The following is a 54646-nucleotide window of genomic DNA, read 5'->3' on the forward strand; positions in this document are numbered from 1 at the left end:
GAGACATATTTTGAGATTTGTAAAATAACCTTTTATTATTATAATTAAAAAAAAAAAAAAATGCTTGTCCAGATTTATATATATTGTGTTTAAGTTATAAACTATACTGATGGAAAGAAATAAGAGAACACATCAAATTGTAGACCATATTTAATTCACAACTAGTGTAGTAATGTCTGTATTTCATACCAAGTTGTAATGTGGGACTGAATGTCTGTAGTGTTGACTGTGCTGCCTAGGCCTATATGTTCCCAGTCAACTTCTGATAAAATCAATTGATTTTAGATAGTCATTATTTCTTGTTGCTATCTGTGTGATCCTTTACTTCTTTCCATCAGTATATTATAAAAGAAGAAATAGGTTCAGGTCATGTAGTTTTATCACAATATCGCAAAATTAATTCAAACTGTATAGAGTTTTAAAGTTTGTTTTCGTTTAACGATACCACTACAGCACATTGGTTTATTATTCATCGATTATTGAATGTCAAACATTTCATAACTGTTACATATCGTCTTTGAGAGGAAACCCGCAGTATTTTTTCCATTAGTAGCAAGGGAACTTTTATATGCATCATCTCACATACAGGATAACACATACAACGGTATTTGATATGCCAGTCGTGGTGTACTGGCTAGAGCCTAGTGGATCGATCCTAGACACCACTAGAGCACATTGATTTATGAATCATCGGCTATTGGGTTATATAATCTTAGAGAGGAAACCTGCTACATTTTCCCATTAGTAGCAGGGGATCTTTTATATGCACCATCCCATAGACAGGACAGCACACACCACGGACTTTGGTATACCAGTCGTGGTGCACTGACTAGAGCGAGAAATAGCCCAACGGACCCACCGACGGGGATCGATCCTAAACCGACCGCGTATCAGGTATACCAGTCATGGTGCACTGACTAGAGCGAAAAATAGCCCAACGGACCCACCAACGGGGATTGATCCTAAACCGTCCGCGTATCAGGCGAGCATTTTACTACTGGGCTATGTCCCGCCCCAAATTATATAAAGAATAGTGTTTGATCATCACATATTTTGGCTGCTCTAGTGAAACTCTTCTTGGCAGATGCGTGATCGGTTTATTATCGATCCCCGTCGGTAAGCCCCATTGGGCTATTTCTCGTTCCAGCCAGTGCTCCACAACTGGTGTAACAAAGGCCGTCGTATGTACTATCATGTCTGTGAGATGGTGCAAATAAAAGATTCCTTGCTGCTAATCGAACAAGGTAGCCCATGAAGTGGCGACAGCGGGTTTCCTCTTTCTATATCTGTGTGATCCTTAACCATGTCTGACGCCATATAACCGTAAATAAAACGAGTTGAGTGCGTTGTTAAATAAAACAATTCCCCCTTCCTTCTACTTGGCAGCTGTTCAGTGTCTACATACTGATTTCTATCATTAGGGACAGAATTGTCTGAATGTCTTTGCATATCTGATTGGCTGGAAGTAATTAAAAGCCAACATTTTTACCAAGTATTTTTACCATCCGACCAAAACTTTATTAGAAGATAGGTTACATTTCTATATAAATCTTGTAAGTTTAAAACTCTATGAGTAGATATACTTTGAATATGTTCAATTAACATTTTATATTTACGTTTTTGAAATACAAATCCCCAAATGTTTCTGTTTGGTTATGATAACTGCCCCAGAGAATCTTAGTACAAAGTTTATGAATTATCCAATCGAAACTCTAGAAGAAAATAAATACGCTTTCAAATTTTAAATTTAAATTTTTTAAGGTTGATGACAACAGCTGGAAGATAGATTTCAAAGGAAAGGTTGATGGACAACAGCTGGAAGATAGATTTCAAATGAAAGTTGATGGACAACAGCTGGAAGATAGATTCAAAGGAAAGTTGATGGACAACAGCTGGAAGATAGATTTCAAAGGAAAGGTTGATGGACAACAGCCGGAAGAAAGATTTCAAAGGAAAGGTTGATGAACAACAGCTGGAAGATAGATTTCAAAGGAAAGGTTGATGACAACAGCTGGAAGATAGATTCAAAGGAAAGTTGATGGACAACAGCTGGAAGATAGATTCAAAGGAAAGTTGATGGACAACAGCTGGAAGATAGATTTCAAATGAAAGTTGATGGACAACAGCTGGAAGATAGATTTCAAAGGAAAGGTTGATGGACAACAGATGGCAGATAGATTTCAAAGGAAAGGTTGATTTACAACAGCTGGAAGATAGATTTCAAAGGAAAGTTGATGGACAACAGCCAGAAGATAGATTTCAAAGGAAAGGTTGATGGACAACAGCTGGAAGATAGATTTCAAAGGAAAGGTTGATTTACAACAGCTGGAAGATAGGTTTCAAATGAAAGTTGATGGACAACAGCCAGAAGATAGATTCAAAGGAAAGTTGATGGACAACAGCTGGAAGATAGATTTCAAAGGAAAGGTTGATGGACAACAGCTGGAAGATAGATTTCAAAGGAAAGTTGATGGACAACAGCTGGAAGATAGATTTCAAATGAAAGTTGATGGACAACAGCTGGAAGATAGATTTCAAAGGAAAGGTTGATGGACAACAGATGGAAGATAGATTTCAAAGGAAAGGTTGATGGACAACAGCTGGAAGATAGATTTCAAAGGAAAGTTGGTGGACAACAGCTGGAAGATAGATTTCAAAGGAAAGGTTGATGGACAACAGCCGGAAGAAAGATTTCAAAGGAAAGGTTGATGAACAACAGCTGGAAGATAGATTTCAAAGGAAAGGTTGATGACAACAGCTGGAAGATAGATTTCAAAGGAAGGTTGATGGACAACAGCTGGAAGAAAGATTTCAAAGGAAAGTTGATGGACAACAGCTGGAAGATAGATTTCAAAGGAAAGTTGATGGACAACAGCTGGAAGATAGATTTCAAAGGAAAGGTTGATGGACAACAGCTGGAAGATAGATTTCAAAGGAAAGTTGATGGACAACAGCTGGAAGATAGATTTCAAATGAAAGTTGATGGACAACAGCTGAAAGATAGATTCAAAGGAAAGTTGATGGACAACAGCTGGAAGATAGATTTCAAAGGAAAGGTTGATGGACAACAGCTGGAAGATAGATTTCAAAGGAAAGGTTGATGGACAACAGCTGGAAGATAGATTCAAAGGAAAGGTTGATGGACAACAGCTGGAAGATAGATTTCAAAGGAAAGTTGATGGACAACAGCTGGAAGATAGATTTCAAAGGAAAGTTGATGGACAACAGCTGGAAGATAGATTTCAAAGGAAAGGTTGATGGACAACAGCTGGAAGATAGATTTCAAAGGAAAGTTGGTGGACAACAGCTGGAAGATAGATTTCAAAGGAAAGGTTGATGGACAACAGCCGGAAGAAAGATTTCAAAGGAAAGGTTGATGAACAACAGCTGGAAGATAGATTTCAAAGGAAAGGTTGATGACAACAGCTGGAAGATAGATTCAAAGGAAAGTTGATGGACAACAGCTGGAAGATAGATTCAAAGGAAAGTTGATGGACAACAGCTGGAAGATAGATTTCAAATGAAAGTTGATGGACAACAGCTGGAAGATAGATTTCAAAGGAAAGGTTGATGGACAACAGATGGAAGATAGATTTCAAAGGAAAGGTTGATGGACAACAGCTGGAAGATAGATTTCAAATGAAAGTTGATGGACAACAGCCAGAAGATAGATTTCAAAGGAAAGGTTGATGGACAACAGCTGGAAGATAGATTTCAAAGGAAAGGTTGATGGACAACAGCTGGAAGATAGGTTTCAAATGAAAGTTGATGGACAACAGCTGGAAGATAGATTCAAAGGAAAGTTGATGGACAACAGCTGGAAGATAGATTTCAAAGGAAAGGTTGATGGACAACAGCTGGAAGATAGATTTCAAAGGAAAGGTTGATGGACAACAGCTGGAAGATAGATTCAAAGGAAAGTTGATGGACAACAGCTGGAAGATAGATTTCAAATGAAAGTTGATGGACAACAGCTGGAAGATAGATTTCAAAGGAAAGGTTGATGGACAACAGATGGAAGATAGATTTCAAAGGAAAGGTTGATGGACAACAGCTGGAAGATAGATTTCAAAGGAAGGTTGATGGATAACAGTCGGAAGAAAGATTTCAAAGGAAAGGTTGATGAACAACAGCTGGAAGATAGATTTCAAAGGAAAGGTTGATGACAACAGCTGGAAGATAGATTTCAAAGGAAAGGTTGATGGACAACAGCTGGAAGATAGATTTCAAAGGAAAGTTGATGGACAACAGCTGGAAGATAGATTTCAAAGGAAAGTTGATGGACAACAGCTGGAAGATAGATTTCAAAGGAAAGTTGATGGACAACAGCTGGAAGATAGATTTCAAAGGAAAGGTTGATGGACAACAGCTGGAAGATAGATTTCAAAGGAAAGTTGATGGACAACAGCTGGAAGATAGATTTCAAAGGAAAGGTTGATGGACAACAGCTGGAAGATAGATTTCAAAGGAAAGGTTGATGGACAACAGCTGGAAGATAGATTTCAAAGGAAAGTTGATGGACAACAGCTGGAAGATAGATTTCAAAGGAAAGTTGATGGACAACAGCTGGAAGATAGATTTCAAAGGAAAGTTGATGGACAACAGCTGGAAGATAGATTCAAAGGAAAGTTGATGGACAACAGCTGGAAGATAGATTTCAAAGGAAAGGTTGATGGACAACAGCTGGAAGATAGATTTCAAAGGAAAGTTGATGGACAACAGCTGGAAGATAGATTTCAAAGGAAAGGTTGATGGACAACAGCTGGAAGATAGATTCAAAGGAAAGTTGGTGGACAACAGCTGGAAGATAGATTTCAAATGAAAGTTGATGGACAACAGCTGGAAGATAGATTTCAAAGGAAAGTTGGTGGACAACAGCTGGAAGATAGATTTCAAAGGAAAGGTTGATGGACAACAGCTGGAAGATAGATTTCAAATGAAAGTTGATGGACAACAGCTGGAAGATAGATTCAAAGGAAAGTTGATGGACAACAGCTGGAAGATAGATTTCAAAGGAAAGGTTGATGGACAACAGCTGGAAGATAGATTTCAAAGGAAAGGTTGATGGACAACAGCTGGAAGATAGATTTCAAAGGAAAGGTTGATGGACAACAGCTGGAAGATAGATTCAAAGGAAAGTTGGTGGACAACAGCTGGAAGATAGATTTCAAATGAAAGTTGATGGACAACAGCTGGAAGATAGATTTCAAAGGAAAGTTGGTGGACAACAGCTGGAAGATAGATTTCAAAGGAAAATTGATGGACAACAGCCGGACAGTGATACACCAGAGAAATCCGTATTAGGAAAGCTACACTGACGAATGTCAGAGCGAAAGTAAAATTTCTATCTGTCTCTTTTAATTTAAAACTCTAGGAGAAAACAGACTTTATGTCATGTCATGTCATAGAGTTTTACGTGCACATTCAGAACAAGCTGTTGTAGCGCACGCCTGTCGTGTGCACAAGAGCCGGCTTGGCCGGCTCCTCCGTCCATAACAGGAAAGGTGGGGGGAGGGGAGAGGAGGAACCGCCTGCACTGGCACTGGAGACCCGTAACGTACGGCGTAAGAGGATCTGGTGGCATGCTTTCCCTAAATAATAATAATAATAATAATAATAATAAAGATTGCCTGAAAGATAATTCATTGGTATCTGAGTAAAATAAATAAATAATTTTCTAATTATCAGTTTAGAGCAATTCAGGTTCGTCTTTTTTTTTGATTTTATAGTCCGAAGGGACGTAGAAAGTATGGTTCTTTCTACATGATTATACATCCGAATATTGTTACATATATATGTATTATGTAGCTGGTATTCAAAACGTGTGGCACCATGTTTCAGCCGTTTCTCAAACGAAATAGTGCAACAAATGGACACACAAACCAACCGTACTCACTAAATCCCGTTTGAAGTACTTGCATCATTATTAGCAAAATAAATCTACCAACGACAACATAAAAAGATTCCCCCGCCATTTTAAATTTGCTAAATAGAGGGAAGCAACTCGCCCTGCACATTAAGAATACTATTGACTTCATGTGCGCCCCGTACTATTAATTTTATTGTTTCGCACTATTTATTTTTAATTTTAGTTTTAATAGATTTAGTTTAAATTTATTTAGCCTACACACATTAGAACTCAAGGATCATCTTTGGAATCTCCTGTCCGAGAATCGTCTTTAGAATCTGCCTTCTTGTGATTCATCATTGTATTCGGCTCTTGATGCTAAAGTTAAGAGTTAAAGTTTGTTTTGTTTAACGACACCACTAGAGCAGATTGCTTTATTCATCATCGGCTATTAGGTGTCAAATATTAGGTAATTCTGACATACAGTCTAAGAGGAAACCCGCTATATGTTTTCCATTAGTAGCAATTGATCTTTTATATACACTTTCTTACAGACATGACAGCACATGCCACGGTCTTTGATATACCAGGTTTCCACGGGGAAAACAAACAATCAGAGGATAGGTCCATTGATGTTTTTCGATCCTACAACGCAAGAATCTGATGTCTTCCAGTACGAGAATATTACGTTTCAGAATGACATCAGTCTTGAATCCACGAACAGGGGTTTGGGAAAGTGCTATGCTATATAAAACAATCGCTAGATCGCGGCTTGATTAGGTATAATTATGGTAACCATGAACATGACTTAGCACTCATAACAGAACCTGAACAACCCCCCCCCCCCATCTCTCTCATTCTCTCTCTCTCTCTCTCTCTCTCTCTCTCTCTCTCTCTCTCTCTCTCTCTCTCTCTCTCTCTCTCTCTCTCTCTCTCTCCTTACTTTCAAAATAGCAGCACTATACATTTTCTTAGTTTATTTATAAATGTATTCACGTATAAAGCTCTTGAAAATGATATCATTCCCCAAAGCGTTTATCATGTTTTGTATAATAGACCCACCGATACAATTACCGTTTTCAGTACATAAGCCTACAAGTACAAAACAGACATATATACCATTAACACTTTTTATTTCAATAATTCAATACACGTAACAATAACAACAACAACAACACAATCACTTCTGCCATACAGACATTCCTCAAACGTTCTTGGAAGCCTGTAAAATAAGAAATGCATTTGTAAGAAAATGTACACATCAACTATTGCATACTTCAAGAAGTGCGGTACTAGAATACCATAGAATTTGAGTGGATAGTGTCAGCATAAAAGTAAGCGAAATAAAGAATACCAAAGCTAAAAAAAAATATGAACGAATACTTCAAACATGTTTGCAATGGAACGTTAAAAACATTTGAAAATTATTGGCTATTCATTGTTAACTATAAAACAATTAATGTTTTCAAAATTTCAGTTTGCACAAGTCTGGTGTACAGGAGGGATGAAATATTTTGTAACGTATCTCCTAGGGGAGTGGCGGTCCTCTTAAGGACGAGCACCTAACAGTGGATCATGGAAGCAATCATGACTTTACCCAAAACATCCTTTTGTCTCTGCCTTATGCAGAGATACAATTGTGGTCACGGAATACGGATTTGTCATTCAGATTTATAGCATAATTAATTCACAAAAATGGAGTACAGTTTGGTCATTCATATTTACATGTCTAGAACTAGTTTGGGTTTAGACACGTCAATGACTGAACACGAAGATGAAAGGTCTGCTTAAATAAATATCCATTGTATTAGTCCCCCTGTCATCATGTTGAATTTATGATCAATGACGACTTGCGTACTTCACTTCCGGTTTAACCCTCCTATGACGGTAAATCCGAAGAATTGGTCTCCATTTAACAGGTAGTCCTTGCTTTTGATTACGAGGCCGCTGGTTTGTTGTTCATTGTCACCCGAACTACTGCGTTCTTCGCCATGCTGGGCAGCATTCAGCTGACTCACTGAAACGGAACAATGCAGCAATTATACACAAGCCATATTATTTCTTTAATTGTCTTTTTTTCTTTCTTTTTTAACGACACCACTGAAACACATTGATTATTAATCACCGGCAATTGAAAAAAAAGAAAAGAAAAAAAAAGTTATTTTGTTAAATGACATCACTAGAGTACAATAATTTATTAATCTTCGGTTAGTGAAAGTCATACATTTAATACTTTTCACATATCGTCTGAGAGAGGATACCCGCTGTATTGTTTCATTAGTAACAAGATATATTGTATATGCCACAAACGGGACAGCACATAGCATGGTAGTTAAAATGCCTGTCTTAGTGCACTGGCTGTAACGAGAAATAGCCTAACAGGTCAACCGATAGGTATCGAACCCAGAACCCATCAGGCGAGCGCTTTACCACAGGGATACGTCCCACCCACGGCTACTGGATGTCAAACATTTGGTCGCACGTAGTCTTCAGGCGAAATCAGCTTTACTTTTTCCATTAGCAGCAAGAGCTATTTTATATGCATTCACTCTCAACATATACGACGGCACTATAAACATGTTTCTATTATCTAACTATTACAACTATGTTACTGTCACACACAATTCATTAAAACTGTAGGTGTGGTTGTACGTTTAAATGAAATTATGATAATTGCAGCTTTGAAAACAAAATTTAAAATTTCCATGCAAGAAAACCAAAACAGTCAGGGTATGTGACAACTCGCTAGATTCATCTCCTTTATTTAACACATGGTCAGTTATAACAAAACCACGGACTGACATGCATAAATCTCAGCTGAAAATTTACAAACAATTGTGGTCATCGACCATACTTGCTGTAACCGGAACGCGCCGGAAGTGGTTAGGGGACGTAACTCTGCCTATATTTTCTGTCGAATTTCTAATAGAGGCTATACCAGTCGTAGAACACTGATTGACACTTGTTTAGCCAGTGCACCACGACTGGTATACCAAAGGCCGTGGTATGTGTTATCCTGTCTGTGTGATGATGCATATAAAAGATCCCTTGCTGCTAATCGAAAAGAGTAGCCCATGAAGTGGCGACAGCGGGTTTCCTCTCTCAATATCTGTCTGGTCCTTAACTATATGTCCGACGCCATATAACCGTAAATAAAATGTGTTGAGTGCGTCGTTGAATAAAACATTTTCCTTCCTTTTCCTTCCTGATTGACACGGGAGTGGGGGGAGGGGGGAGTAAATATGTCCACCGAGGAGGCTTTCGCTCGTTAGATACGTTTTAAAAACAATTCGATATAAAATAACGGTCATTCATGCAGTATTCTATATCTCTAGTGAAAATAATATAACAAATAATTATAAGAAATAAACATAAGAGGTCGAATTTACGAAGCCTGTTTATGACTTACACACGTGTAACTATATGTATTTACAATGCTTAAACACCTGCGTTTGAGTAAAAAACAAGATTCGTAAATTTCGACCCATGGCTGTTTTTACTTACCTAGAATCAATACAAGAAGAATGGCGACTTTCATAACTAAACTCGAAGCTTAAAGCTAGTCAAACTTGGTATAATGAGCTAACTGGTAACACGATACTTCCAGTTTTTATACTAACGCCAGATTAAACAACGCGGATGTGTGATGTCAATGTCTACAGGGGTTTCTCAGCTCTGGACGCTATTCAGAGCGGCAAATCTCCACGCTGTCTTATAAAACACAGGATATATCATATATTTTTAGTGTATATTGTCTACTTAAGTCGGTACCTAGTGTGTCAGTGTATATTTTCGTACATTACACCGGTAGTGGTATAAATGTAGAGTAGTTTTTGTGTTCTTTTTCGAACATATTAGCTTTTTTCTAATTGCTGGGAGGCGGGATCTATTCCTGTCGGTGGACCCACTGGACTCTTTCTTGTTCCAGCCAGTGCACCATGAATGGTATATTAAAGTCCGTGGTATGTGCTATCTTGTCTATGGGATGGTGCATATTAAATATTCCTTGCTACTAATGAACAAATGTACCGGTTTCCTCTCTAAGACTATAATAGGTCAACAATTACCAAATGTTTGGCGCCCATTAGCCGATGATTAATAATTTAAATTGCTCCAGTGGTGTCGTTATACAAAGCAAATTTTAATTTCTTACAGCTATGATCTTAGTAAACAATGTCTGTGTCTTTGCTGTTTTTCGTATTGAAAGTAAATATGTTCGTAAAAGAAAAAAACACAAAAAAACAGCAGTAGTCTGGGGCGTAGCCAGGGAGGAAAAAACGCCGAGGTAAACCCAGACCTGTAAAATAAATATCAGTGTCATGGGGAAAATTAAAATAAATCTGGGGAAATTCCAAACGAGGCAAGCGCCTCGTTTGCCTCGTGCTGGCTACGTCATTGGTAGTTGTACCTTTTAATAACTCAGGGCGTCATCTCTAATATTATTAATTTTCTCTGAGGCAATAAAGTTTTAAAATGATATTTGTACCTTTTCAGTAGCTTTGGTCACAAAAACAGTATATGTCTTTTCAGTTTTAATGACGTATATTTAGTTTGGCAACAAATATGAAAAAAAAACAGTGAAATGTTTCAAACTTCTAATGATATTTTGCAGCAGACAGTAAACTGATACATTTTCGAGAGATCGAAGGTGGAGTTATCGAAGTTTGACTCTATATCTGTTCAATCCAATTCAGATTTCACCGGTATTACTATGTTCGATTGTTCTAAATCATAATAAAATTATAAATAAATTGACATCAACTAATAAAAGTATCATAGTTTTAAAATAATTATAATGAAAGAATATATAACTGCCTCAATATCTTCCGACAATCTATTCGACTTTCGTTAGTACAAGACTAGATTTCCTCGAAAACCATGTTTTGTAATTTACAAATTGTACAACTCAAAGTATTCATTAGTTAATATTCCGATGTAGATTAATGTACATAAAACTTTATACATAATATAATTATTAAGTACTGTTGTATGTGTCTTATGTGGTTTATGTGTCAAACCTGTAACACATTTTGGATAAAGTTACAACTGAGTGAAACATGAGTCTGTGACTTTGAAATGGTGAAATACCCTCTAAAAATAGACTAAAACTCGACTCCATAACTGTTACTTCTCAGACGCACGTGAGTTTTTAAAAATATGAGAAATGCATTTTGTGATATTAAAAACACCAGTATGACCAAAAACACTTCGAATGTACGGAAATGGATAATATAAACAATAAAAAAATAAGTAAAGTATAATTTCAGTTATGAAAAACGGCTCTAATAGTCAAAAATATGCCTTAGTGTTTAAAAACTAGGGTATATCCCTTTAACTTGGCAATATAGTCTCTTTGGTTGGTGTAGTCCATAGCATGTATAAAACATAAGCACATACAATTATTATTTCGTCTTCAACGCGATACATAATAAACTAATACATTATTGAGCTAATATTGAAAGTTTTCAAGGTAGAGAACTGAAGAAGAACAAGAAAAAACAAGGGAGAAAAACAAGAAAACATTCGTAATTGTCAAAAGGAATTTTGTGCCCACTCCCGAGCCCCCTCCCCTGGAGACGCGCATGCATGTGTCATTTATATTAGAACAGAACTTAGACCTGCTACCTTCACATAGGTTACTAATATTGATAAAGCAGCAAGGGATCTTTTATATGTTCTCTCCTATAATGGTGAATTATTGATAACAGAAACTAGGAATGAGTATTTATTTTATATAAATATATTTATGGCAAATCCTAATCCATATTTTAACATCACACAGGAGTATCGCGATTCGCGTTTTAGCACAAAGTTTCCGCAAATTCTGCTAGAGTTGTCCTTTATTCTTCTCCCGTGACCATTTTGCAAGAAAAAAATGTTGGCCCGCCCTGCCATCCTCTAATGTGTTCTTTCAGACATTGTCAGATAAGATTTAACAATATTACTGGTGTGTGAATATGTCATTTATATTCACTATTTGTCCATTATGACAGGTATTTGAACCCCATCTGTCATGGTTCAGTAAACAAGTGTGTGTTTTAATGCGGAAAAAAATGGCGTTCAAACTTTTACGTCATTTATCATTAAATGGCCTTTTTCAATTCATTAAGTGAGTTTGTGTTTTATTCACTGCTGACCATGAAACAAAGCACAACCTTTTTTTGGAGAGTGACATAAATAATAATTGGCAGATAACAAGTCAAATTGGGCTTACAGAGTGCAGTGTAGGTTACGTAGTCTTGGTTTGGATCGCTTTATTACCAGTTCCAATGGACATTTGATTAAACATATGGTTTCCACGGTCAGAAAAACAGTGTTTCAAAACTTCAAAGAAAACTGAAAACTTTAAATACCACGGACTGAACGTGTAACGATCTTGGGGATATGTTTATTATTGTTAAATGCGTGGAATTATGGGATGGTTTTTATAACTACTACTGATGCAGAAAAAGGTCTTATATCTTATCCAGCCATACTTTGTACATATTAATGTCTAAGACCTACAAATTAATTGTAGAAAAGCACCATCGTAAATTATAATTAAGCTTTGTTTTAATATGTTAAAGGGACATTCCTGAGTGCTGAAATTGTTAAGATGTTATCGACTAACAGAGACTTTTTAACGATTGTAATTACATATCAGATATATATTTTTACATAAAATATTAATGGCTGTATATTAAACGTGTTTCTGATCGTTCTAATATTTGTACTAGGTTAAATTTCATTTTATATCTTAAAATATATTTGTTCGTACGTACGAAATTATTGGAAGACAAAATCCAGTTTGGGCTTCTTACAAATATTAAGACAACCAGAAACACATTGAATATCCAGACACTGATATTCTAAACAAGAAAATATATTTAATATGTAAGCTTAATCGTAGAAATATTTTATTAGTCGGAAACATCTTTCAATGCAGCAAACTCAAGAATGTCCCTTTAATATGTTAATATAGTCCGTTTGTATCAAAACGGAACTGCTGAATTGATATTTAACTCTTTAATATACACAGTTAAAATTCATATCGTATATTATTCGCATACTATTACTTCTAAACCCATACCAACATATTTGAATATACAGAGGTATATATTTTTCATGACAGAATTCATTCAGTAAATAGATTGTCAAAAAGGCCTAAAACGTTCACAAGCCATTAATAATTTTAATATCCACAAATCCTAATGGGTAAAGTAAAGTTTGTTTTGTTTAACGACACCACTAGAGCACATTGATATATTAATCATCGGCTATTGGATGTCAAACATTTGGTAATTTGGAAACCCGCAACATTTTCTTTATGTAGCAAGGGATCTTTTATATGCATTTTCCCACAGACAGAAAAGCACATACCACGGCCTTTTACCAGTTGTGGTACACCGGTTGGAACGAGAAAAACCCCAATCAGTTGAACGGATCCACTGAGGTGGTTCGATCCTGCGAAGCAAGCACCTCAAGCGAGCGCGTATCCGACTGAGCTAAATCTCGCTAAAAAATGGGATTCTAACTGATGAATTTTAAATAAACTAAAGAAAACTTAATTTATGTTTGCGTTTCTTTTATTGTCCAGTGTATTTCAATGCTTCCTTTGCACTTACAAAGTATACACCTGGGAATTAATTAAGCATCACTTGAATTGCATTGCAGCCAGAACTAATTATCCGTACCGACGGAGTTTAAACCTGACATTGGCAGTTTTTGCATTTCTATATTTACTTGGTATGTACTGAGATGACATGAATACATTACTCACATCAGGGTTATTCCAATTCCATAGTTAATTACCAAACAGTTGTATGCATATTTACGTTTTCTACCTTTTTCTCTCGAATACATTAAATTTGTGTTAATGTAACGACAATATCACTTACTGTCAACCTTTTTCAGTATCCTCTGTATATACAGAACATTAATTTGAGTGTTTTGAATCCATGAAATGGTCATAATTTCTTGTAAAGTATAGCCACTGGGTTTGGCTCAATCAATTTCAAAGTATGTATGTCACAATGCTTTATTAAAAATGTATTGATTGTATGTTAGTTTGAAGTATCATGTATACTGAATCTGAAAGTATCAATACCAAACGGAAAGCACTTACCATGGGCTAAATCACAGCTTGCGTGTTAATAGATAAATCCACCTTTATCGAAGGGATTCGAACCACGGACCCTCCGTGTGCCTGCGCTTAAGTGGTGTATGAGAGACTGACACTAACGAAGCAGTGGTTATGTTTCTACGCTGTGTCTACAGGTGTTTGTATAAACAGCAGGTAGAAGTGGAGTAAATAACAGCAGGTGTGTTGTTTGATGTTGAATGTTGAAAGCTACTTAGAAGTGCAGTTCACACTGCCAAGATAAACAAACATGAGACGATTTCATTAATAACCCCAGTTTATGCTGATACAGAACAGAGAAACATTGTGAAAGTTGAAAACATGATTTACTAATAGTGTATTATTATATTTCAGTTTGTTTCATTTTTGTTTTACTTTATTTCGTTTAATTATTTTATTTTACTTTACTTTACCTTATCTTACCTTACCTTACCTTACCTTACCTTACCTTACTGGATGTATACTACCAAATCAAATCCCATAGACGACAATAGTAACATATGTGGCTAAAACTCCTACCTGCAACGTATATCAACCGACATAAACGCCACGGATATAAATACTACCACCCATTACACTTAAAGTGAATCAGAAAAAAATGGGGGTCAAGCTGCTCGTTTCTGAGATAACGGGTAGCGTCTATGACTACCCTAGTTTCGCACAAAATTCGAGTACTTTTTTTTACAGGTACCCCATACATGTTTCAAGCACAAGGCTACTTGACACATTGGTACTAGATGAAATAAAATTGCTAACTTTTTTTTACCCAGATGAAACTATTATTTTTTACAACCAACACACTCACATTTATAACCAATCACAGGACTTGTGGTGTTCACTTCTCTATCAAAAGTTGGGTGCACCTCGAACTTTGACCCAGCCGGAAGTTATTTGGTTTAGTACTACCTACTTTACTTTACTTTACCTTACCTACCTTGGATGGTAGTAGAATGGATGGATGGACGGACGTATGAGTGGGTGGATGGATGGATGGATAAATAATGGGTGAATGGATGGATGGATGGACGGATGGATAGATGGATGGCTAGGTAGGTGGATGGATGGATGGATGGACAAGTAGGTGGATTGATTCATGAGTGGATGGATGGATGGATGGATGAGTGGATGGATGGATGGACGGACGGATGATTATCATTTTTAGCCTCGTAATTGTCACTCATGCCGTTACTAAGACTCGAACGAGCCTCAGTTCCCAGACCACTACAATAATCGCTTGTCCGCCGATATTATTTAAATCGAATATTCAGTTAACCGATGATATACGTGGGGTCTACACATCATGTGGTCACTCCTTAACGTATCCGTTTGTTTGTTTGTGTATGTATGTGTGTGTCCCTGGTTCCTACGAGCCTGAAAACCTTGGGCAGAGTACACGTCCCCTGCCCCCCCCCCCCCCCCCACCCCCAACACAGCAACTAAATTCAATAAAAAAATACTGTAGGTCGTTGAAATGATCGAACCATCGCAGTGGATCCATTCTCTGATTTTTCCCTCGGCCCAACCAACACATCACGACCAGTATATCGAAGGCCGTGGTATGTGTTGTCATGTCTATGAGAAAGTGCAAATAAAATATCCCTTGCTGCTCAATGAAAACAAAATAAGCTGGTTTCCTCCATTTGTATCAACGACTGAATGTTTGACATCCAATAACAGATGATTAATAAATCAATATGCTTTATCTTTAACTTTTTGCATACTTTTTTCCGCTATTTATAGTACATATGTGAAAAATCTGGGGTTTGTTTACCCCTTCTCCTTTTTTTATATTTGATCATTACCCCTCCCCTCCATGTACATCGATCTTCCACACTGAAAAGTAATTCGGATACAATTAGGCCTATGTTCTCTTTCAAGGAACGCACCTCCCCACCACCCACCAACCCTCCCACCCCCACCCCCGTAGACGTTAGGTACGTGATGCGTGAACCCCCTTCCCGCTCAGGGTGTACGTACTTTATGGATAGCCCGTTTCTGGAAAAAAAGCATTTTAAAATATCAAAGGAGTTACGTAGCTCAGTGGTAAGCGCTCGCTTGATGCGCAGTCGGTTTGGAATCGATCCCCGTATGTGAGCCCATTGAGCTATTTCTCGTTCCAGCCAGTGCACCACGACAGGTGTATCAAAGGCCGTGGTATGTACTATCCTGTTTGTGGGGTGGTTCATCTAAAAATACCTTGCTACTAATGAAAAAACTTAGCGGGTTTCCTCACTAAGACTTTATGTCAAAATTACCAATGTTTAACATCCAATAGCCGATGATAAATAAATCAATGTGATCTAGTGGTGTCGCTAAATAAATCAAACTTGCTTTGCGCTCTCGGATTTAGTCAATCAGACTCAAAAACCACCGACCCAGACAGCCGCCCCCACCCTTACCGCCCTAGGCAACACCCCACCTCCCCGGTGAACCACCCCCACCGCACCATTCAACCAACACCCCGACCGCCCTGAACAACCGTCCCCAGACCAACTCAGCCAAACTGCTCCCCCCCAACCCCCCCCCCCCGCCCCACAAACATACACACAAGCCCGATGTTCACTGTTTCTGTCGTGCCAGGTGAGTGTAGGCAAGCTGAGAAGGAGCTGTGCCACATTCATCCAAGCAGTGTTCGTCATTGATCGACAGCTCAGGAACACAATAAAATATTGCATGACATTTAACGTCGACAATGGAGACATCTGTATTTCATGAGGCAAACGTCATGTTACTGAGGTCACGGCTATAAAGACGTATCAAGATACAAAGAGGAATTCAGAAGGTTCTGTACTTTTCGATTCTGTACTTTTCCTCGAACAATGAAGTTGTTTTGTGAGAAGGTGGTGATTTTTCTCCCCCCCCCCCCCCCCCGGGAGCTGTACTGCGTGAACTTGGCTCACTAGCCAAGTACCGCATCGAACACAACGGGGACAACGCGACAGTAACACTATGTTAGGGAGCTACTTCACCCACAGCGTATGGAAGACGAAGGAGGCGGCGAACCAAGACTTCTCAGGGGGGACCTAACTTGGCGGCTCAACCGCCAGGGGCAGTCCCTCCTGTACCGAAGAGGCGGACGAGACCAGCTGGAGCGACACAGGGTGACCCAAACGCGGTGGCTAAACCACCGGGGGCGGATTATTCTGCACGAACGCCCGCAGTGACTCGACCCAAACACTCGCCAGGAGCGGACCAGGGGGGACCAAAGCTGTCAGCTCAACTGACAGTGGCGATCCCTCCTGTCGACCCATAAAAGACCATTTGCACACAGTATTAATACAGTCTTCACATACCTTGCACGAAAACAAATTGATTATAAACACGAAAATCAAGTTACGGTAAGAAAGCCTGTTTTTAAATAAGATAGCTTTCGCATTAATGCACCTGTAGAGTTCATGAATACAGAATGTGTCATTAGACAAATATCATATTTAACCAGGGTGTATTTTATATTTTACCAGTATGTGTGTACTATCTTTTACCAGTGTGTGTGTTATCTTTTACCAGTATGTGTGTGTGTTATCTTTTACCAGTATGTGTGTGTGTTATCTTTTACCAGTATGTGTGTGTGTGTTATCTTTTACCAATATGTGTGTGTTATCCTTTACCAGGATGTGTTATATTTTACCAGTATGTGTGTGTTATCTTTTACCAGGGTGTGTGTGTTATCTTTTACCAGAGTGTGTATTATATTTTACCAGGGTGCCTGGTGGACGGACAGTGTCTGATTTCCGGACACGAGGAGATGATTGACGGGAAGGCGTGTACCTGTGATGAGAATACCTGGACGTGTACGGAACTGACGACACTTCCGGGGCAGGAGGAAGTCACTACCACGCCCAACCCATGTGCAGGTACATGCGGGAATGGGTGGGTCGAGTATTGAATGGATGGATAGCTGAGGGAGGTGGTGATGAAAGAAAGCGAGGGATGGGGGGTAGATGGATGGATGGATGGATGGGTGGTCGGGTCGGGTCGGGTCGGGTCGATAATTGGATGGAAGAATGGGTCGATGGATGGAAGGTGAAAGAAAGGATGGATGGAAGGATGTATGGATCGATCGTCATGGATGGATGGATGGATGGATGGATGGATATATGGATGAATAGTTGGGTCGGTAGATGGATGAATGGAAGGAACATTTGATAGATGGTTGGGTGGATCGATGGCTGAATGGAAGGAACATTTGATAGATGGTTGGGTGGATCGATGGCTGAATGGAAGGAACATTTGATAGATGGTTGGGTAGATGGATGGATGGTTGAATGGAAGGATGAACAGAAGGACAATTTGATCGATGGTTGGTTGGGTGGATCGATGGATGGATGGAAGGAAGATTTGATGGATTGTTTAAGGGAGGCATGCATGCATTCTAGGATGAATGGACGGATGATTGTATTGTTAAATGGATGATGTATGGATTGATGGAAGACTGGATGGAAAGAGGGCGACTAACGCATGCATCGATGGAAGAATTAATAATGAATGATAGATAGTTGTTTTAATTTTTTATAATCATTTTGTTTTGCATTATGTAGTGACTAAGTGTGGGGTTTTTTCTGTTTCTGCTTCTAGGATGTGCTACATCAGACGGGCGATGTTACAAGAAGGGCGACATGTACGACTATGATCCGCAGTGTGTTTGTGATGGACTGTTCTTTATCTGTGGCTAATGCCGTCAAATATCGTCTCAGTTTCACTGTATTCCTCGAACAAATCGCATACTAAATATAGGACTTCGAATTGTTTTTATCGTGTAAAACAAACATTTTTTTTTTATCGAATTGGAAATCCCTTTCAGTATTGCATAACAATTACTTATTGCGACAAGAGGTATCCTACAATGTTTTATGATACTGTGTACCACTAAGAAACACTTTATAAAATAAATTAATGTTCTTACATATGGTGTTATGTTTTTTATATAACACATACTGTTAACACATATATGTGCGATAACAATATAAAGACATACGACTGATTGCTTCTAGGTGATGACCAGGTCGCCAGTGCCATACCATCCAATGTAAAAAAAAAAACCATCTATTACATTATGACGTGTAAGTAAACCGGAAATAGATTTGTTTGTGACGCGTAAGTTAACTACAAGCACAAGGGCTGTAAATGAATTTTAGTCTACAGGGGAAATACGTTTAAATGTTATTAAAACTTCTTTTTTTAAAAGAAATGTATGAAATAGAACACTACATTCGTATCCGTCTTACAACTCGCGTCTGCTCGTCAGATACGTTTTAAAACGACGTGTTGTAAGATAAATGGTATCTAACAGCCACTCATGTAATATTATCTATTATATAACATTTAGTGAAATATCTTAAAATATCAGTGAAATAAAAGTGTTATCAGTCACTCAGTGAAATGTGTTATTGTCACTGTAGAAAGTGTTATCTTCACTCTTAAGAAAGCCGGAACTATTTGTTGCTGGCATTTTAAAAATAAAGGTAAATTGCCAAAAGTTATATAATAAATAGAAAATATCATGTTTCTTGTCAAATATGATTTATATCTCATCTTGTGAAGTTTGCAATCATATCACACTCTCGTGAGATATGATTGCAAACTTCACTCGATGAGATATAAAACATGTTTGACTTAAAAAATAAATCCCTCTATCAGTGTCTTAGTTATAAGAACATATATGCATTATAATAAAGTCAAAGTAACGACTTATCTACATCTTGTCCCAGACAGTTGGGGTTAGTTGGCCTACGTAAGGTCAATGGACGGAAGTAGGTCATACTTTCACGGCTTCGTGCCTATAAGTTTGTTTCTTTTTGTTTAACGACACCACTAAAGCACATTAATTTATTAATCATGGCTATTGGATGTCAAACATTTGGTAATTTTAACATTTAGTCTTAGAGAGGAAACCCGCTACATATTTCAATTAGTAGCAAGGGATTTTTTATATGCACTACCCCACAGACAGGTTAACACATACCACGGCTTTTGATATACCAGGCATGGTGCACTGGCTGGGACGAGAAATAGCCCAATGGGCCCACCGACGGGGATCGATCCCAAACCGACCGCGCATCAAACTAGCGCTTTACCACTGGGCTACGTCCCGCCCCTTTCGTGCCAATAAATGTCAGGGTCATGACTTGAGTTCATCACATAATATGGGTTTCGTCGTTAGGTTGAACTTTCAACATTTTAATCATTAAAACATATAGCCAGCGATCCAAAAATAATATCAGATACGAAATGTGTTGATGAATCAGATTTTAAAAAGCAAAATCCAACAAGGTAATTAAACCAACCTGTTCTTTGCGTTTACTTGACGCCAAAACCCAACCGGAATCAGCCGAGAGTGCTGTGGTGGCCGCCGTGCTTGAGACTGACGCTGCTGCTGTGGTGGGAGTGACAACAGCAGCTGCTGCCGCAGTGACAGGCGGTGCTCAACATCACCTGACACACTGAAACGAGAAGAAACCAGCACAGGGTAAATAAATTAAGATGAAACGAAACCCTGGTGTTGGTTGGGTTTTTGTTGTTGTTGTTGTTGGGGGGGGGGGTGGTTTTTTTTTTGTTTTTGGGGGGGGGTGGGGGGGGGAGGGGCGGTTGTATTCTTAGCGAAATAAAAACGTGATAGCACTCGCCTGAGGTGTGACGAATCGTAGGATCAATCACCGTTGATGGTCTAGGGTTGGGTTGTTGTTTTTTTGCCTTGTTTTCTTTGCAACATGAATTAATGAATGAAAGGAAATGGTTTATTATAACCGTAAACAGTTTGTTTACGGTTATATGGCGTCGGACATATGGTTAAGGACCACACAAAAATTCGCATTGGCTATTAGGTTTATGAACAGTATTAAATTAAAAACATCTACATTGTTGCAGAAAAAACCGCCACTTAAAACACAACTACCATCTCCACCACCTATTCCCAAAAACAAAAAACCAAAAAACAAAAAAAAAAAAAACAAAAAAACAATCGTAAACAATGCTAGACTGACATTTCAAAATTACGTTTCTTACATGTAGCCTTAGCCTCTGTATATTTGTGTTTTAATTTGTTACCTTGTGTCGTGCTCGCATCGGTCATACATATTTAACCCATTCATTTATCTTAAAGAAATATCCTCCACCTCAGTGTGAGCACTGTCAGTGTCTTCTGATGGTGCGACACATTTTGGTGGAGTGTAAGCATCTGCATGAAACTCCAAAACATATATCTGGACAAACAAATGTGATGGAATCATTTCGATTCCATCCAGAATTTTTTAATTGTATCTATCTGTGATATTTGTATTTTTTTCACAGTTCTTTACACTGTGTTTTAATTTAACTGTTGAATTTTTATATTGATGTTGATCATCAAATTGTTTTCGCATTTACCATACTTTGACACCCAATAGCTGATGTATTTTTCGTGCTGGGGTGTCGTTAAACATTTATTCATTTATTCATTCATTTTAATTTGTTACCTTTAGGTAAATATGCCTATTAATTATCTTATTGTTTATTACTTTGTGGAAGAAGGTTCCGGTATCGGTCTACATAAATACAATGAAATAGAAGGAAAAGAAATGAAGTGAATAAATAATAAAAAACTCACAGATTTTCACGTCATGTCTGTTGCATCAGTATTGTAGTAGGGGAAAGATTGGATTAGGTGTTTAACGACACCCCAGCACGCAAAATACATTGGCTATTGGGTATTAAACTATGGTAAATGCAAAACATTAAGTGATGATATAAAATTGCAAGAGTTAAATTAAAAAAAAAAAACATTTTAAAGAACTATGTCGTGGTGTTTTAGATTGTGCCAACTGAGGGATTCAAGTTGTGAACAATGAATCTCAAAAAACGTTCATAGAAATTGTATAGTAGAGGAAATAATCAACAAAACGAAACGAATACATGAATTAAAAACCGAATGTCAACTTAATTAAATATTACAGATGAGCTAAATACGAGAATTAACTTCAATAGATATAAAATACAGAATTTGAAGACAAAAAGATTAAAATATATAAGAAAAAAAAATTTGAAGACAAAAAGATTAAAATATATATATTTTTTTTTTTTTTAAATCACTTACTTAGAAGTACAAGGAAAATGGCCGCTTGGATGAGCATCATTTTGAGAATGAGTTTCTCGGACTGTACTGAGAAGTAGGTTATTGTTGTTTGTGGTTTGTTTTAATTTCACCACACCGTGTGTTTGTATTTATACCAACACCGGGTCAACTTGCGCTGATAGCGGTATACGGGACAGCGGGAGATTCTTTTGATGTTTAATTGTAATCTTTATTTTGAAGGTGAAAACCTGGCGTTCTGCGTCTTGTTGTACCAAACTAGAGATGATCTCAACAAGACCTTTGTAATACCCGCTGAGTGAATGGGGGCTAGGGGGTTGAAAAATAAAACAATAAAATACAGTATGTGTGTGTATATATATATATATATATATGGAGAGAGAGGAGAGAGAGATATATAGAGATAGAGAGAGAGAGAGAGAGATATATATATAGATATATATATATATAGACATAGACATAGACATAGACATTTAGACATAGACATACACATTTACACATAGACACACACACACACACACACACACACACACACACACACACACAGTGTTCTAACTAAGATTTTGCTGGGGCAGGGTGCTAATTTTATTGTAGGGCATTTTTAACGCGAAAATCTTATTTTTGAGGCAAGTGCTGGATATGATCCAATTTTTTACATTCATAAATATCATATATGTAGGAATATCTATGCTGGTTTTAATTTACAAAACGTTTTTGGATGGAGGGGACAATCAATTTCTAAACCCAAATTTATTATTCTTAAATTTGGATGTTTGATGAAACAGTACATTCATCGCTGTATGCAATATTATTGTACTAATGTACTAAATACAGACACTATTTAAAAAATCTCGTTCCAGCCAGTGCAACACGACTGGTATGTGCCGTGGTGTGTGCTATCCTGTCTGTGGGATGGTGTATATAAACGATTCCTTGCTACTAATGGAAAAAAATGTAGCGGGTTTTTCTCTAAGACTAAATTTCAAAATTACCAAATGTTTGACATCCAATAGCCGATTATTAATAAATCAATATGATCTAGTGGTGTCGTTAAATAAAATCAAACTTTAACTATTAAAATGTTTTACAAAAGGTTGGATCACCTAAAAAATCATATTCTTTTTTCTATTATATATAGTATTTATACAATTTAATATCATGCTCAAATGCAATTTAAAGTAAATAAATGAAATAATTAAAAGAAATCAAGAAATGAAAAAAAGAGAAAGATTAGAAATAAATTAAAAAAGAAAGAAAAAAAGAACAAACAAATTAAAAAATTGACATAAGGATATGTTTGTAACAAGTTGACACTGCATTTAAAATCGGCTATTATTGGATGTCAAGGTCTAGATAGATTTCATTAAATAGCTTTTGCAGACATGCTTTTAACAAAACACAGTTATGCCTATATAGACCAAATAACCCAGCGTTGCTAGTCTACGCTGTGCCATATTATAAAGATGCAATCAATGTGTCATTGATAAGGATTACTGACATCAGTTAAAACTATACATATCTTGGTCTGGGTATTTACAAAGGCAAAAATTACTTTCAAAAATTTACAGAAGTTTATCATGATGGTCTACTTTCAACTAGGTGTTTGCTAGGTGGTGTGTGGTTATGTGCGTGACGGTGTGAGGATTACTTCGCATTCAAGCTTTGTAAGACTGCCTGCCCGCTCGTCTGCAGTCATAATATGACTCATATCGACTAACAATAAAAAAGAAAAAAACATACCACGTTACTGCTGTCGGCTTTCACAACTGTGGCCAAACAATGTATTGTCAAACGTTTTTTAGTTGGGAATTCAGAATATATATCACTTTAAAAAACATAAAACAAATATATATATATATATATATATATATATATATATATATATATATATATATATATATATATAGTTCAGTAGCGCCCGTTTTATGTTTTATTGGATGTGGGATCAATCGCTGTAAAGGGTCTTTTTCGTTCCAACCAATGCTAAATGATTTGTATATTTAAACACATGGTATGTGTTATCCTGTCTGTCTGCATGCAGCACATATGAGAAAGAACAGAAGGTGTAGCGACCATGACTTGTATATTCGCACACTGGGTTTTCTTTGAGCAGCACTATCATTACATCAACACAATACTTTCAAGTTACTTCACTTGTGTTTTTGCTGAGATCAAGACCCATGTAAAATATTTTGGGAAAACTCCATTCAGGTAGAAACGATATTTGAAGGGCAGAGGCATAATTTCGTGGTGTGTGTGTGTGACGTGTGTGTGTGTTGTGTGTGTGTGTGTGTGTGTGTGGTGGATGGATGGATGGATATGGATGGATGATGGATGGATTTTGGGCGGTGGGTACAATATGTCTGGGAGCACAGACAAATCACACACACACACAGGCACACAGATCACACACACTTGATTGCACACACACACACACACACAGTGTTTCATATGGTGTCCTTATTGTACAAGAGTATTTTCTACACACATCATATCTTAAATTGGAAAGCATAGCCGTATGGCAGACACAAAAAATATTTATTTGATCTTTAATACTTGGGCATTACCTTCATGACAGTCAATACGTTTCAGTGTCCATTCATAAAATATGTTTTACATGACGTCCATTCTGGGCAATTATGACTGAATGTTTGTGATATCCATTCAATCACATCACCAGCTGTGTGTGGGGTAGCCCCATCTTGTTGAAACCATATATCATCAATGTTTATACCTTTCCTTTTCAATGCTGGAATGAATTTCCTCACAGCTTTCACTTGTTCAACGGTTTCAGTATTTCTTAGATCTTAGGCATCCAGGATTTCCGTGCCGCCTGTCTTCTACTGATCCCAAGCCTTCAAAGCTCTTTACAATTCTCTGGATCTGTTTAGTGTTCAACTGCCCTAGGTCTGGATGATTCCTTTCCATCGTTTTAATCACTGTTTTTTAGTGATTTACTTTGGTAATACAATTTAACAACTTCACAAGATTGTTCTTTGGACGGTACCATTTTGAAAACAAGCTGACACGAAGTGACGTCATTGAAGATGTCATTACTTCGTTTGATTTCCCATATTTTATCTATCTATTCGGTGATGGTGCATAAATAGTTTTAATATCTTAAAAATTGATGAAGCTATAACAGTTTCTTATAAGGACCGATATTATGAAACGATAGTATGTATATATTAGGACAAACAACTTCTTTCATTTTCGGCCTCAAGTGGGAGAGGGTACAGGTCCTCCAACCCCTGGTTCCCATGAGCCTGTCCCATGCCAAATTCACCTTCATAATGATTTGATCAATATTTTTTTTCAAAAAATATTATTCTATGCTCATTAGTATGTGCGTTCAGACGTCCTCTTTTTGGAAGGTGGAGAAAAGTTTTTGAACTGAGTGGCAGTCCTCTTGATCGTTGTCAAGAAAATCTCGTGTCTGTAAATAAAACACCTTTCAGTGAGTCATACCTGCATACCCTCATGACTGTATGATAACTTCTTCTGTAATCTGTTTCTTGCAGAGACACAGTACTGGATATGCTAAAAACAGATTCACAATCGTCATATATGGTTTGACTTGTGTTACACAATTTAAAACATTTTTATCGTTTTGGTGCTTTACTAATGAATACATTAATGTTTAATGATTATTTTAAAACTTTCTCGGGCAAAAAACAAACAATTATAACTATAGAACAATGTATGTAAGATTCAGTACTAACAGTTATCTGAAAAATAAATAACAACTTGAAAAAAATGAAGCAACAAAACGTTGTATTCCAATAAGTGGTTGTATATTTTCTAAGTCGATCTTGTTTATTTGTTTTATCCAAAAAATATTTTCCATAGATTTTCCTTTTTGAAATTATGAATTCTTAAAATAGACTGTCTCATATTTGGTGCTATATATTTCGATATGTTTCCGATTCTTTTCGATTCCATCCAAAACGTTTCTTACAATATTTATGTGATATTGACTTTTATTATAAATTTTAATTTTATCTATTTGTGATATCTGCATTTTTTGCACAGTTCTTTACACTGTGTTTTTATTTGACTCTTAAATTTTTATATTGGTGTTGCTCGTTACTTTATTTTATTTTTTTATTTACCATAGTTTGACACCCAATAGCCGATGTATTTTTCGTGCTGGGGTATGTTAAACATCTATTGTATTGTATTATATTGTATTATATAGTATTGTATTGTATTGTATTGTATGTATTCTATTCTATTCTATTCTATGTTTCCGATTCAATGAGCTTACGAACTAACATTATATATTAAAATGCACTTAAAATATCAGTATTTTCACACAGACAGGACACGGCCTTCGTTACACCAATTGTGGAGCACCGATTGAAATGACAAATAGCCCAAAGGACTCACCGACGGGGATCGATCCTATATCGATCGCGCATCAGCCGAAGGCTTTTCACTCGGCTACGTTCCACCTGCATATGGGCTCTGAAGCCAATTTTGTTTTATATAATGAAAACACAAAGTTCTATTGACGGGATTCGAACCTACAGCATCGGTGGTAGCCTTGGCGACTTAGTTGTTTAGCCATCAGGTACGACCATCCGACACAGACACATTTCAAAGCAGTTTGCATTGTGCGTGGTTTGGGGGGTGGGGGTGGGGTGGTGGGTGGCGGGGCTTTGAGGGCGTGAAAATCTCGTTCCTACCAGTGCACCAGAACTGGAAAAAAAGCCGTGGTGTGTGCTTTCCTGTCTGTATGAAAGTGCATATAAAAGGTCCCTTTCTGCGTTAGGAACAATGTAGCGGGTTTCCTCTGATGACTACGTGTCAGAATTACCAAATGCTTGAAACCCAATAGCTGATGATTAATGAATCAATGTGCTCTAGTGGTGTCGTTAAACAAAACAAACTTAACTGAAGACTATGGGTCAGAATTACCAAATGTTTGAAATCTAATTGCTGATTTTTAATTAAGCAATGTGCTCCAGTGGTGTCGTTAAACAAAACAAACTTGTGGGGGCGTGAAACGCTGAAAATTGGCGCACCAAAACTTCAGTCATATGGTTATCGATAGCAGTGTTCACACTGCACCCGCACCGCATCGAAAACGGCACACATGGAAAACGAGCCTCGCTAGTTTGTACTCCGAAATCTGCTCTGGAAAGACTCTTTAATTGAGGTTAAAGTTTGTTTTGTTTAACGATACCATTGGAGAACATTGATTAATTAATCATCGGCTATTGGATGTCAAACATTTGGTAATTCTAACTCGAAGTCACCAGAGAAACCCCGCTACACCTTTTTCTAATGCAGCAAGAGATTTTTTATATGCACATTCCCACAGACAGGAAAGCACATATCATGGCCTTTGTCCAGTTGTGGTGCACTGGTTGGAACGAGAGAAAAAAACCTAATCTGCTGAATGGATCCCCCGAGATGGTTCGTTCCTGTGACGCAAGCACTCAAGCGAGCATTCAACCGACTGAATTAAAGCCCGCCCCCTTTAATTGAGGTATGCTTGTCTGATTTTCTGACTTGAAACAAATTCTCTCTAAGATTTTATTATTTTTATACTCACGTCAATTTATAAAGTTAAAAAGGTTTGTTTGTTTAATGACACCATTATTGATTTATTCATCATCGGCTATTGGATGTCAAACATTTGGTAATTTGGACATATAGTCTTTGAAATGAAACACGTTACATTAGGGATCTTTTTTATGCACCATGCCACAGGCAGGATAGCACATACCACAGCTTTTGATATATCAATCGTAGTGCACTACGACGAGAAATAGTTCAATGGACCCACCAACGGGGATAGATCCCAGACTGACCGCGCATCAGGTGGACGCTTTACCACTGGGTTATGTCCCGCCCGTCAATTTATAATTAAAAGTTATGTCTTTACATCTATGTCATGCAGACAACATCGTAGTTTCTTACGAAAAAGTCAAAAAGATAAACCATAAAGTACCAACACTAAAAGGAGTGCTACCACTAGGTTATGTCACACTCGTTAGAAATAAACGTTTCTCACGAAATAACGCATGTTACTTGATTTCCAGTGTTTAAATAAGGATTGTATGTTATTTCTTTTACGTTCATCGGGGTATAAACGAAAAAAACATCATCCGCAAACTTTGTTCATAGAAATAACAATTTCAGTTTACAAAAACACGAATTTCATTCTCAACAGATTGGTTATCACGACATAGGATACACTCGTTGAACACCACATTGATTTCGCCAAGGCACTCATATGTCGGCAAGTTTCATATCTTGCTTCATACTTGCTCGTCGACATTTTTTTCATTTCAATTTATTTTTGTGCTTATATCCAATTAAGGTTCAAGCACGCTGTCCTGGGCACATACCTCAGCTATCTGGGTTGTCTGTCCAGGACAGTGGGTTAGTTGTTAGTTGGTTAGTGGTCAGTGAGAGAGAAGAGGGTGTAGTGGTCTTACACCTACCCATTGAGTCGTTAAAACTCGCTCTGAGTGGGAGCCGGTACCGGGATGCGAACCCTGTACTTACCAGCCATATGTCCGATGGCTTATAACAACGACACCACCGAGGCTGGCACTCGTCGACATTATTGCCTCTATTTTTTGAAGAATTAAATAACAAAACCTAGATGTGAAACGTTGCCGCATTCACAATATTTGTTAATGTTGTTAATGGATTGTGCAAAATAAGGTTAAGTTTTCTTTATTAGTTTACTATAAATAAATAAATAAATATGTGTTACTTTATGGGAGGACTAGATAAAAATCAGTGCGTTCATTTTAATTTCAGTTTCTCAAACATCTAATGAGTGATCGTTTTCACTGAGTTTTTTTTAGTAAAGATAACGATAACCCATTTGGGTTTTTCCATTCCAACCAGTGTACATGACTAGTATATCAAAGAACATGGATTCCGTCTGTCAGAAAGTGCATATACATCTGAATGACAAAACCGCATTCCTTGATTAAAATCGTATCTCTGGTTAAAACACAACACACATCAAGCTACTATACAAGTTCCCACCACGTGCATAGACCTATGCAACTCTGTAACAAGCAGCCCGTGAGTGTTGTTTAAAGTTAGCATTACTATGATAAGCCATCGTCGAAAGTACGTTTTAGGCAAAGTCGTGATTGCTTCCATGATCCACTATCAGGTTTTTCTCCTTAGGATGACTGCCATTCTACTAGGAAGGGGTAGTCTATATGACTATAGCGTGTTTCTTCTCTAAATATATTGTCCACGTCTAACAAATACCATAAAATGTTAGACAGCCGTGGATAAAACCAATGTGCTGAGGTGTCGTATTCATTTTATATCAATTTAACAAATACGATGATAATAGTGTTCACATGCATGTTCATAACACATTTGATATGCTCCAACAGCCAAATCTCAACTTTGTAAATAATCCTGAAAATAGTTTATTTACTACAAAAAACCACAATATGGCAATAATAATCATAAACTTTATTGATTAACATATTATGCAATATGACATAAAACAAACATAAATCCAGATCCTTCAACAGAGCACATCTTCCATAGTCCACCCTCGTCCATCTGCAAAACAAGAAAATAATATACATTAATTTGCTTACAAGGTTGACCATTTAAAGGAACAGACCGTAGTTTTTAAACACTAAGGCATATTTTTCACTATTAGAGCCGTTTATGATCACTGAATTTTTTTTAAATATTTTTAAAACCGCACGTGGTTCTGAGAAGTAACAGTTATGGAGTCGATTTTAGTCTATTTTTAACGGTATTTCATCGTTTCAACTTCACAGACTCTTGTTTCACTATCTTGTAACGTTATCCAAATGCGTTACAGGTTTGTATTTTAACCAGACTTAGTGTCCATTTTTACGGGCAGAAACTAGTGTCTGGACCTTTAATAGAAAATACAAGTGAAAAATGATAGTCCGTATATCTGTTGAGTTTCTCTTCTAGTGAGATAGTAATACATGACTGCCATGCCAACTGTTCCTTATTTTAAGAGGATGGCGCGGAAAGACGACTGAATAGCAAGCAGGTCAATAGAGTATATTTATGGTGGAGGATTAGTGTTGTGAAACAAAAGCTTGTGGTGCAGTTGCGTATTATCCTTTGCACTTTTCTGCGGGCTGAAGATCACAACTGGGGTTTATTCTTGATTAAATACGCCTGTCATGTAACGAGAACTGTGCATTTTGCAACGCCAAACAATAAAATATTATGCACCGGAATAAAATAACAATACACGTGTAAGCTATGTTTTCAAACTTTGTCAGGCTACCAAACAGATCAATCTATAAGATAATAAAACTTTTTAAAACTTGTTTTCAGTGTCAGTGAAGATTGCAAGACTACGACTGCAATACATACCTGATGTCGTGATCATTACTTCCCACCCAGACCTGCCAATCCCAGTCCGAACCCTCCTCCCAGACTGCTACTGGAGCTCTTGTGGTGGACACTGGTACTGCTGCTGTGGTGTGAGTGACAGCAACATTTACTGCCGCAGTGATGGGCGTTGTTCACCGCAACCTGGCACACTGCAACAAACAAAAACTAATAGTTCAGGGAAAGAAAGAAAGAAATGTTTTATTTAACGACGCACTCAACACATTTTATTTACGGTTATATGGCGTCAGACATATGGTTAAGGACCACACAGATTTTGAGAGGAAACCCGCTGTCGCCACTACATGGGCTACTCTTTCCGATTAGCAGCAAGGGATCTTTTATTTGCGCTTCCCACAGGCAGGATAGCACAAACCATGGCCTTTGTTGAACCAATTATGGATCACTGGTCGGTGCAAGTGGTTTACACCTACCCATTGAGCCTTGCTGAGCACTCACTCAGGGTTTGGAGTCGGTATCTGGATTAAAAATCCTATGCTTCGACTGGGATCCGAACCCAGTACCTACCAGCCTGTAGACCGATGGCCTACCACGACGCGACCGAGGCCGGTTAGTTCAGGGAAAGAATATAAAAGGTTTTCAAGGTGGTACGAAAACTAATGGGGAAAAAAAGTCCGTTTTATTTTAACAGCGACCGTCGTGTCTAGCTACAGAAGATCATATAGTGTTTGGTCTCTTTGATAATAGATACGGTCAGTCTAGGATCGATCCCCGTCGGTGGGCCCATTGGACTGTTTCTCGCCCCAGCTAGTGCACCACGACTGGTATATCAAAGGCCGTGGTATGTGCTATCTTGTCTGTGGGACGGTGGATATAAAATATTCAATGCTACTAATGGGAAAATGTAGCAGCTTTCCTCTCTAAAACTATACATGGATATCAAAATTACCACATGTTTGACATCCAAATAGCCGATGATTAATAAACCAATGTTCTTTATTGGTGTCGTTAAAGAAAACAAACTTTAACGTTTTTAACAATTATATTACAATAGGATAGGTATCACTCTGATTTTATTATTTACCATTTACGTATAAATATTTAGATACTCTATAAATAATGCAGCAAATATATATATATATATATATATATATATATATATATATATATATATATATATATATATATATATATAGTAAAGTACACTTATAACGAGCATGCTTAGAACGAAGTGGCGGGGCGTAGCCCAGTGGTACAGCGCTCGCTTGATGCGTGGTCGGTTTGATGCGTGGTCGGTCAGTGGGCCCATTGGGCTATTTCTTGCTCCAGCCAGTGCACCACGACTGGTACAAAGCCGTGGTATGTGCTATCATGTCTATGGGATGGTGCATATAAAAGATCCCTTGCTGCCAATCGAAAAGAGTAGCCCATGAAGTGGCGACAGCGGGTTTCCTGCTTCAATATCTGTGTAGTCCTTAACCATATGTCTGACGCCATATAACCGTAAATACAATGTGTTGAGTGCGTCGTTAAATAAAACATTTCTTTCTTTCTTTGCTTAGAACGAACTACTGCATAGAACGAACTGATCGTAAAGTCCAGTTTTATCTCCTAATACATTACTAACCAACTTGTACAAATGTGTACAACGAACTACTGCTATAACGAACTAACTACCATGGTCCCTTCCGGTTCGTTATAAGAGTACTTTACTGCTTTACTGTATATATATTGATGAAAGTAGTAGTTTATTAAATGTACTAGTAAACACTGTAAAACGTTACACAGAAAGACAAAACACTTACTCAGAACGACAACGAGGAGAACAATGGCGAATTTCATCATTTTGGATAGAGGTTTGTTTTTCTTTATCAGATTTCCTATAGAGGTATGAGTGCTGGTTGTGTTGTGACTTCACCACATCACAGGTAGGTATTTATACAGCCCGAAGAGTGGACATCACTGGTTTGCGGTGAATAGAACAGCAGGTGGGTCGTTTGATGTTGATTCCAGACCGCTAATTACAGGTGAAAGCACCACGTGACACTGTGATGTGTTAAAATAAACATGGCATATCTGAGTTGGTCATGTGACGATCACACCAAATCCTCTTAGACCAAGCTTGAGCCAAAACAAACAATAACGATTAAAACCTGTTGGACACAGATAGGATTTTTGATTCCTATAGTTTTGTTTTCATTTCTAACAGTTATCAATGGAATCAAGCAGTAACCATTTATGTTTTGTTGGTGTTTGTGCCAATGCGTGTTACCATGGCACCAATAAACAATACAGACATGACGTATTCACGGCAAAAGCTTTTGATGTCAAACGTTTGTCATTTTCAGATCATTGGAAAGTAAATTTTATAAACTGTTCTGACTATCTGCTGTTAAATTCTGTTCCATCTTTCCTCTCTTTTTTTTCTTTTTCTTGGATTAAGACTTTGAAAACGTCAACACCTAAACGGACATTACAGGTTGTTCTATTTGTTTTGTCTTTGTCAAGCAATGCTAAATCATTATTTTATTTATTTTTTTGGAATGGGTCCGACCTGGATTCACTTCAAGTAAAAACTATTAGCGATTAGATAAAACTTAATTTTAAAATCGAACTTCTAAAATATAAAGACGAAATCAGAAGTCTAAATTGTGGATTTTAAACTATTCTGTGTCAAAATAGAACGAACTGGAATGGGTCCGACATGGATTCACTTCATGTAAAAACTACTAGAGATTAGATAAAACTTAATTTTAATATCAAACTTCTAAACTATAAAGACGAAATAAGTAGTCTAAATTGTGGATTTTAAACTAGTGTGTGAACAACGAACAAATTAAGAATGATGAGTTATTATTATCGTGTTAATCTATGATTGTTTCCTGTTGTCGACTTTTTTTTATCTAAACGTTCTTTGCTTGTCAATAGATTAAACAGGCGCGTGTGCAGGGATTTTAGCAGGGTGGGGAGGGGGTAGGGAATCAAGAATATGGCGACCGAAGTTTATAGGGAGTCAAGTCATACTATCCACTAAAATATACTGATAAAAAATAACATTTGTTTGAGCAAGGAAGGGATTCAACACCCGACTACACACCACACACACACACACACACACACACACACACACACACACACACACACACACACACGCGCGCCTGGGTTTAATGGTTTCTGCCATTGTGTACTCACTAAGATTATGTGAATTGAACAGCGCTGGGTTATTCCTGGTAATTCCTAGTAAAACTGTGACAACATTGCCTGAACGACAGCGTCACCTGTGAATCGTTACTTGATGTAGGTAAGGTCATTTTTAATGCATAAACCTTTTCCATAATAGCAACAAAAACAACAAAATTCCTACAATGTGTATAATTTTTCAACCAGTGCTCCGGCAAAACTCATTTTGGTTTAAATTATACGTTTGCGACAGTAACAAAACTGTGAAAATATCAAAAAAAACGTATACAAAATGAAAAGGTTTGTTTTTCAATTGTTTACTAATCTAAAAAAAATAAAATATTTTGATAATAATTAATAGAACAGGCCTTTGAAAACGGCGAGAAGGATCTAATTGTGTAGAACCCATTTTTCGTTCGTTCATTAAATTTAAGACATTATTTACATGGTCAAGACAGGTTTTGCCAATACTATAATATTATATCAAGATTCTGAGAAAAATAAAGAAAAATATTTATGCAAACACAAATTTAAATAATTAAATTTGTGTTTGCGTTACCCATAAATAATTTGTCATTATTCTCTTGACTCTTGATATAATATTATAGTAATTGGACGTTAGTTTTGGTGTTTCTTAATTTTAGTACTTTCTTTGTGTTTTTCGTGTGTTGTTGCTATAGTTTTTTTAATTATTTTGCGGGGATGGGTCAGTGGTCATGTTTTAGCACAAATGTGATAATGTTACCACGTCTTGGTGTTTTACCCTCCATAACCGGTGTTCCACTACTGCTGTATCAAAAGCCGTGGTACCTGTTGTTCTGTCTATAGAAGCATACATATAAAAGATCTCTTGCTGCTAATTGAAAAAAGTAGCGGTTCTGCGTATCAGAATTAACAAATATTTGACATCCAGTAACCAATGGTTAGTTAATCAATGTACTCCATGGTGTCGTTAAACAAAACAAAGTTTAACTTTCTTCTTAATAAAATACATTTGGAAACAGTTTTTTTATTTGTGAGTCTTCAGTTACCTAGAATATAGACCTTTCTTTTTGTTATCTATATTAGCTTAATTCCTTCTTGTTTGTCTTCTTTAAATTAAAGGGACATTCCAGAGTTTGCTGCAATTTTAAAGATTTTATCGACTAAAAGAGACTTTTTAACGATTGTAATTACATACCAAATATATTTTCCTGCATAACATATTAGTGGCTGTATATTAAACGTGTTTCTGATCGTTCTAATATTTGTACTAGTGTAAATTTCATTTTATTCCCTGCAATATTTGTTTTTCGTACGAACGAAATTATTTGAAGACAAAATCCAATTTGAACTTCTTAGAAATATTAAGACGATCAGAAACACATTGAATATATAAACACTGATATTCTAAACAAGGAAATATGTTTACTATGCATGTTTAATCGAAAAATATTTTATTAGTCCGAAACATTTTTACAATGCAGCAAACTCAGAAATGTCCTTTAAATCCAAGGAGATATTAGAATGAGTAAATTGAATCAAATACCAATTGAAAAATTTAATAAACATTATCATCAACTGACTTCTTTAAACTTTTGAATTATGATGAAGGTAACATTAATAAGAACAACACGATATAAAATGACTACACATTGTTCTTTCTGTGAAAATGGAAGTCAAGTGGATATCCGGACAATCCAGATTACAGGGTAAATCTAGTTTTAGGGGCCGTTCGGATTCTTTCAATATCATTAGGTCTTATGCAAGGGGAAGTAATCTTGTCAATGTTATTCTTTTTGCTCATAAAAGACTATAATGATAGCTGAAAACTGTGAGAGTTACGAACTATACATGTTGAACATTTTTCTTCTGTTATATGCAATCGTTACTGTTCTTGTTTCAGAAAATTAAGTATCATAAATACTGGTTGCTCTTAATAAAATATTGTAACAACATGTTACACCATACTCCTCTTTGTGTTACTGCGTAAATCACGTTGTAAATTAAATTCGAGTTATCATGTTAGGAAATTATTTATTATATGAAAACGGTTTTGCTTATGCATGTGAATGTCAATATGTTTCAGATTTAAAAAAACAAAACAAAAAACCCAGACCCCCCCCCTTCCCCCCCACCCCCCACAACGGAAAACCCCCAGATTAACGTTTCTCTGTCATGTTAAACAGTGTATTTAAAACACTTTCATACATAAAAAAACCCCAACCCCAAAACATTCAAGTTTTACTTAAACAATTCTCCAAAATGTATAACACTGTTGATATTTTTATCTTCAGCCATATTTACATAATCTGAATAACAAAACCGTAATCCATGATCAAGGCCCTATCTCTGCACAATCGAGAGTCGAATAGGTATTTAGCAACATAGTGGTTAATTCCATCTATCTACATCTAGTGCCTCGTCTATAGGAGGGCAGCCACTTCCGAAGAGTTCTGTGATAGAGGAGATATTTAAGATGAGTTTCATTTTATATTTGTTCTCTATGTTGCTACAGCAAAACGTCGATCATTAGAATAAATGTATCCCCTAGCAAACATTATAGTTATGTACCTGTTCAATAATTTATATTTATTGTTATCTAATTTGATATTGCAAATTGGTTTGATAAATTCTATAGAGTTCACGATTTGGTTTAACATTTCGCATTGTATGTTATATGTTCTTATGTGCCGTAAGGCATACGGAAATAATGTGAACTGAACTGAATTTGTTTATTATTAAACACACAAATTCATATTTCTTACATCCCTTGCCCTCCATAAAACGTTTTGTAACGCCCAAATTATAAATCCGAAATTACGTACGTAACTTTCCTTAACACCACTACCACGACTTTCGTCGTAACACCTTACCTGTACGTTTCCTAATTAGAACTTTATAATTATATCCACTGTGCAAAACAGTACCCGGTATGCATATTAGATACAATAATGTAATCCCCGATTGGCGTGTTTCCAATACGATACCGTAGTTCAATATACATACTATTTTCAGAAAAAAATATATTAAAAAAAAAAAAAAAAAAAAGATGTACGGACGAACGAATGAACAAACGAACGAATATGTAAATGAAAAATCTAATAATTAAAATGCCAAATATTTATACAAATATTCTGAATTGTCCACGATTGATGGCTCAGACGTGACCATGGATCAAATGACAACAAAGGAGTCCAAGCTTGTTTCCCCCACACAGATGCCATAGAAACACCACCTACCAATGCATTGGTGTTAACATGCTGAGTTAGCCGCAGGATTCGAGACGCATCTTCGTGATTTCTTCTTACAAACAAGGTACCATATTTTTATTTGCCGCTGTGAGCGAGGTTTCGAGTTTCCGTGTGAAGGGTGCATCAAACGGTGATCACATCAGGGTTGCTGCTACAAAGCAGGTTTTGTGTTACCAGTCTATAAATTGTTTCGATTGTAATGTTGCACCTTATTTTCACTATTGACGCAGAAAATCATGAACGTCATATTTGGATTCCAGTTGGCGGTGGCAGTTCTTGGTGAGTACACGGCTTGTTTTGTCTAAGTCTTTTTTGCTAATGTTACATTTAATTCCTATTAAGTATTGTTTTTCTTTTCATACTCATGAGAACAAACCCAAACCCCAGGAAATGTCATAGAAATTCATCTAGAATCCCCGAAAAAATAGAGAAGTCTTAACATTTCTGTTACACCATGTGCATGCACACATTCCACCTTATGAACTTTTGCGGAAGGAAACAAAGAAAGAAATGTTTTATTTAACGACGCACTCAACTCATTTTATTTACTGTTATATGGTGTCAGACATATCGTTAAGGACCACACAGATTTTGAGAGGAAACCCGCTGTCGCCACTACATGGGCTACTCTTTCCGATTAGCAGAAAGGGATCTTTCATTTGCGCTTCCCACAGGCAGGATAGCACAAACCATGGCCTTTGTTGAACCAGTTATGGATCACTGGTCGGTGCAAGTGGTTTACACCTACCCATTAAACCTTGCGGAGCACTCACTCAGGGTTTGGAGTCGGTATCTGGATTAAAAATCCCATGCCTCGACTGAGATCCGAACCAAGTACCTACCAGCCTGTAGACCGATGGCCTAACCACGACGCCACCGAGGCCGGTTTTTTGCGGAAGGAGTGAGCCAGGGTGCTGCCTCTGTATGATTTTCTCTTTAGTCTTTCAATCAAACTCGCAATTGCATCAAAAGACAAGCTGAAATATCAAGGTTTTGGACCTCAGATTGGAAGACCAGACTCCAACCCATTCCATCCATCCATCCATCCATCCATCAGCAGTGATAGTAATTGGTTGCACTGTAGGCTAGCCACGATTAACGCCATTGTATTTGCAATGTTATCACGGGTAGTTCACTTAAAGGACGTACAACCGGCCTCGGTGGCACGGTGGTTAAGTCATCGGACTACAGACTGATAGGTGCAGGGTTCGCAGCCCGACACCGGCTCCAACCCAGAGCGAGTTCTTAAGGGCTCAATGGGTAGGTGTAAGGCCATTACATCCTCTTCTCTCACACTAACCACTAACCAACTAATAACTAACCCACTGTCCTGGACAGACAGGCCAGACAGCTGAAGTGTGTGCCCAGGACAGCGTGTATGAGCCTTAATTGGATATATGCACGAAAATAAGTTGAAAATGAAATGAAAAAAGAACGTAGCAAGTATTCAACGGACGCTTTGGTGACTTTGTTTTGTTTTGTTTTGTTGATTGTGGTGGGTGGGTTTTTTTTTTTTTTTTTTTTTTTTTTTTTTTTTTTTTTGGGGGGGGGGGGTTGTTGGTTGGTTGGTTGTTGTTTGTTTTTTTGCTTTGTTTTGTTTGTTTTGTTGGTGTCGGTTTTTGCTAATGAATTATCTGTGTTGTGTTTTCTGCAGCAAGCATGATGGCGCTGACGTCGGCGCACTGCGGCAGTAAATGCTGCTGTCACGCGTCGCATCACAGCAAAACCACCGTGACTCAAGCCAGCCATTCCTGGAAATAAAGGCGCGGGGATCGACGTCTTCAAAGATACGGTGATTCTAGTTACTATCTCGTGTCTTTTTCCAATAGAGCTATAGTTTGTTTTGTTTAACCACACAACTAGAACATTGGCAATTAATCTTCTGTTACTGGATGTCAAACATTTGGCCGTTGTGACACGTGGTCAGATGGAATCCACGACGTTTTGTTTTATTAGTTCAGCAAGGTATATTTTATATGCACTACACCTGAAGCAGGACAGCACATACAAAGATATTTGATATGTCAGTTATGGGACATTAGGTGGGACGGGAGAAAACAATCAGAGAATGTGTCCACATAGCAGATTCGATCCTACAACTGTTGTACCTCAGGTGAGCACTCCATCGACCGAGATAGATTCCCAGGCCGCGTTTTCAAACATTTAGAACAGGCCATCATTTGCCTTCTTCTTCAGTTGTGAAATATTCTTCTATTCCTTTAAATCAAAACATCACGAAAAGCCACTTTAGAATTATCATATAATATGTGTACCTTGCGAAAAAATGTTGAAACGTTTTTTAGCTTGTCTTTTGCATCTTGATGCTATGCTGTTTGTGGCAATGCCGTTCTTCGTTTAAATGCATAGTTGCCTATCTGCTGGGGTTGGGTTTTTTTGGTATCTCTTTCTCTCTCCCTGGCCGTTTCTCTTTCCTCACTCTTTCTCTCCCCTTCAGCTGTCTGTCTCACCCTCCATTCTCTCTTTCAGTCCGTCCGTCCGTCCGTCCCTCTCTCTCTCTCTCTCTCTCTCTCTCTCTCTCTCTCTCTCTCTCTCTCTCTCTCTCTCTCTCTCTCTCTCTCCCTTTTGTAATCTATCACTACGTTTTAACAATGGTACTATTTATATATTTATATTATCGTGTTTTTGAAACTGGACAATACCTACCTGTTATTTCCATTTTCAGACGCGGCACTCAAAGGTCTTAAGACAACTAACGGCTAGAGTACTTGGATGAGGGTACAGCAAATATATATGACAAAATAAATAAATAAATACTATAATCTTACTACATACTTTGGGTTTCATTTCTTCATGCGTACCAACATGAAATTGGTGATGTTTGTGGAAAATCATATCCACAGAGATGACTCGACTCCCGAAAATATTTTGAGTATCATTCTAATCTATTAATTTAACTTTATTTTCATGTTATATCCAATTAAGCCACAAGCACGCTATACTGGACACACACCGCGGCTTTCTGGGCTGTTTTTCAAAGTTAAAGATGTTTTTGTTTTGTTTAACGACACCACTAGATTACATTGATTTATTAATCATCGGATACTGGATGTCAAACTTTTGGTAATTTTAAGGTATAGTCTTACAGACGAAACCCGCTAGATTTTTTCCATTAGTAGCAAGGGATCTTTTATATGCGCCATTCCACAGACAGGATAGATGTACCACGGCCTTTAATATACCAGTCGTGGTGCACTAGCTGAAACGAGAAATAGCCCAATGGGCCCACCGATGGGGATCGATCCCAAACCGAGCGTTGTACGAATGGGCTATGCTCAGCATCCTGTCTTTTAAGGGTATAAGAAGCAGTAGTAGTAACTGTTGTCAGCGATCGAAAGTTGTTCCCATTGGGCTATTTCTCGCTCCAGCCAGTGCACCACGACTGGTACATCAAAGGCCGTGGTATGTGGTATCCTGTCTATAGGGTGATGTATATAAAAGACCCCTTGCTGATAATCAAAACGGTTTGTGTTGTCAGTTTGCAGGTTATTGAAGTTGTATTTAAGTTTTTGTTTCTTGTTACTCTCTGACTTACACTTGTCCCGAGACTCAGCTTGCTAGTCACCTAACTGGGAGCAGTGATTGAACATAGGAATAAGGTAGGAAAACTTTCCTTTGTTGAACAAATAGAATATTATTGTTAGTTTTTTTTATATTGTTATTTTACATTATTATTCTCACTTTCTTATTGCTCAAAAGTATCAAACTTATACCTTTAAATATCTAAAACAATTAGTTATCATTATTAATATCAAACTAGTGTTAAAGTATAAAGCAAACGACGTACTATTTATCAGAATATCACAATCCAATCCAATATTTATTTACATGCTCATATACCACGAAGGTTTCAAGCATGTCTGTCCTGGGCATAATCTCTGGCCTTTGCCAGTGACTAAGTCCAGGACAGAAAAGGGTGGGGGATAAGTTTGAAGTGGGCAGATTTTGGAATAAAAATTTAGTTGTGTCCAGCGACTGCGCGGACCGACTAGTAGACACCGAAAATGGGCCGTGTTCTGACTGGCTGAATTTCGATTCCTTCGGGTCTAACTAGAAAAAGCTAAAGTCTACGGAGAATAACTGCTCCTAACATCATGTCCGGACTAAGAATTTAAACCCAAAAATAAGTTTGACTGCTCGGCCAAAAAGGTTTTAAGGTGATTTGAGCAATTGAACGGGCGCCAAAGTAAATTGCGTTGGACTATTTATAAAAAAATAAACATAAAGATTTTGAAGCTCGATCAAAAACGTTTAAAGTCCAACTAAGCCCAAAAAGGAGGATACCTGTCCTAGTTAAGGTTGGTTTTTCGGGGATCTTGGAGCTTTTCGGAGTTGCGGCAGCCGATCTTTCCGCTGGCTTAGAGCCTGTACCACCGTGGAGTAGCCGGGGCCGCAGACTGCTCTGAGCATCTTGTGGAGAGACCTGTTGTCAATCTTCCAGAACAAGACGCACTGTCTGTATGTCTGCTCCCTCCGATGGGTCACGACTACTCCCGGCGTACTTCCGAAGGTCTTCTGATGGATTTCGAAGAAGCTGCCGTCCTCCATGGGCTTCCAGTCGATGTTTGCGTATCCTCCCTGGAGTTTTGCTGGTTGAGAGGTGTCCCCTTGCATGTATGGGTGGAGCTGATGTCGGAGTCCACCCAGGGCCAGGCTCCATTCGTCCTCGTCCTCGTCCTCGTCCTCATTCTCTTCCTCTAGTAGGGGGACGGCTTCAGGCGGCGGCTTGGTCTTTGCTGGTTGGGTGGTCGGTGATGACGCCTTCCTTTTTGGTGCCGCCACCGCAACAAATCCTGGTGACGACTCAACGGGAGCGGTCGTTAGAGTTGACCGCTGCACCGGAGTCGCCAGTTTTGGAGTGGAGGTCCATTTTGGTGGTGTCCTACTGGCCGGCTTGCACATCGCGATGTCCATTACCGAGTAGGGCGGATCCGGGGATGCAGGTGCCGATGGCAGTCGCCTCCTCTCCGGAGAACTCGGTTGGGGCGGCGACGCAGAAGGGACCGCCACTGGCGGTTGAGCCGCCAGCTTTGTCCCCTCCTGAGCCGTCCCCAGCACGGGTTTCTTCCTTCTCCTTCCTCTTCCCGTTCCTCCGGTCCTCTTCTTTGGAGGCGGGTCTCCATATATCAAGGACACGGTCGCCCGTGACCCGGTATAGGTGACCCGAAACTCCAAAAGGGATCCAAAGTTGGCTATCAGTCCCCCCAGGTGGGGGGGTAAATCGAGAGCGCACTGACATACGTCTAGTCTCATCGAGAGTCAACTGGAGAAAAAAAAGCAGAATATCACAAACCGGCTAACTATTTAATTAGTTACGATCATTATAATAAACATTCTCAGTGGCTCCGTTCAGGTCCGCAATAAATCCACTGTCTAAATCTTCATTTCCTTTGTTAATCCGATTCCCAGTCTGGAGCTCGTTGCGGCAAGACGTGTTTGTGCACACTGCACGTGCTTTTGCGGCTCGACTTGGGGATCCTTTACTTTAGTTGTTTTTGTCAACGAAGTGAAGTTTACTACTGGGATGTATGCGGCCATTGGAACTGATTGAACGCCGGAACGCTTCTCGTTTCGACAGTCTGTACCACCAGGTTGGATTCTTTTTTAGCGAGATTCCTTGCCTCCACGTCATTTCTCCGTCTGACTATGTTGACTCGGGTTTTTTCGTGACTCGTATGACGGCCATTCTGCAGAACGCCACGGTTGTTCGTGTTTAGTCTCTACATGTCCGAGCCTGTCCTAGCAGCACTGGAAGACCGCCCCACTCTAAGAAGAAATAGGAAGCGGGGTCGGCCCCTACTACTCTTTTCTAGATGTCACTTTGTTTTATTGTGATACCATCTCGTATCCTCCGGAGTCGGGCCCGTCCGCACCACTATACCAACCCATGACGACTGGACTATACCCTAGTCTGAGTCTCTCTCTCGTTCAGACGGATCCGGCTTCTCAAGATCTGTATTTCAGCACAGCACTACACCTTCAACGTCTATTGACTGTCAATCTAGGGGTTTTGTTGACGGGATGCAACCCATCTCGTCCCTACAAGCTGTGCACCCTAACGGCCTTAACGAGGCCACTCACATGGACATATAGATCGGACTTTAAACTTTTAGACCTTCGTTCAAAGGTTTGTCGAAATTACCTCTTTTTTTAAATATTATTAAATAGTCTGATCCTCTCTTCTTTCTCTTATTTATTTTTGGACTGTCCTTCTAAAATGCTCCAAATTATATAAATATTCGACCGAGCAGTCAATTCTTTTTATTTTTGGCTTGTAACTGTTTTTCTTTTCTTTTTTTTTAAAATTCTATTGACTTTTCTACTAATTGCTATTTTCAAAATTCTGCCCATTTTCAACTCTACACCCTCCCCTCCATCCCGAGGAGGCCACCAATCTTATCTAATTTCGTTTTGACCACCCGATCTAATCTAGCGACCAAATTTAATGAGTAGAATTTTCATTATTAATTATATTAATTAGAGAGGCGCATCAAAATATTAAAGGCCCACTATTTAATTTTTGGATGTAAATTTCAAAATTGTCTGCTTAATTTTTTTCTGTCCCGGGACAAGCCCCTGGCTATCCAGATACAGGCCCCGGGACGGACATGCTCGAAACTCTAGTGGTATATGAGCATGTAAAAATTATTCGCACTCGCGCACTTTGTTAATCCGCGTTTATTTTACCTCAAATAACGTTACTAGCATCCCAATAACCTTCCAAAACCACCTACGATATATCAACCTGACAAAAGAACGCTCAATCAGCTAGAAATACAAAATAGCTACCTCCGTCAAAACCAGCCCGATCGCCGAAACCAAAACAACCAACGCCAGTAATGTATCAGAAATCTATGTACAAACAGAAGTAAGAGCCGAAGCCAGCGAAACAACCGTCTCCCCCAGGTCCCCCTCTCAACCCCCACCTCAACCTTACAAACCAACCGCGCCAACCCTTAAAGTAAGCAAAAAACTATCAAAAACAGATATAAACACCGAAGTCGAATTTGTCAGCCTTAACCCCCACCTCAAAAATACGGAAACTGCCCGGAAGCTCGCGCTTAAGTCTACTAGCCGCCCAGCCCCCACAACCCCCCGTAGCTCAGTTAAAAGAAGAGGCTCCCCCAACCTAAGCCAAGAAATCTGTGTAGACACCGACAGCGACTCTGACAGATGTAGAAACCGACGTCCACCCAGAAATAAAGCTAACCAATAAATTCGAGTCTCTAGACACCTCCGGGAGAAACCACAAAAAGGCAAAAACCGTAGCAGGGAAAGCCCTCAAAGGAATCCGCCAAGTAGTTTTCAATGAAAAAACCCCAACCCTCTACCAGTATATATACTGGCAGCAGACAGCAGGAAACTATAACGCCCAAACCAAAGGGGGAATCCCCGACCTACTTTTCCACACCCAGCTAGCAAACGGGGACACCCTCATTAAAGGATCGGAAGAAGCCCTCAAAACCCTAGGGACAACCTTCCACCTCAAAGCCAACCCAAACTCGGACGAAATAATTACAGTGCAAATAATACCCGTCACGGCAAAATCGGACCCGGATAAACCAACTGGAACACCAAAAGTACTGCCGACAATCAACCAAGAAACCAAATCCGACAGCCAAAAAATCCATAACTCAATAAAAACTAAACTAATGGCAAGCAACCAACCAAAATCCTGCCATAAAAAACTTAATTTCGAAAACCAGACAAACACAGTAAAGCTAACTTTGGCAAACGATAACCAACCAGCCATAACCGCCACTCTACCAGTGGCGAGTCAACAGCCAACAACGGACTCGAAAGAAGCAACCACGTCCGCCGTAATGACAGCTGACAGCTGACAAAAAACATCGCTGGATTTTTCCACACTTCTCCAGCTGTCTATCATGAAGGTGGACGTATCTACCTGCGCTCTCGAGCTGCCCCCCCCCCCCCCCACCTGGGGGGACTGATTGCCAGCTTCGGCTCTATGCTGGAGTTTCGGGTCACGTGCGACCGTGACTTTGGTGTACGGTGACCCGCCTCCACAGAAGAGGAAAGGGGGGACTGGAAGAGGAAGAAGAAGGAAGAAACCGGTGCTGGGGACGGCCCAGGGGGGGACAAAGCTGGCGGCTCAACCGCCAGTGGCGCTCCCTTCTGTGACACCGCCCCCACCGAGTCCTCCGGAGAGGAAGCAACCACTCGTGGTCCCTGCACCCCCGGAACGGCCGTACACCACCCAGGACATCAAGAGGTTCGAGCGGACGAGTGTGCCACCACCAACTTCTACCTCCACCCCAAAGACGACGACTCCGGTGCAGCGGTCAGTAACGACCGCTCCCGTCGAGTCGCCCCATGGACTTGTTGTTCCGGCGGCGAAAAGGAAGGCGACATCACCGACCACCCAACCAGCCAAGACAAAGCCACCGCCGGAATCCCCTCCCCCTGCTGACGACGAATGGACCATTTCCATCAGTGGACTTCGTCGTCACCTCCATCAGTACATGCAGGGGGACACGCTCCAACCACATCTACTTCGGGGAGGATTTCTAAACGCCAACTGGAAACCAATGGAGGACGGCAGCAGTTTTGAGCTCCACTCAAAGATCTTCGGTGGAACCAAGGGAATAGTCGTCACGCACAGAAGGGACCAGACCTACAGGCAGTGCATCCTGTTTTGGGAACTCGACAACAGATCGATCCACAGGATGCTCAAAGCGGTCTGCGGCCCCGACTATTCCCTGATGGTCAAACATCTCCAACAACTTAGGAAACAGCTGCCGTCACTCCGAGACACTCCAAGCTCCCCGAAGTAGACCAACCTTACCTAGGACAGGTATCCTCCTTTTTGGGCCTAGTTGGACTTTAAAACATTTTCGATCGAGTTCAAAATTCTTATGTTTATTTTTTTATAAATAGTCCAACGCACTTTACTTTGGCGCCCGTTCAATTGCTCAAATCACCTTAAAACCTTTTCGGCCGAGCAATCAAACTTATTTTTGGGTTTAAATTATTAGTCCGGACATGATGTTAGGTGCAGGTATTCTCCGTAGACTTAGGTTTTTCTAGTTAGACCCGAAGGAATCGAAATTCAGCCAGTCAGAACACGGCCCATTTTCGGTGTCTACTAGTCGGTCCGCGCAGTCGCTGGACACTACTAAATACTTATTCAAAATTCTGCCCACTTTAAACTCATCCCCCCCCCCCCTTGGCCTGGACTCAGTAACTGGCAAAGGCCAGAGATTGAGCCCAGGACAGGCGTGCATGAAACTTTCGTGGTATATATGCACGTTAAAAGGATTTAATGAATGAATGCTGGATTTTTCGCGCCACTCCCCTAGTGGCACCAGCGATTAAACTATTACAACCCTTTGGCGTCACTTTTCAAGTGACGCCGGTTTGGAAAGTTATAATAACTTCCTAAACAACTAGTAGGCTGTCAGGATTGGACTGAACTGCGGTTGGACACGGTGTGGGGGGGGGGGGGGGGGGGGGGTGGCGGTGATGGGATACCGGGAGTTAGGGCATTCTTTGGGGCTATATGCGTAGGCGGTTCGGCCTTAGGTTTTGAGTAGGGCCGGCCTCCCCTCCCTCCCGACCTCACCTGGTCACACTAATGTTTAAAATATGACTGGCAGCCCCTTTCCTCTTAACCTCCCATGGGCTTAATGAATATTGTTTAAGAATTATTATTAATATTAGACCAGCCCATCTAAATTTGCGCCGAAAATATATTATATTAATAATTTATATAGGATAGGAATGTTGACATGTTTCTTTAAGGGCGTAGCCAAACTTTTTTAACCCCAATTTCCCCCTGTTTTATACTTTTGGCGTTAATTTTCAAAATCCCTGTCCCGAGTCAGACTCCCGATCCTATCGGAGGCCGGACTCGGGATAGGCGTGTTCGAAACCCTAGTGGTATATGGACACGTTAAACAAGTTACTAAGCTAAGCTAAGAAACCAAAACCAGCTGTCTGCGGCGGACCGACTTGCAGACACCTCAAAAACCGGAGCACCCATAAATGAAAAAAGTAAACAAAGAAAACCGATTAGCGCCCAAAGAAACATCGACGTCAAAAAACAAACGAATAAAACAGCGACCAAACTAGGAACCTACTTACCCCCAACGGCAACCGCGATAAAAAGATTAGCCCAAAGAAACATCGACGTCAAAAAACAAACGAATAAAACAGCGACCAAACTAGGAACCTACTTACCCCCAACGGCAACCGCGATAAAAAGATTAGCTTATCTAAAAAAACAGAAGTCCACTAAAGAGTAAACTCACTTCAACCAACTTTCTTAAAAATAAAATACAAAAAACTGGCCAGCACACCAAAAAAACCGTAGCGCCCGCCAACAAAAAACTCAGCAAACCCACTCCACCAACCGCCCCCACCCCCAGCCACCCAAACCGCCCCACTTACCATCTCCTTCTCCAACACCATCCCCCACCCTTCCTCACCCCCAGCACCAAACCCCATCTTCACCCCCTCCCCACATCCTCCAACACCCCTACCCCACCCTACCCCGTCCCCTCAGCCCCTCACCCCCCCCCCCCCCCCCCCCCGCACCCCAAACCACCCAAGAAACCCCCAAAATTCAGGAAAACCCAACCCGCCCGACCACCTCACCAATCACCACCACCACCCGAGATACCCAGAACCCCCAAAACCCCAACCCCGCTACTAAATGGCTAGTCAAACTACACCCCCTCCCAACCCAAGAAACAACTCTAAATCATCTGAAAACCGGTAACCCGCAACTCGATATCACCGACGCCACAACTTGGACTAACGGATATGTGCTTATCACAGCTAAAATCAACAACAACCGATATATCTTCATTCAAAGACGCCGATACCCACTACTCCCGTACGAGATTAAACCATCAAAATGCTATCACTGCCAACAATGGGGCCATGGAGCTAGCAAATGTAAACACCACAAAGAGCAGCCCACTTGCTACAGGTGCGGCCAAAAACATCCCAGAAGCTCCCGCAATTCACCCTGCACTCGGCCCATCCAATGCCCGAACTGCTTAAGTAGACACATGGCCTATGACGACAAATGCCACCACTACCAACGTGCGCTTAGGCAGCTAAACAATAAAAAAGAACAAACAAACCAGCAAAAACATAGTTACCCAACTCCAAAGCCAGTAACAACCAATGCTACCTACGCCGAAAAAGTAAAATCAAATGAACTAACTCAAATAACCGAACTTAAATCAATAATTGAAACGCTAGTAGTCGAAATTAACAACATTAAAAACAAACTTAAAAACGAATAAATCCCAATAAAATTTTTAAAAAAACCTAATCTAATACGGGACCACAATATGGGAGATACGTCTCCACACACCCATACTAATAAAAATAACTCTTTAAGTAAAGGCCTTAGCGTTCTCCAGTGGAACGCCAAAGGCCTCCATTCAATGGGACATGGTGCTAAACTCATTCAACTAATTAGCACCAGTAACAACATGCCAGACATCATCTGCCTACAGGAAACCTGGCTAGGAACTTCCACCAAAAAAATAAAATAATAATAATAATAATAATAATAATAATAATAATAATAATAAAAATAATCTAACTAAACCATTCAAAATACCAGGATATATGAGCTACTTTAAAAACAGAAAAAAACAAAACTAGAGGTGGACTAGCCACACTAATCAAAAATAATATACCCCACTTAGAAATAAAATTCCAACCAACCAACAATAGTTTAGAAATCCTAGGTTTAACCATTCAGCATGAAACTAGGAGTTTAGACGTTATCAACGTATACAACCCGCCAGGTCCGGAGCACAAAAAAATTAACCGTTAAAGACTATAATAAACTTATCAGTTCAAACAATAATGTAATCATAGTAGGAGATTTTAACTGCCATAGTAGCTTATGGGGAAACCTCACCACAGACTTTCAAGGCGACATATTAGAAACCTTCATCAACAATAACAACTTAGTCTGCCTAAACGACGGTAACATCACCTTTATCTCAGATATCAATGGAAGCACTTCAGCCGTCGACCTAACAATTACCTCTAACAATATAGGAGCTAACTCAAGTTGGGAAATCTTGGAAACTCTTAATAGTGACCACTTGCCCATATTAACTAAATATAATTGTAACGAAACTTTCATAGAAGAAGAAATATTCACACCTAAATTTAACTTCTCAAAAGCCAACTGGGCAGGATTCTCCAAAGAATGCCTAAACCTTAAAGTTAATATCGAACTAAATATTAATGAAGCTACTAACGAACTCACTAATAATATTCTAAAAATAGCAAACAAACATATACCAATAACTAAACCCTTTAGGAAAAATCAACCAGTCAGTTGGTGGACTGAAGAGATCAAAAACAAATGTAATCTCAGAAATCGTATGAGGAAAATCTTTTAAAAAACTGGCAAACCAGAATATCACAATAAATACAAAATAGCTAAAAATTAAGTCAGCAAACTAATAATTACAGCTAAACAAAACAGCTGGCAAAAGTTCTGTAGTAAAATAGATAATAGAACAACAATTAGGGACATGTGGAAAAAAGTTAAAGCCATCCAAGGGCACCGCGCCATACCCACAGTCCTTCAAAAACATAAACCTGCTCTCTCTAACAAACAAAAAGCTAACCTACTCAGCAAAACCTTCAGCAAAAACAGCAGTAACGATAACTTTCCCAAAGAATTTCTTGATCAATTAAAAAAAAAAAAATACTCTACCCACTAATCAACCAACTGAAACCAACCAGCCCAACAATGATAACCTTGAATTTAACCAACCAATAAACCTAATTGATCTTAAAACAGCACTCAAAGCCAAAAAAAGTACCGCAACCGGACCTGATAAAATTAGCTATACTCTCTTAAAACATATGCCAGACGCAGCACTAGAGGTAGTGTTATCGCTATTTAACAAAATCTGGAGAGAGGGATCCATGCCCGAAGCGTGGAAACATGCTGAATGCTTTAGTCTTCCTAAAGCAGACAAGGATCACTCTCTACCGGATAGTTATAGACCGATAACGCTTACTTCATATCTATGTAAAACCTTAGAAACCATTATAAATAAACGTCTCAATAACTACTTATTAGAAAACAACCGTATAGCTAACACTCAAAGTGGATTTAGATCTAAACACTCCACCATTGACCAAATAGTTAGGCTACAAAACACTATTAATGATGCTCTCAGGAAATCCAACAAAGTCATCGCCATATTTATAGACATCGAAAAAGCCTTCGACATGGTCTGGAGACAAGGACTACTAACTAAACTTAATGATAAAGGGATTAAAGGCAATATGTTCAACTTCATCAATAACTTTATTCATAACAGATCTATAGCAGTTAGAGTTAACGGTCAATACTCAGAAAAAACCAGATATACTAAATGGAATACCACAAGGCTCGGTCCTATCACCAACCTTATTTAACATATTTATAAATGACCTGACTATGGCACTAAATAATAAAGAAAAACCAAAACAAGCCTCACCACTAAACACAGCACTATTTGCCGATGACTGCGCCATCTGGCGAACAGGCAGAGTAACCGCAGCTGTCTGTAAAAAAAAATGCAACTCGATATGAACAGACTTAACCAATGGGCACTAACCTGGGGCATTAAACTATCCGAAACTAAAACCGTATTTATGATCTTTAGCAAAAAAAATAAACCAGAAGAAGGCCAACTAACTTCCAACGGCAAACCTATACCTAGAGTCAAAGAATTTAAATTTCTAGGAGTCATATTCGACTCAAAACTAACATTTAAACCTCATATTTTAAACCTAATTAATAGATCAAAAACATTACTAAACCTACTCAGGGCTATTTCAGGCACGAGTTGGGGGGCGCAAACTGAGGCAATGCTCATGGTACACAAAGCCTGCATACTCTCCATACTGGATTATGGAGCACAAGCCTACAGCAGCGCCACCCCATACTTACTCCATAAATTAGACAGTATTCAAAATCAAGCTCTTAGAATAATCGCTAGGGTACCAGCTAATACTAATGGACAAAGTTTAGAAGCAGAATTTAATATTATGCCACTGGACCACCGCAGAAAACTTCAACACCTTAAGTACCACCTTAAAGTTCATTCATTTGATCATGAACACTCAGTGCAGGAACTTACTCCAGTGGCTAAAAAAGTAGGTGTAACCTTAAAATCTAACTTAAAACTAGGCAACTCCTTTGCTACTACAGCACATAATATAGAAACCGAAGTAGGAATAGATGATATACCAGTGGCAATGCACACCCTAAACCAACCAGTGTATTGCCACACACCCACCTTACCTAGTTAAGAAAGAAACGGATAAAAAACCCTTCCCTCCATTCAAAAAAATCTTATATGAAGTCTGTGCCAACGAAAACTACCCGGAGCACACCCACATCCTTACAGATGGCTCCAAAAATCCAGATAATGGCAGGGTTGGGTACGCAATAGTAGAAGAGAAAATTACATGGCACCCTAAATTAATCAAAATTGCTAGGCTGTCAGATAATCTCTCAGTTTATACAGCAGAACTGACAGCCATTTTAGAAGCACTAAAATGGATCAAAAACAAAAAATACTCAAAAAGTGTAATCTTCTCTGATAGTCTCAGCTCTATCCAATCTATTCAATCTAATAAAACCACTAGACCAGATATAATCTCAGCCATCTACAGAGAACTAAACGAGCTAAACCAACTAAATTTAGACGTAACAATAGAATGGGTGCCTGCTCATGTAGGTATTATGGGTAACGAAATTGCAGACTATGGGGTAAAAAAGGCACTAACCATCAACATTAAACATCAACAAACTATTCCACTAGGCATTACTGAACTAATCTCAATAGCTAAAAAACATTACATTAATCTATGGCAGGAAAGCTGACACCAAACAAAAAACTTCTGGCATTACAACATCAAACCTATTGTTAACTCAGTTAGGCCTAAACATAAAAACTCTCTAATCGATAAAACAATAATCAAACTAAGAATAGGAAACTCAATGGCGTTCAACAACAGTCTGGCCATTATAAACAAAAGCTCATCTAACTGTCAATGTGGCACGCCAGAAGATATGAAACACTATCTCCTGGACTGCCCATTGCATAATAACCACAGAATGCAACTATTGAAAATACTTAACATTAGCAACCCTGCCACCATAATACCTAATAACCTACTACAACCAGATAAGAAAACAAAAAACGAAATCTTTCACGCGCTCTACCAATTCGTACAATCTACCAAACCTAAATTATAGCAACTGTCACCCCTTAGCTACTGGGAACGGAATTGCCACCATGCCGCACTCGACCAAGATTAGCATTCCAAACCAATGGTTGAACACCAGACAGCAAGATATATTTTTAAAAATAGGGAAAATAAATAAGGAAATATTAACCACTCAGCTAAATAAAAGTAACATACTGCCACCAACCACCCTCCGAAGAGATGTTGCCACCCTTTTGCACTCGACCGATTAGCACTTCAAATCGGAGGGTGGCCCTGGGGACAAATTTACCAGCTATAGTGCTAACTCTAATAATAAAATAAGCCACCACATTTCAAAGGGAGATTGTCAGGGTATATCTAATTAAAGATGTATGCCATAAATTAATAAATAAAAATACCTCACTAAGTGGTCAACCTGAGGACCAAACAGGGTCACTAAAAACTCTTAACCAAAATAGAACCAAATAATGTATACCATCTCTTTTCCAGAACCATCAGTTGACCGACCAAAACCAACCAACGACCAGAACAGTACATACAATGTAAATAAAATAAAATATGTTATTATGCACTTATATGTATGTATGGTAGTAGATACAACTTCCTCCACAGCAGACCAAGGTGAGTAATAGTCAATACAACAGATCAGAAGACTGCCATTAAGAAAACAAGATACGCGTAAGATTAGCTAACCAACTAACCAAGTAACTAGATACTCACAATCCCCTTGGGGGGCCTGGGTGGGACTGGGAGGCATACCCACCGATACTCGTGTGAATGTTATGAATGAATTGTACCTACTACCAAAAATTATCATGCAAAGCACTAGGCTTTTTTTTTTTAAACTACACTCATACTATAAGGGTAATCCCCTTCAAACTAGATAGCTAGAATAACTAATAACCCCCCCCCCCCACCTCCTTGCATTCACTATGCAATTCAAGGAGAGGGGGGGGGGGATGGGGGGCTTTGATCAGCCGTTGGAAACATAGAATAAGGACTCAATACAGTAGGAACAACCATAACACAAAATATAGGCAAACACAAATACAGCATGCACTCAACATACCATAGGGTGCATTGACTAATGATAACAATGCACCCGTCCATACATAAAACCAAAATAATGGCCCAGCACGTACTCCAATAAGGAGTCGGACAAAAGAAACCGGCTTCGAGTACACCATTGCACTGCACCCAGAAGGGACTGGACAAAAGAATACCAGCCCCTTCCCCCAAACCCAAAATAAAACTTTCCTTGGCGCTGGCAGGACCTTGGGCAATACGGACAAACCTACTCCACCTCCACGGCAACAGCATCGGCAACAGCATCCAACATCAAGCTCTCCATCAACGCCTCTACCTCGTCCAACATACATAATTGCTCGAGTCTCCCCTGGGTTGTCATGCCACGATCAGAAGAGATCAGGCTCTTCTAAGGGCCCTATGGGCAACCTAGGGAGACACCCTACAGCACCAAGACGGTCATAATAAAGAGCCACTTTCGGAATACTAAAAGCAAAACCTATTGGTTCTCTTCACTATTTCAATTAGAACGACCATAAAAATTGCGCCAAATTTCCTTCATGTAAAACGCGCACCTCTTCCTCTTTGAGATAATCCTACAGGACTTTCAAAATTCCATAGCACCAAATAGCCTGCCACCAACATTGGACTGCTGGTGCTCCCTTGCACTTGCCAGTGCAGGCGTTCCCTCTCTACAACCCTCCCCCAACCCTTTCCTGTTCTGGACAGAGGGAACCGGCCAAGGCCGGTCCCTGTGGCCAGGATAGGCGTGTGCTACAACAGCTTGCTCTGAATGTGCATGTAAATCTCTTTGACTTGACTTGATAATCAAAAAGAGTAGCCCATGAAGTGGCGACAGCGGGTCACCTCCCTCAATATCTGTGTGGTCGTTAACCATATGTTCGACGCCATATAACCGTAAATAAAAAATGTGTTGAGTGTGTCGTTAAATAAAACATTTTCTTCCTTCCTTCGAAAGTTATTCGCCCTCATTAGCATGCTACATATATTGCGTGTGTTAAATGAACAATGCTGCGAGCGCTGGCGATCGATTCATTCTGTTGTACCACATGTTATATCGACCATACTGTATTTAATGGTCCTTACGGTGATTGACTTTTCAATTATCTCTCCATTAGTGTTACATAGCTGAGCAAATAAACATTAGCATATGCAGCAATTAAACCAGAAAAAAACATGTTTAACTTCCTGCCTTAGAAAAAAAGAATATCATCTGTGACACCATTCTACTAAAAAAAAGACACCCCCACCCCCCGAAAAAAACCCCACAAACAAACAACAAAAACCAACAACAAAACAAAACAAAAACAACAAAAATAATAATAAATAACATTCTCCACCTGTTTTGAATTATCACTCGACTTCATGGGGTCCGAAAAGGGAAGCAACTCTCATTAAACGTCATGCAGTATACCAACAAAACACTGGATTATGTGGCATTCAGTTTTCAGTGTGTGTGTGTGTGTGTGTGTATGCAGCAATCAACCTAGTTTTTCCGATTATGCCATAATTACGGCATATAAACATTAGCACCCTTTAACGTTGCATAACGGTACCAGTTATAT

At 39.0% G+C, this 54646-nt stretch overlaps 3 long non-coding RNA genes across 7 annotated transcripts; 1 reads left to right on the plus strand and 2 right to left on the minus strand.

Annotated features, from left to right (window-relative positions):
• Positions 1-6964: 6964 nt before the first annotated feature.
• LOC121380784 lies at positions 6965-25760 on the minus strand. 5 transcript variants are annotated; one of them, XR_005959002.1, is made up of 4 exons: positions 25501-25760; positions 20252-20407; positions 7707-7865; positions 6965-7070 (listed from the first exon to the last, which is right to left on the minus strand). It is a non-coding gene; the product is annotated as an uncharacterized LOC121380784 (long non-coding RNA). The 5 variants fall into 5 exon arrangements; XR_005959004.1 differs by lacking the exon at positions 25501-25760 and adding an exon at positions 24767-25288; XR_005959003.1 differs by lacking the exon at positions 25501-25760 and adding an exon at positions 23773-23809.
• Positions 17291-18871, plus strand: LOC121380783. Its single transcript, XR_005958999.1, has 3 exons — positions 17291-17305; positions 17669-17821; positions 18543-18871. It is a non-coding gene; the product is annotated as an uncharacterized LOC121380783 (long non-coding RNA).
• Positions 25761-29478: 3718 nt separating the features above from the next.
• Positions 29479-34730, minus strand: LOC121380785. The gene is made up of 3 exons (XR_005959005.1): positions 32175-34730; positions 30391-30560; positions 29479-29586 (listed from the first exon to the last, which is right to left on the minus strand). It is a non-coding gene; the product is annotated as an uncharacterized LOC121380785 (long non-coding RNA).
• Positions 34731-54646: the final 19916 nt, after the last annotated feature.

The sequence above is a fragment of the Gigantopelta aegis genome, chromosome 9 (assembly GCF_016097555.1).
Source record: "Gigantopelta aegis isolate Gae_Host chromosome 9, Gae_host_genome, whole genome shotgun sequence".
NCBI classification, from domain to species: domain Eukaryota; kingdom Metazoa; phylum Mollusca; class Gastropoda; order Neomphalida; family Peltospiridae; genus Gigantopelta; species Gigantopelta aegis.